Raw genomic sequence first — 72,089 nt, 5'->3', positions numbered from 1 at the left:
ATGTGTGTATATATATATATATATATATATATATATATATATATACATACATATATATATATATGTACATATATATAGGGGTTACATGTATATATATATGTGTATATATATATACACACATATATATATACATATACATAAGCAGCGGGCACGAGAGAAAAAAGTAAAAGTCATAAAAGCCGTTTTTTTTTTTGTTTGTTTGTTTTTTGTTTTTTGTTTTTTTAAAAATCCCACCTAATCCCGGACCTTGACTAGGTTGTTGTTTACATCTTCGGTGGATGAAAAAAACAACTCCTAGAAGAAGCACAGCAGAAATAGTCAGTCCAACAGATCCATCCTCTGTGTCTCCTCCTGGCTGACCTGCAGGTGAGAAACAGGTGTGAGGTGTCAGCTGTCAGGTAGGTGATGAGTGAAGAACAGAACAGAATCCATTTCCTCTTCAAACTGCTGTCAGACATTATCTACTGCACTCTGATCACATCACTCAGACCAGCTGCTTTCTACAAAGTCTCATCAACAACATCTTTAGAAACAAACATCAACAACCAGGAAGCAGCTTCACCTCTGATCACACACACACTCAACTTTACTCACTCACCTGGAGGAACAACATGAAGGTAGATAATGCTGATGTGCTCTCTTGTCCCGCGGTTTGTTTCTCCCATGAAGACATTGCACTCATACTTTCCAATATCAGCAGTTGTGACATTGTTTAGAATCAAAGACACATTTCCATCCTTCATCTGTCTGTCCTGCAGATCCACCCGGTTCGCAAAAGATTCATGTTGCTGTTCAGCAACAAACTGCCCATCCCGATACAAAAAGACATATTCTTTAATCTGCACAGTTCTGCTCCACTCTACTACAACTATGTTGTTGTTTGGAGCTCGACATGGCAGACTGACGTTCTGTCCAGATGGAGCTGTGATGTTTTTCTGGTCTGAAAGAGGAAAGAACACAGAGTGTAGAAATTAGAAGAACTTTTCACTCCTACAGCAGCCAATCAGATTGACATGAAGCAACAAGAGAGGCTTGAGCTCTACAATGAGTACACACAAAAAAAGAGAATCTTTTCAATACAGAATCTATGACAAACTGTATTACAAACACACTTTTGCAGCAGTAAAGTCATCGTATTCAGTGACAGCATTGAGTCACAAACCAAACACATATAGTCTTTAACAAGTACAATAGCCATTCTAAATTTGTATATTTGTATTGATGTTATTAAGCCATAATAAATGTCATCTCTTATTAGCTTATGGTCATTTCTACATACCAATGACCAATTACAAGTTAATATCATTTAAACCTAAAAAAGGATTAACATTTTTTTAAAATACAATTTAACCCACTATAGTTTTGCTCTCAAACAACAAACCACATTTCTGGTGATTACACTTACCCTTATTTTATTTATTTTTTTTATTCATTATTATTTTTCATACTTATTTTGTGACACAGAACACTTCAGTGTTCAGTAAAATAAGGAGTAGAAGAGGGTTTGACACTTGACCTGTGGAGCATTCCTTTGCCAAATCTGCATGTGGCACAGCGCTAGCTACTGCTAAGACTAATATAATTTTTCCTGCATGTTTAAATTGAAATAAGTATATTAAAAATATGTGCAGATACAAAAATTTCCGAATGAGTATTTCTAGTTCTTTAAATCCAGATTCTGATTTATTTTACAGTGGTCCCTCGTTTATCGCTGGAGTTATGTTCTAAAAATAACTCGCGATAGGTGAAATCCGCAAAGTAGCGAACTTTATTTTTTACAATTATTTAGATGTTTTAAGGCTGGAAAACCCCTCACTACACACTTTATACACTTTTCACAGACAGGTATGAACATTTTCACACTTTTCTCTCTTGTTTAAACACTCGAAGTTCAAACCTTTGTAGAAAAATAAGTCCAGTATTATAGAATGAAACCAAAGATCAAACCCAGTTTTCAGGTCCAGAACATGGGAATAGAGCAGCTGCCAGATAATTCAACATTAATGAACCAATGGTACGGAAGTAGACAAAGCAAGAAGAATGAGTTGAGTAAAGTTTGACTTATCTGACTGTTTTGTTTCGCTTAATGCGCCTTATAATCCGGTCAGCTTTATGGTCGGAAAAATACTGTAACTTCTACCTTCCTTTAGCATGTCCAGAAGTCCAACTTTTTGTGTCATGGTTAGCATCTTCTTCTGCCTCTTGGGTGCTACCACAGGTACCTTTGACAGTGCAAAACGTTTTGTCGACATTATTGTGTGTGTTAGGGCGAAAACTTACAAACATTCAGTACAGCACTTCAGAGTAACACTGCTAGCAATCGAAGATTTATGTAAATTTGACAAGCTGAATGCATTCTGTACTGTACAGGAGACATGGCACGGAGGAGATTGATTGACAATGGTCTACAGGCAATCAGGGCGCAGAACACAATGCGCTATAAAAAAAGAAAAAGCATGCAAAATTGCACAAAAAAAAATCTGCGAAACAGCCAGCCCGCGAAAAGTGAACCGTGTCATAGCGAGGGACCACTGTATTTACTAAAACAGCATGTTTTTGGTTCATTAAATCACAGCAACATTATGCAGTTTGACCATTATTCTTTGGCCACTACCAATAATGGTAAAGCAGTGGTTCTAAATTCTGGACCTTGGTACAACTTGTTTTAGGTTATTAAGTGTTTCACTACTCCTAAACACCTGATTTAAAGTATCAGACTGTTATCAGGCAATTGCAGGATAATACCTGCAATACTCAAATGACCAATACCCAATTGGTCATTTGAATCAGGTGTGTTGGAGCAGGTATGGGGACCAGTTTTGAGAGCACTGAGATGCTGGCATGCGTAAGGAATCAAACCACGCACTAAAACAAGCATGTACAAATGGCAGGAAAGGACCCCAAGAGCATTTAATAAGAGGAGAGAATCTGATTCAACAGTTGGGATCATAAGGTCACCTCAGTGAGGACAGTAAACTGGATGAGAGTGACAGCAAAGCGATCAAGGGTCAGTTAAACGCTATACATATGTGATGTGTGTGGATAAGAAATAGTGTGTGCATGTAAATGTGGGTAAGTAAGTGTGGGTGGGTGCTAGTAGTTTGGAGGTGACTTTATGAAGGGAGATGTACAGGGAGTGCAGAATTATTAGGCAAATGAGTATTTTGTCCACATCATCCTCTTCATGCATGTTGTCGTACTCCAAGCTGTATAGGCTCGAAAGCCTACTACCAATTAAGCATATTAGGTGATGTGCATCTCTGTAATGAGAAGGGGTGTGGTCTAATGACATCAACACCCTATATCAGGTGTGCATAATTATTAGGCAACTTCCTTTCCTTTGGCAAAATGGGTCAAAAGAAGGACTTGACAGGCTCAGAAAAGTCAAAAATAGTGAGATATCTTGCAGAGGGATGCAGCAGTCTTAAAATTGCAAAGCTTCTGAAGCGTGATCATCGAACAATCAAGCGTTTCATTCAAAATAGTCAACAGGGTCACAAGAAGCGTGTGGAAAAACCAAGGTGCAAAATAACTGCCCATGAACTGAGAAAAGTCAAGCGTGCAGCTGCCAAGATGCCACTTGCCACCACTTTGGCCATATTTCAGAGCTGCAACATCACTGGAGTGCCCAAAAGCACAAGGTGTGCAATACTCAGAGACATGGCCAAGGTAAGAAAGGCTGAAAGACGACCACCACTGAACAAGACACACAAGCTGAAACGTCAAGACTGGGCCAAGAAATATCTCAAGACTGATTTTTCTAAGGTTTTATGGACTGATGAAATGAGAGTGAGTCTTGATGGGCCAGATGGATGGGCCCGTGGCTGGATTGGTAAAGGGCAGAGAGCTCCAGTCCGACTCAGACGCCAGCAAGGTGGAGGTGGAGTACTGGTTTGGGCTGGTATCATCAAAGATGAGCTTGTGGGGCCTTTTCGGGTTGAGGATGGAGTCAAGCTCAACTCCCAGTCCTACTGCCAGTTTCTGGAAGACACCTTCTTCAAGCAGTGGTACAGGAAGAAGTCTGCATCCTTCAAGAAAAACATGATTTTCATGCAGGACAATGCTCCATCACACGCGTCCAAGTACTCCACAGCGTGGCTGGCAAGAAAGGGTATAAAAGAAGAAAAACTAATGACATGGCCTCCTTGTTCACCTGATCTGAACCCCATTGAGAACCTGTGGTCCATCATCAAATGTGAGATTTACAAGGAGGGAAAACAGTACACCTCTCTGAACAGTGTCTGGGAGGCTGTGGTTGCTGCTGCACGCAATGTTGATGGTGAACAGATCAAAACACTGACAGAATCCATGGATGGCAGGCTTTTGAGTGTCCTTGCAAAGAAAGGTGGCTATATTGGTCGCTGATTTGTTTTTGTTTTGTTTTTGAATGTCAGAAATGTATATTTGTGAATGTGGAGATGTTATATTGGTTTCACTGGTAAAAATAAATAATTGAAATGGGTATATATTTGTTTTTTGTTAAGTTGCCTAATAATTATGCACAGTAATAGTCACCTGCACACACAGATATCCCCCTAAAATAGCTAAAACTAAAAACAAACTAAAAACTACTTCCAAAAACATTCAGCTTTGATATTAATGAGTTTTTTGGGTTCATTGAGAACATGGTTGTTGTTCAATAATAAAATTATTCCTCAAAAATACAACTTGCCTAATAATTCTGCACTCCCTGTATTTTTGATCGGTAGGGGAGACCGGGCATAGTTGTAACGTGGGTCAGTTGTAACACTTCCAATTTCTCCAATCAGGGCTAAGTTTCAAATGATGTGATTCATCCTGTGCATGCCCAATTCAGTTCTGCTATCACATGTGAAAAATCAGCACATTTTGTCAAACACAGACAATTTAACACGAAAAAAAGTAATTTGTATGCCAAAAAGTAAGTTTTTCTACTTTATTTCAATTTCTAATAGCATTATCTGCTTTGCAGTTAAACTCATCAAACTTAAATTATGTTATTTGTATGTCTATGGGGATATATTGTGTGTAGGTCTTTAGTGCTAATGTTTTAGCCGTTGGCTGTAATGTTAGCTAGTTCATGGCTATAGGAGTCTGGGTCAGTTGTAACAGCAACAGTCTGGGTTAGTTGTAACAATAAGGCAGATGTTACAACTTACCACACTATTACTTTAACTTATATTAAACAAGTTGGGTCAATGACATCAGCAGAGAGAGGTTCACTGGTCACCTTTGTATATGCGGTTAATGCCATTGGCAACACAATTCCTCCACTGTTTGTGTTCCCACACATACATTATGCAGACCACTGTGTCAGAGATGGACCAGTAGGAAGTATTGGTAGTGGAAATAAATCAGGATGGGTGCAAGAAACAGATTTCCTCATCTTTCTGAAGCACTTTGCAAACCACACCAAGGTAAGCCATGATAAAAAGTAATGGAATTGCGATGCTGGTGCACAACTACATTTTTTCAGCTTCATTGTTATGTTCAAAAGTTGGTGCAAGAGTTGTAGGTTACAATGCCCACTGAGCCAATGAGGCCAAACTCAAGGAAGACCAACCAAAATTAATGAAATATTCAGTTGCAGAAAATTCCATAATTTGTCTTTTTTGGGGGGTTCAAAAGCTAGATTTCTGCATTCTGTCACACACACACACAGCTACATTAATGGCTCTAAGTCAGGGCTCTAGAGTTCGACCAAATTTTTCAGTGGTGCGACTAAAAAAAAATATTTGGTCTTTTCGAGTAACAAAAAAAAAAAAAAAAATCTCTGCAACTCTCCGTGTGGTCAACAACAGACACACATTATGCCCCTATCGTGGACTAAACCAATCAGAGATAGTCAGGGGCGGGACCTCTCTGATTGGCCGTGGTCCAGTTGAAAGTGCAGGTGGAAGAGAGAGGTGAGTTGCATGAGTAAAGCAATATCAATTCATTAACGGATTCCACACAAAGACGTAAACACAGAGCGGACCCGACGCATCAGAATCAGCTTTGTCTTTCTCGGCTTTCTCACCCCACGGCCCGAACACGGACACGCTGTCGGGTCCGCTCTGTGTTTACGTCTTTTTGCGCTGGATTCTGAGCTGCAGGTTTTGTCTCTCCAACCAAAATTCGCCGAGCCAGCAGCAAAAGAAGCAGCAAACTACGCTTCACATTTGATCAATGTCGTCATGAATTCCCTCTGACTTTTGCTGTTTTGCTTCCACCACGATAAAAATCACACTTCATGCACAGCTCTCTCTCTCTCTCTCTCTGTACTTCAAGAACAGTTTCCCGTCTCAAATCTCTGTTGTCTGCATTATTCATTGGCTTATTACCCACCAGTCTACCGTTGTTTACAGCGCTGTCGGCCGCTGTCTTTTTCTTTTCTTTTTCTTTTTTTCACTTAAATGACCTCGGACAAGAAAGCCTAATTTCTGCTGTTCAATACTGAAGAAATTTAAACTTCTTAAAATTATGCAAAATTGCAGAATATTGGAGAATATTTTTAAGGTTATCTGCTATAAAACGCCAGACCAGGAAAATCTACTTCATGTTTTTCTGTGTTTTATTCTCAGTTACTTTGACACAAAGGCATCTGCTGTGATGTTCACAATTCGGATGAAGTCTCATGTGTATCAGTACTGATAACTGATCAGAATTATAATATTTCTGACTGTCTGAGGCTAAATTGAATCAAATCAGGACTTTGAGAACGTGAATCGAATGGATTATAGAAATCAGTGATGATACCCAGCTCTAGTGAGCAGCCTTGGCCTGAGAGAAGTGGATGTAGCTGTGGGTAATAAGAAAAGATGAAAAGAACTATCGATAACTTTTGTGTTAAGTTAAGGACTGATCCGTCTGAAATTCATAGCCAGCTCTGACACGGTGCCATCAATCTTTGAATGCTGAAAAAACAGCAGTGTATCCAGAAAACACATTATATGCTGCAATAAATGCACTGCCCAAGTGTCCCCTCTCCCCACTGCCTTTCAGCAGCAGGCAGCAGCAAACATGTCGTCAGAGGAGGCCGAGATGATGATTAAGTTTAACATTTTCTACAATATTGACAAAGCACTTTAAGCACAAGATTGTTAGTTAATAATTTAGAAATGAATATTGTCTGTATCGACTTCCCCCCCAAAGAAAGTGCACATGTAAAACTGCGGTGTTAAGCGATGCGGTTGAAAAATTTGAGTGCGCCTAACTTTTGTGCCGGTATGCCTAAATTTTTAAAGTTAGGCGTACCGGTGCGCCCATGTCAAAAAGTTAGTCTAGAGCCCTGCTCTAAGTGCATTCATGGGTTGAATAAAAAAGATTACATGTTAATGTTTTGTCAGTACCCTTATTTCATTGTGTTACATTTCACCCCAGGATATGTTACAACTAACCCAGACTATGGGGTTAATTGTAACATTTCACTCTTTGTGTTTGAGACCATACCATGCAATGGGTAATTGTGCTGCAGAGAAAATTGTCATGGTCTCCGTGCCTGCCCGGCCGGCCCCACAAGGCTACATGTTCTGTTTTGGTTCTCTCTCTCTCTCTCTCCCTCTCTGCCTGGGCGGAGCTCACTGCGGGCTCCCGCCCTTGGCCCACACACCTGTCATCAATCACCAGTCATCACCAGGAGCACTACTTGAGGCTGGGACACAGATCCTCTCATCGCTGGATGATTGTGCTAAACACGTTAGTGACCCTCTCAGCTCTTGTGACGTTAGCTTGTGTGAGATTAGTGACTTGGAGTAACTTGCCTTTTTCCTGTGTGTTAGTTTTCCTCCCTGGACCTGTGACCTCCCCGCTGTGTGGTTGTGTGTGAGTTGGAGTAAGAGGAGGAGACGAGTGCGCGAGCGTTTTCCCCTGGATCTTCCCTGGGACCCTTCTCCTAACCGGATTTCCCCCACTGTACATATTCTGCACTTGGTGTTGTAAATAAACTCTGTGTTGGAACTGACTACCCGCTCTGTGCTTGAGTCCCTGCACCAATTGTGACAAAAATAGCTGCACTATTTAATAGCAGAGACATGTAAATACTTTGCATTAAATTTTCAATCCACTACCTTAAAAGAGCTCCAATTTACAGACAGAAATGTAAAAAATGTTACAACTATCCCCGGTCTCCCCTAATATTTAATAGCAGCGATGATTCCGCCATTTCAGGATCATGTTCTCCACCATAATCTCCACCCGCTCCCTTTCACTTTCACTCTTCCCCGTGTGACGGCGCAACACGAATTCGGTCTTTAAGTCTGTTGGTAATTCGATTGAGCAGGAGAATCAATTATTGACCCCACTGAAATCTGTGAAAATCCTATTAAATCCCATCATCGGTCAAACTCAGGTGAGTGCTTGTTCGGACATCTATTAGTTATGAAATGACTGAGCTGAAAGGCTTTAGCGCACTTTAACAGACAGACGTACAGAAATACATTCTGACTCACCATCACTTTGCATTTAAGAATCTTCCTGTGTCTTTGATGTCAATTTCTAGTTAATGTCGTTTCAGCCAGTATTTGCAGCACATTTGAGGAGAGAACTTACCACACCCGTAAATCACATTGTTGAGGTTTCTAGCTGTAAAATAAATTCAGTAGATCTTTTTTCTAAATGTGAATAAATATATAAGCCTGTTTCAGGGCATCTCTGACAAATGTTTTTCGTAGTCTTAAGCTATATTTTTGATCGGTAATATTTAATAGCAGCGATGATTCCGCCATTTTTCATCATGTTTAGGAAACATAAGCAAGAAGAAGAGTGACATAAAAGACAAACATTCTGTAGGATTAAAAATTTATAGGTCAATAAAGCTTCTCAACAAATTAAGATTTTCCTGATGGTGATGTAATCAGTTTTTTTGCAATCTTTTCCTGTTGTTTTCTTGTAACAACCCCCGACCCTCCAGTATCCATGCGCACATACTGAGCAAGGAAGTGAAACTTGAATTTATAAAGACCAACCAAGCAAATTTTCTGTTAATATTTCAGTGTCACTCAGTTTTTTTCGTTTGTTTTTCCCCAGTATTGTGCGCTTAAAATGTTCATTAGAGATCACAGGATTCAATAAAGAAGCATTTACAAGTATTAGGTATAAAGGACAGTACCCTACCCTAGTAAGAAAACAGTTAAACCGGGTTAAGATGGGGTCTTTTTAAATAATGACGCATCAGTAATACAGATAGCCTATTTGGGGTGGGGGGGATAAGTTGGAGATCAAAATTTTGACATTTGACATTTAACGGTCCCGTTAAAATAATCTCCACCCCCGCGTTAAGTGCGGTGGGGGTGGAGATTATTTAACGGGATCGTTAAATGAGTGACACTGAAATATTAACAGAAAATTTGCTTGGTTGCTCTTAACTCCACCCCCAGTTAATGCTTTCACTTTCACTCTTTCCCGCATGACGGCGCAACACGAATTCGGTCTTTAAGTCTGTTGATAATTCGATTGATCAGGAGATCAATCGTTTCAGCCAGTATTTGCACCGCATTTGAGGAGAGAACTTACCACACTCTATTGTATGCTCCAATAGAGAAACACTAAAAAGTATTACGTATAACGGACAGTATCTTAACTTTTTTTATTGTTTTACTTCTCCTCAACAGATGAACAAGCCTCTGATGTTTTTAACATTTTAACATTATGGATACTGCAGTTCCAGGTAAGTTAAGTAAGACTTTATCAGTCTGCCTATTTTAAAAAAACGAAATTGTTCATATAACTTAAATCTAGTCCATTAACTTCAAAGCAAAACTTGAATATTTATAGCAAACACCAACAAACTCACAGCTAGGCTTCATCTATTACTTTTATTTATTTATAAAATTTGCCATTTTATAGACCTTTTCTTGACTGTTTATCTACAAACTGCATTTCATTTAAATCACGATAATGTAAAAATAAATAAATTCTATAATCTCTTTGAATCTTTAAAATATTAGATGTATTTTATAATCAGCACAGTGCATGCTATCACTAATTAACACCTACTCCTTTTTCTTATACAACACAGATTTGAGATTTACACAAAATATAGGTTGTGAACAGTTCTGACTGAAGTTTTCTTTTTAGGACAGTTAACATGACCTGCCCCCCTCAGTTTCTTCAGCTTTCATAAATTGACAGCTAAATAATACTACCCAAAATGTCAAAACTTAATGAACGTTAAAAACCCAAAAAGGAAATCCCAAAATATATTTTATTTTATCCTCCATAACTAATAAAACACTAACATCCGGGTAATGGATGGTAATCCTTTGTCTCTATAACACATTAAAACAAGAGTCACTTTTGTGACACAAAGAACTCTAACTCTGACACATTTGCTAACTCATTAACTGGACTTTACTGTACACTCCTTTGTGTGAGTCTTGCCTATTTCTTGTTTGATTGTCCCTCATCACTGACCTTTTTATTAACTTTATTATCATTGATAACATAGAATTATGGCTGTGCAAAGGCACTAAGAAATCTAGGTGCACATCTTTTTAGTTTTTGATTATCGTTTATTAGCTTTGTTTTAAGGATTTACATTTAAAAAAGTTAAACCAGGTTAAGATTTTTTTTGAATAATGAAACTGGGGCATCAGTAGTAGAGATAGCCTAATTAAAAAAAAGTTGGAAGTTGGAGATCAAAATAACACAAAGGAGTTTTGACATACAATATAATCTCCACCCCCACTGCACTTAAGGGGGGTGATCTTAAAAGTTATGTTGGGATTGTGTGCCAATGCAACAACTTTAAATGCTTGACTTAGTTTATAGATGTAAGATTTAAGAAAGTCAGTGCTTCTCAGAAACAAGTTTCTGCATACAGGGCTCATCTATAATCTAGTTCTGAAAGCAGTCTTGCTTTCTTAAGGTGTCTGTAACTGCCAAAAAGAGAAGATAATACACCTTAATATAAAAATCACTCTGTTAGACCAAACAGTCACAACTGAAGTAGCGTGTTTCAGCTTTAATAAAAATATACAGTATTACAAAACATAAGCCACATGGTCCTCATTTAAGTAACAGAAAAAGAGTCAAGCAACTCCAGCTGATGGTGTAACTGAGTCTGTGAAACAGGGTGAGGTCATATTGTGGCATGATACTCCAAGTAGACCTCAGCTAACCAATAAAAGTAACACACAGTTTGTACTTAGCATGTATAGTCTATTGAGACTGTACATGGTAAAATGTGATGAGATTTCTAACAAACTGATGTGATGTGATGGAGATTATTATGAGGGCAAGCCAGATTATTTATTTTTCTACATAATCGCCATTTCAGTCGATGCATTATTTTAGATGCTGTGGCAGTTTTACAATGCCTGTGCCATACCAGCTCAGCGCCATTTCCTTCAGGAAGTGTTGAACCTCATCTTTCACCTCTTTGCCAGAGTAGAATCGCCTTTCAGCTGGCTGTAAACTGTCTACACCACTTGCGAACGTTTTTGACATCCATGCACGACTGCCCATACACATACACAGTCAGTTGGCAATGAATTTCAACTGGTTTAACGCCTTTTGCAGTCAAAAATTGAACTTGGCACTGCGTGAACTTGGCACTTAGTGGTAGCATTCAATTTGAGCTGTATTTTCAAGGGCTGCCATTGAGCATCCCAGTGAAGCCTCACATGCTTGTTTGGGAGTGGCCCAAACAAGCATGTGAAGCACCGATCACAACAGTGTGGCCAACAGCCATAGAACAGTTTCTCTATGTTCCCACCGCTTTGGAGACCTTACTTTTGGGATTGCCCTAATAGCTATTTGTTAAAACTAGCAGTTCATTAGTGATTGTTATAAAAGTTTAATCAGTAAAGGTTTTGTGTCATGTATGACTTGGAGAACTGTATTACAGATTATGTGTAACGCAGGAAAAAGAAAGCATGAATGTGTAGCTTTCTGTCTTTATAGTTACAGGTGGTCCCATAAACTGCAGCAGAAGCTGTGAAATTCTGCCAGCTGACAGAGAGTCAAACTGAACCAATTCCAATAATTCTTTTTTACTTTGTTTTTAATTGGTATTTTGAAAGGTGCAAAAATTATTGTTTAATTTTGTGCTTTGATGATTTATAATTTTAATGATGACATCTACAGGTTGACTTCTTTCAGGCTGGACACCCATTTAACTGTGTTGTAATAATTGTCATTTCACTTTGATTTGCTGTCTAGGTAGTCAAGTGGGGTTAATTCCTATTAAAAGGCATCTCTACACTGCTCAAAATAAATAAAAATAAATAAATATATCACACTTTTATATATGACACTGTTTAATCAAAGTATAGTATTGATCTAGTCAGTTAAGTAGCAGATGAGTTGTTGATCAGTTTTAGCTGCTTTGTTTTTTTAACTAAATTAACAACTGTTGCACTAGATGGGAAACAATGAGACAACCCCCCCAAAACAGGAATGATTTTACAGTTGGACGACACTGACATTTGTTCCCTCCATCTATTTCACAATTCAATATCACCAGTATCTGCTCCTTTGTGCCAGAAGGAGCAGGATCAGGACTGCAAGAGCTACAAGTTATCTTCAACAGGACACTGGTGTTAACCATTTTTATTTCCATCAAAAGATATGGCATCTTTTCATTCCCAGCATTATCCAGTCCATATTGATATAGATACCAAGCATAATCTTTTTTTTCCACTGAGATCTGGTTTGTTTTTTAAAGTGTACCTTTAGTTATTTTTTAAATTTTTAACGTTATTTTGGACGGCAAAAAACTTTAACAGTCTTGAGCTTCAGTCTGGAGCCAGATTAAGTTATTTTAGTGTTATTACAATGTTAATTTTAACAAAATGTCTTTTCAGTGCCTGAGCTGAGAGTTGTTTTGCTGGGGAGCAGCTGGTCTGACAAGAGTTTCCTGGGGAACTTACTACTGGGAGAGACCATATTTTCCACTGAAGAAGAACTCAACTTCTTTGTGAGATTCAAAAGAAAGTTTAATGAGACAGAAATAGTTCTTGTTAACACTCCAGATCTTCTTCATCCTAACATGACCCAAAAAGAACACATAGAAAAATGTATTAAATTCTCTTTTCCTGGACCGCATGTGTTCCTGCTGGTGCTAAAGCCTGAAAACTTTACAGAGGAACATAAAAAGAAGCTGGAATCATTTTTTGAAAATTTCTGTGATCAACCATTTAAACATTCACTAGCAGTTATAAAACACAAAGCAGAAAAATCACATTCAACAAAGACATTTCAGCAAAACCTACTGTTAAGAGACACTATTGAAAAATGTGGAGCCAAATTGTTGTGGGAGGAGAACCTTCTGCAACAGCAGCTGTTATCAACCATGGGCAGCATAGTGAAGGAGAACAATGGAGATTATCTCAGTTTGGATATTTACAAAGAACCAACAAGTGGCATTCTGAGTGAGCATCAAGCAAGGAGAAAATTAAATCAAGGAGGGCTAGTCGGTGAGAGCTTGAATCCTGTTAAGGTTACTGGTAAGTACAAGAATATATTTCATAATGTAATAAATACAAAATTACCATATTTCAATTTCAATTTATTTAATATGCTGATGGGTGGTAGAAAATGTATTAATTATTCTATTATGGGACATTTGTTCAGCCTTGATATGATTGTTGAGTGACTTTTGACTGAGTTGATACTCATGGGAGAAATGTCATGCAGCTGCAGGTACATCAAGGTCTTTAGAAAGTATAAGTACACAACTAAAAAAACTATTTAGATACACATTTATAAATAAAATTATTAAAATATGAGCTCATTATTTGTTAATAGAGCTTATTTCATTTTTTAATTCATGGTTGATTCAGCCAGTTACTAGTTAAGTATTACATCCAAAGTGAGGACTATACTACTGAAATATAGGTAGGACCACAGTCTATACCAGAGTTTGTTGGAGGGGGTTTCAAATTGAAAGAAAACTGAGTAGTTGGAGCCACAGGGTAGCTTAATTAAACCCTATAAAAGTTTTTTCATTTAACATAAAATATGAATAAGGTTATCACAAAAGAACAGTAAATATTTCACAGAGATTCAAAAACACCTGTCTCTGTGAATCTGTCTGTTTAAACATTGTGATCAAAGTTCCCATCATAATAAACTGATAATGTCTCTGGGATGATTCACAGTTTAGAATTCCTTTAGTTAATTCATGAGGTTTGACTTTCCTCTTATTTGTAGTCTGTCAGCTAGCTTCAGTGAGACAAATCAGTGCCCAGTTAGGTTTAGTTCAGACCTCCTAAATTAAATAAAATAGTGAGGGAATCTGGTGCTGTTCTTTCACACAGGTGAACTGGGCTTAAATTAAATAAATACTGGATGGTCTCCTTCTCATTCATTGAAAAAACAGAGCTCTTCTGGGAAAGAAGATAATCAGGTTAAGATGCCTCTTCATCATCAAAGAGAATCACAAATATGTGGGCATTTCCATAGAATATTAAAACCCCAGCATTGAATACCAAATATAATGTCCATAAAGAAAAAAAAATTCTTCAAATACTGCTACAGCACTATTTTTGTTACAGCTATTCCTTCAGTATTTCTAACTTTTTACAAGTGTACATCAATTGGTGCATCTAGGGTTATATTTTTAGATGCACATATGTAGTAGTCATATTTATCGTACTAATTACATTGGACTGAAGTAACTCAGCTTCAAAAACAAGCAAAGGGACAATTCATATTTAAAATATACATTTATTCAAGCAGAAAAAAGCAAAAGGTTAAAAATAACTATAACAACAGCAAATATAATGTAAAGTCAAGTTCATATATCTGCAAAGGAAACTAGAGGCTGCAATGCTAACCAGTGTTGGGACCAGAGATGGGCAGTAACGCGTTACTGTAATCCGATTACTTTTTTCAAGTAACGAGTAATGTAAGGGATTACCATTGCAAAAACGGTAATTAGATTACCGTTACTTTCCCGTAGGAACGCTGCGTTACTGCGTTACTAAAACCGTGAGTTTTTTGCGAGAATGTCTCATGATAGTGACGTAAGCGAGTGCGACGTTCCTGACAACAGCTGTCTGCAGATCAACAATGGATAATATATCAAGTACGGGAGAGAGTATGAGCGTGCAGCGTTTAAAGCGTGGAAGTACTGACCTTATTTTGAGTTTGATTCCATAAAAAGTGACAAAAACATTAGCGTCCGTTGTGCGTGGGAAGAAAACTTCTTTTTACAGCGAAAAAAAACCCCTTAACTTCCAAGCAAGCACCGAGTGCACTCCGACTGTAATGGGAAATTCACAGAGAAACTCGCGGAGTCTTCAACTGACCGCTGCGGCACACGTGCACCAGGGTAAACCTCCGCCTACCCCAGTCCTGCTTTACAGGTGAAAATAGAGCAACTAGCCTTTGACTTTATTTATTTTCTGCTGTGTTTTACTTGCATCTATTTGAAAAAGTGAGCGTAAACACAAAAACATATTTTATTTTATGTGCTGGAATGTGCAGAAAATAGGTTTAAATGTTAAACAAATTTCTTCCAGTCAGAGAATGTTGCATATAATTTAATTTTGGCTTGATGCATAAAGTTAAAAGATTAAAACTAATAAAACAAGTTTTAAAAAGAGACATTTCCATTTGATTACATTTTGTATGATGGAATATGCAGAAAAAGTAGAATTGGGCTGAAAGATCTATCGCTTTATCACCTATTCAGGTTGTAAATTGTGTTTTTAAAAAGTAACTAAGTAACTAAGTAATTAATTACTTTTGAAAATAAGTAATCAGTAAAGTAACGGGATTACTTTTTGGGGAAGTAACCAGTAATTAGTTACTGATTACTTTTTTCAAGTAACTTGACCAACACTGGTTGGGACTAACGCGTTATTAAGTAACGCGTGACAGTAACTACGTTATTATTGTGGTAACGAGCACGGTAACTAGTTATTATGCCAAAACCAGGAACGCGTTACTCGTTACTGGGATTTAGATAGGCTCGTTATTCGTTACTTCGTGTGGTGGATATCGCGGAGCTTCCACAGATTCAATAACATAACATTAATAAAATCCTAGAAACATGACGTGGAACAACAGACGACCTGACAAAGAATGAACAGAAACACACAGACACACAAGGGTGATTAGGGGAAGTGGAAACACATGGGGAAACAGCTGACACTAATCTGACATAACGAGACAAAGGAAGCAAAGTTGACTACGCTGAAATAGGACACAGACTTTCACAATAAAAAAGGAAACATGAGACACAGATATATAAACTTGATATTATAAACTTAACATAAGACATGCAGCTTGAACATATAAAGGCCAAAGAGAGACTAAAACACAGCTGTAGAAGACACAAGGGGAATTGAAATGAACAAATGAGCTCAGATAACCTAAAGAACTTAAACATAACATCCAAATAAACTAAAACTCAAAACGCTGGGTCAATAGACCCAGGAACGTGACAAATTTTCAGGTATCTGTACTTTACTTGACTAGTTTTTTTTCCTGACAACTCTTTAGTTTTAATACATTTTGAAACAAACATCTATACTTTCTACTCCTTATATTTTCAAAAAAGGCTCATTATTTTAGGTTTTACAAATTTGAGGGGAGTTATTATTTCACACTGCAAACCTTCAAACCTCTAACCAATTTGAACCTATGTATACTGAACCGATTTGTTCTGAATGTTGGTACTTTGCCACCTCTGATCCTGAGTAGCCTTGCAGGCCCAGTCCTATCAGGTCCTACCAGTGACATCCATTGCAACAGCTCCCCTCTAAATCAGTGTTCTTGGAATATGTGTGGGTTTAGTTTAGTGGCCTAGACCAGCGGTCCCCAACCCCCGGGCCTCGGACCGGTACCGGTCCGTGAGTCGTTTGGTACCGGGCCGCGAGAGTTGAGGCTCAGGTGTGAAATGTATGGTTTTCAGGGTTTTTATCGGTTTTCACCGTTATTTTGTTATCGTTTTTATCGTTAACTCGGTTTTCTTGGGTCTTTTCACGTGTGTTATGAATAAATCTTCTTTTTTTCGGTACCGGCACTAGTTTTATTTTGTTGTATTTATCCGCGACACCTTAAAGGCCGGTCCGTGAAAATATTGTCGGGCATAAACCGGTCCGTGGCGCAAAAAAGGTTGGGGACCGCTGGCCTAGACAATAGGCCCCTAGGTCTGTTACTTTTAAAGGCTGGCGTAACCTGTGAAAGCTATTTATACAGATGTGAACTAATACTCAGATTTTTACGCTTACTATTTAGAATAAAATAGAATAGTTTTATTTCAAACAACTAAATATAACTAAAATAACAAGAGAAAAGAAAAACTTGAAAACATTAGGTTTTATTGAATATTGAATATCTCTATGCTACACAATGTTTATTCAATTCAATTAAATTTTATTTATACAGCACCAAACCACAACAACAGTCATCTCAAGGGGCTTTATATTGTAAGGCAGACCCTACAATTATACATACAGATAAAAACCCAACAATCGTATGACCCCCTATGAGCAAGCACTTTGGCGACAGTGGGAAGGAAAAACGTCCTTTTAACAGGAAGAAAACTCCAGCAGAACCAGGCTCAGGAAGGGGTGGCCATCTGCCGCAAATAGTTAGGGGGAGAGAAGGAAAACAGGACAAAAGACATGCTGTGGAAGAGAGCCAGGGGTAAATAACAAGTATGATTCAGGCATGTCCACACTAATGCGCTTTTGTTTGAAAACGCATCGTTTTCTCTCCGTTTTGGCCTCCCGTCCACACTGAGACGGCGTTTTCCCCAAGGAAAAACGCAGCATTTTGAAAATGCTCTCGAAAACGCATACATTTCGAAACGGAGCTGTCCCGTCGCAGTGTGGATACTCAAAAACGTAGACTTTCTAAAACGATGACGCATTTTAGTCATGTGATGCAGTCATGTGACCAATTAAACAAAGATAGCGGAGTGCATTATACAGCAGTTGTTTTGATTGCTCTCAATTTTGACAGCCCTAAAAAAGATTAATATCAGTTTGTACATGCTCCAGATAGCTTTTCTTCAAATTCTTTAATTCTCACTCACTTTTGCACATGCGCAGGACTGGAACGTAAGCATTTTTGGCCATTTCAACGTAGACGCACAACTCTGTGAAAATGACTGAAAATGCTAGTTTGGACGCGGAGCATTTTCAGACGAAAACGCCGTTTTCAAATCTATCCGGGTGTGGACGTAGCCTCAGTGCAGAGAGGTTTGTTAACACATAGTGAGTGAGAAAGGTGACTGAAAAGGAAAAAGTCAGTTCATCATGGGAATCCCCCAGCAAATTACACCTATTGCAGCATAACTAAGGGATAATTCAGGGTCACCTGGTCCAGCCCTAATTATATGCTTTATTAAAAAGGAAAGTTGAAAGCCTAATCTTAAAAGTAGAGATAGTGTCTGTCTCCCGAATCCAAACTGGAAGCTGGTTCCACAGAAGAGGGGCCTGAAAATTGAAGGCTCTGCCTCCCATTCTACTTTTAAATACTCTAGGAACAACAAGTAGGCCTGCAGAGCGAGAGCGAAGTGCTCTAATAGGGTGATATGGTACTACAAGGTCATTAAGATAAGATTATTATTAAGATGATTATTCAAGACCTTGTATGTAAGGAGCACAATTTTCAATTCAATTCAACTCTGGATTTAACAGGGAGCCAATGAAGGGAAGCCAAAACAGAAGAAATATGCTCTCTCTTTCTAGTCCCTGTCAGGACTCTTGCTGCAGCATTTTTGACTAACTGAAGGCTTTTCAGGGAGTTTTTAGGACATCCTGATAATAATGAATTACAGTAATCCACCCTAGAAGTAATAAATGCATGAACTAGTTTTTCAGCATAACTCTGAGACAGGATATTTCTAATTTTAGAGATGTTGCGCAAATGGAAGAAAGCATTCCTACATATTCGTTTAATATGTGCATTTAAAGACATATCCTGGTCAAAAATTTCATTTCAATTCAAGATCTTGAATTGAAGGAGGAGGTCTGCTAATTTGCATGAACAATAACTGGTGTACCAACACCACAGTTAAAGTCGCCCACTGTTGCCCGGACATAGAGTATATGATTGTACAGTGTAGACCCTTCTATTTGCCAAGAGAGCTCACGGCGGTTACAATAATAGCGGTTTATGTGCCGCTGCAACATAATGCCATGGAGCTACTCCAGCACTCCATCAATAAACAGCTAACAACGCACCCAGACTTTTCTGTGATCATGGGAGGAGATTTCAACCATGCAAACCTGAAATCTGTCCTGCCTGGATTATTTAAAAACTTGAGTTTCCTGACAAAGGAAATAACACAATGGGCCAGGTCTCTACCAACATTCCAGATGCTGACACAGCAACCCCCCTTCCTCATCTCACATTCTCTGATCATCTCTCTCTTGGTCCCTGATCCCTGCTTATAAACCTCAATTCAAAGACAAAAACCATCTGAAAAAACAGTACAAGTGTGGACCACAGAAGCCACCACGGCCCTACAGGACTGTTCTGACAACACGGTCTGGAGTATATTTGCAGAAGGAACAGACTTGGAGGGCCACACATCTGCCGTACTCTCATACATCAACCTCTGTACCGAGAGTGTAACAACAACAAAGACTGTTAAAGTGTTTCTGAACCAGAAGCCATGGCTCAATAGCGAGGTGCAAAGTCTACTAAGAGCACGTGACAATGCCTTCAAATCAGGAGACCAGCAAGTCTACAAAGAGGCACGCCAATCTCTGCTCAAAGGCCTAAAAAAACCCAAGTGGAAATACAAACAGGGCATCGATGAACATTTTCACACAAACAACTCCAGAAACATGTAGCAGGGGATCAAGACACTCACCTGCTACAAAGACAGTCACATACAAACAAACTCTCCAGACATCACCTCAACTGCCACCCTAAACCAGTTCTTCGCCCACTTTGACCAACAAAACAGGGACACCATCACCCATCCTGCTGTTTCAGAGAGGAACGTCACCCCCATCCAGCTGGAGCAGCATGATGTCAGAGCCACACTGAGCAGAGTCAACGCGAGGAAAGCAGCTGGTCCTAAGGAGTAGCAGGAATAGTTCTTGAAGGATGTGTAGACCAACTAGCAGAGGTTTTCAACACCATGCTCAACCTCTCACTGCTGCAGTCTGTAGTACCCTCTTATACTCACTTTTTGCCCATGACTGTTCTCCAATTCACACTAGTAACACCATTATAAAATTTGCTGACAACAAAGCACAACAAAGGATGTACTTCCTCAGGAAGCTACATCAGGCCCCAGCAGACTGCTAATTAACTTCTACTGCTCCACCATCGAGAGCCTTCTGACCTACTGATGTACACTCTGGTTCAACTGCTGTACTGTGGAGGACAAGAGGAAAGTGCAGTGGGTAGTAAGGGAGATAAAGCGGGCGATTGGCACTTCACTAACTCCCCTCAGAGACATTTATACCGGTAGACTTCAGCGGAAAGCCAGTATCATCATCAATGACCCCTCGCAGCCTGGACACTCACTTTACTTATGTTATTGTGCATTACATACATTCCCTGTGTAGGTACCTCTTAAACATTTTTTTAAATCTTTATTTTATCTTATTCTCTTACCCTAAGAATCTGAATTTAAAACCTAAATGCTGCTCTTGCTCTTGACGAAGGCGGTCGCACTTTTCTCCTCTCCTCTCCTCTCCTCTCCTCTCCTCTCCTCTCCTCTCCTCTCCTCTCCTTCCTGCACTGCATGCTGGGGGTGTGAGTGAATGGGTGTGTGAAGGTGTGTGGTGAGTGCGTGGAGCTGCTGAGTGAGTTTGGGACGTTTGGACTGTTTTTTTCCGGAAAACTTTGGGCTTATGGGTGGTTAAAAGGTAAGGCACGTTTATTTCATTGTGTTGTGTGAAGTGAAGAACTTTAGTTAATTGGCCGGCTTTACCTTGGGTTATGGCGTCCCTCCCCAGTGAGGGTTCGCCTCCCCTGTCTATTAGACATGGGGCCAGGGTGGTGGCACCCCAACAGTACACCGTTGAGCAGGTTCTGCTAGCTGTTGGTGAACAGGTGGGCCATGAGAACATAACTTATGGCTCTCGGATGAACAAGGCTGTGGTTGCTTTTCTCCGTGAGGAGCGCTTGGTTCACCTGTTAGTTGAAAGGGGGATCGTTCTGGATGATTTGTTTGTGGCTGTTTCGCCACTGTTTGTGCCATCTACGCGGGTCACCGTGTCCGGTGTCCCGCCGTTCATCCCGAATGACCTACTTGAAAAAGAACTGACCCGCTTTGGCAAGTTTGCTAGCGGGTTTAGGGTTGTTCGTCTTGGCTGCAAAGACGCCAGACTCCAGCACGTTCAGTCACTAAGAAGGCAGGCCTTCATGTACCTGAACGATCCTTCGCAGACACTGGAAGTGTCGTTTAAAGTACGGTATGAAAATGGCTTATATACTGTTTACGCCAGTGCAGGTAGCATGAAGTGTTTTGAGTGTGGTGATGTTGGCCATAAACGCTCATCCTGCCCTCACAAAGAGCAGGAGGTGCGCCGTGAACAGGAGGCTCATGCTAGTGGGGCAAGTGAGCAGGAGCGCGCTGTAGATGCCGGTACGGGAGAACGGCCGGCTCGTAGCGGTGCGGACGAGCAGCCGTCTACGAGCAGCGCTGTCATCGGCGAGCCGCTAGCGGCGCCGGGTGACAGCATGGAGGTCGCAGCCCTAGAAGAACAGGGGGTAGTACAGGCGACCAATGAGGTGGAGGATGGATGCAATGACATACAGGCCAAGGAAAGTGTGGAGGACAATCGGGACAGTGGGCAGACCAAAGCAACGGCAAGTGAGGTGGGTGTTGCGAGTGTCATTTCAGGTTCTTTGAGCGCAGAAAATGAGGAAGACGATTTGTTGGAAGATGATTCCCTGTCTCAATGCTCTGATGTTGTTTCCCAAGACGACCATCAGCAGTCGTATTCCTTAGAAGATATAAACCGTTTTTTGGATGAGACGTTTGGTATGCAGTCTGTGGAAGTCACTGAGTTTTTTCCAGACAGGGCTCTAGACTAACTTTTTGACATGGGCGCACCGGTACGCCTAACTTAAAAATTTAGGCGTACCGGCACAAAAGTTAGGCGTACCGGCACAAAAGTTAGGCGCACTCAAATTTTTCAACCGCTTCGCTTAACACCGCAGTTTTACATGTGCACCTTCTTTGGGGGGGAAGTCCATACAGACAATATTCATTTCTAAATTATTAACTAACAATGTTGTGCTTAAAGTGCTTTGTCAATATTGTAGAAAATGTTAAACTTAATCATCATCTTGGCCTCCTCTGACGACCTGTTTGCTGTTGCATGCTGCTGAAAGGCAGTGGGGAGAGGGGACAACTGGGCAGTGCATTTATTGCAGCATGAAGTGTGTTTTCTGGATACACTGCTGCTTTTTCAGCATTCAAAGATTGATGGCACTGTGTCAGAGCACTGGCTATGAATTTCAGACGGATCAGGCCTTAACTTAACAAAAAAGTTATCAATAGTTCTTTTCATCTTTTCTTATTACCCACAGCTACATCCACTTCTGTCAGGCCTAGGCTGCTCACTAGGGCTGGGTATCATCACTGATTTCTATAATCCATTCAATTCCGGTTCTCAAAGTCCTGATTCGATTCAATTTAGCCTCAGACAGTCAGAAATATTATAATTCTGATCATTTATCAGTATTGACACTTGTGAGACTTTATCAGAATTGTGAACATCACAGCAGATGCCTTTGTGTAAAAGTAACTGAGAATAAAACACAGAAAAACATGAAGGAGATTTTCCTGGTCTGGCGTTGTATAGCAGATAACCTTAAAAATATTCTGCAATATTCTGCAATTTTGCATAATTTTAAGAAGTTTAAATTTCTTCAGTATTGAACAGCAGAAATTAGGCTTTCTTGTCGGACGTCATTTACATGAAAAAAGAAAAAGACAGCGCTGTAAACAACGGTAGACTGGTGGGTAATAAGCGAATGAATAATCCAGAAAACAGAGATTTGAGACGGGAAACTGTTCTTGAAGTACACACAGGGAGCTGTGTAGGAAGTGTAATTTTTATCGTGGGGAAGCAAAACAGCAAAAGTCAGAGGGAATTCATGACGACATTGATCAAATGTGAAGCGCAGTTTGCTGCTTCTTTTTGGCTCGGCGAATTTTGGTTGGAGAGACAAAACCTGCAGCTCAGAATCAGCGCAAAAAAACCGTAAACACAGCGCGGACCCGACGCATCAGAATCGCTAAGCTCCGACAGCGTGTCCGTCTGCGGGCCGTCCGGTGAGAAAGCCGAGAAAGACAAAGCTGATTCTGATGCGTCGGGTCGCTCTGTGTTTACGTCTTTGTGTGGAATCCGTTAATGAATTGATATCGCCTTATTAAAGCTACTCACCTCCCTCTTCTACTTGCACTTTCCACTGGACCACGGCCAATCAGAGAGGTCCCGCCCCTGACTATCTCTGATTGGTTTAGTCCACGATAGGGGCATAATGTGTGTCTGCTGTTGACAACATGGAGAGTTGCAGAGATTTTTTTTTGTTACCCAAACAGGTGCGACCAAATGTTGGTAACAGTTGGTCGCACCAGTGCGACCAAATGTTTTTTTTAGTCGCACCACGGAAAAATTTGGTCGCATTTGCGACCATATTGGTCGCAGTCTAGAGCCCTGTGCCAGATGTTGATCTTTTTATAAAATCTGTTCTGAAAATAAGAAGAGTGGTTGGTTATGAACAATTGAGCAAACAGAAAAGATTCCATCTTAAAAAGATCTTGACTAAGTTGAGAAGGGAAAAACGTGGGAAAACTCCTTTAAAAGCATAGCAAAATGGTTGGAGCACTAAGGGTGTCTTTCTGGAAGTGTCTCACTGTCTTTTCTCTTTTTCTCCTCCTCTTCTCTCTCTCTTTTATGGCAAGTTTGAGAGTAGGTACACTTAACATTAATGGGGGTAGGGATAGGGAAAGGCGTGCAGTCTTAGTGGAGCTTAGCAAGAACAAAAACATTGATGTGTTCTTTTTACAGGAAACACATAGCACTATAGATAATGAGACAGAATGGGGAATGAGTTGGAGTGGGCAGGCTTTTTTAAGTCATGGTACCAACCTTAGTGCGGGTGTAGCAATTTTATTTTCTAGGCACCTTCACCTGTCACATGTTTCTGTCTGTGAGATAGAGCAGGGAAGGGCTCAGGTAGTAAAGGCAACTATCAAGGGAGTATCTTTTGCTTTTATGAATGTATACGCCCATAACGCAGCTGCAGGTCGTGTGCGATTATTTCGCAAAATTAGTGATGAGCTATCAAAATTAAACAGTGCTTCAATAATAGTGGTGGGAGGGGACTGGAATTGCACAACCCACCCTTCGGTTGACAGAAACACAGGAGAGCCTCACCCACCTTCGGGCTCGCTTTTGTCTACAGTCATTCTTCAGAATGATTTGACTGATGTGTGGAGAAAGCTCCATCCCACAACCAGACAGTATACATATGTAAAGGTCTCTGAGAGCAATGTGAAGGCAGCTAGGCTTGATAGATTATATATCAACCAGACGTACAATAATAGGCTAGTTGAAGCAGAGATTTCACCTGTTGGTTTTTCTGATCATCATTTAGTGACTGCAGATATTTCTTTATTGATGCATTCTAACATCTGTTCACACTGGCGCTTTAACGTGCAGCTGATTCATGACCAAGAGTTCTGTCGAGCTTTTTCTGACTTCTGGTGCCGCTGGAAACTAAGGAAAATGAACTTTTGCAACTTGGCTCAATGGTGGGAGGTGGGGAAAACACAGATAAAGCTTTTTTGTCAACAATACACATCACATGCAACAGCCACTGTTAAAGACTACTTTGAGGACTTAGAACGAGAGCTCAAGAGGCTGGAGACTGAGATTATAAGTGGGACGGACAATACAAATAATACCTGGGACAGTAGGCGGAAGGCTTTGGGTAAGTTTCTTCACGAGAGAGCAAAGGGTGCTCTTATTAGGACTCGGATTTCTGCTATTAAGGAAATAGAGGCCCCGACAAGGTTCTTTTTTAAGCTGGAGAAAAGGGTTCGAGAGTCACACCAAATGTTGCACCTAAAGCTTCCAGATGGGAAGGTGACATCTGACCCAGCGACAATGAGGAAGCTCGCCATTGACTTTTATGCCGGCCTCTTTAGTGCTGACGCGTGTGACCCTGAATGTGTGACGAAGCTGCTGGTGGGGCTGCCACGGCTGGATGAGGCCGAATCAGCTGTGTTGGAGTCTGCTATTTCTTTTGTGGAGATGTCTTCAGCGGTTCAACAACTCAACGGTGGTCGGTCATCAGGAGTTGATGGTCTTCCTGCGGAATTTTACCAAAAATTCTGGTCGCTGATAGGAGAGGACATTTATGAAGTTTTCACGTACTGTATGACTATTGGGATCTTGCCAACAAGTTGCACAAGGGCAGTTTTGACTTTACTGCCGAAGAAAGGGGACCTGGGCTTGCTCAAAAATTGGAGGCCTATCTCTTTGCTTTGTACGGATTACAAAATTCTTGCGAAATGTCTTTCTAATAGGTTGAAGACCTGTATTGACATGATTGTTGATGTGGATCAAGCGTACTGTGTCCCTGAAAGAACTATTATGGACAACTTGTTTTTAATTCGTGACATTGTTGATCTGGCCAAGCTCAAGGACTTGGATGTGGGGTTTTTATCTCTGGATCAAGAGAAGGCCTTTGATAGAGTTGATCACCGTTATTTGTTTAAAACTTTGGAAGCTTTTGGGTTTGGGAACATTTTTGTTTCTTGGATTAAATTGTTGTATTCGAATGCTACTGTCATGTTAAAAGTGGGGGGAGGGTTAAGTCGGCCTGTTCCAGCTCAGAGGGGCATTAGGCAGGGATGCCCTCTTTCTGGTATGTTGTATACACTGGCTATTGAACCCCTTTTACACCATCTTAGGCAGGGACTTTCAGGTTTTACCTTTGACAAAGCAGAAGGTCCAGTAAAGTTGTCAGCTTATGCTGATGATGTTACGGTTTTTATAACCGGTCAATGTGATATTGAAACACTCAGAAAGACACTGGACTTGTATGAGCGAGCAACCTCCGCAAAGGTTAACTGGTCAAAGTGTGAAGGTTTTATTTTGGGAGGGTGGGTTGATGAAGGGGAGCCAGTGTTACCGGCTGACTTACAGTGGAACAGGGAGGGGCTGAAGTGTTTGGGAGTTTTTTTGGGAACTGATGCTTTTCAGGGGAAGAACTGGGAGGGTGTAGTTGAAAAGATTGCTGGCCGGTTGTCTCGATGGACTTGGGTCCTGCCACAGTTGTCTTATAGGGGAAGGACTTTGGTTGTTAACAACTTGGCCGCTTCCGTACTCTGGCACCGTGCTACTGTTGTTGAGCCTCCAGCCTCTCTTCTCAAGGAGGTACAAAAAAGACTGGTTACTTTCCTTTGGGGAGGGTTTCACTGGACCAGGTCTGCTGTGCTGTCTCTACCTGTGTCAGAGGGGGGTCAGGGTTTGATTGACCTTCGCAGCCGGATCACAGCATTTCGTCTTCAGACAGCACAGCGTTATCTTTATCAACGACAACAGCCACCCTGGTTCAAGACTGCATCTACGCTGCTTCACAGGATAAAGGACTTAATGTATGACAAGCACCTGTTTCTCATAGATCTGACTGGCATGGATCTTTCGCAGACCTCTGTTTTTTACCAGTCTGTTTTGACTGCTTGGAAGACTGTTTTTAAAGTGCAGAGAGACTGTTCTCAATTTTATGGTGATGTTGGCGAGGAGCCTCTTTTTTACAATTCCTTGGTGCCGAGTAGGCTGCTCGGCACTGCTAGTGTGCAGAGGTTCCTCGTACATGCTGGTCTTACCAAGCTGGCGGGCCTGAGGACAGCAGGGCAGTGGAAAACGGCTGCCAAGTTGGCTCAGGAGACTGGGATTCGGTCTCTGCGCTTTCTGGAGAAGCTGGTGGAAGAGGTCATGAGTGTTCTTCCTGGACTTGTGAGGGCTGCGCTGGGGAATCGCTCTGCAGGTTGTCAACCGAGTTCAGCTGACTTCCCTTCGCTGTCTGTTTGTGCTGCAGTTGGGGAGCAGGATGAGGAGGGAGGCTCTCTTCTTTCCTTTCGAACACCTGTTCTGGGTGACCTGTCACGGATTTCGAAGAAGGCTATATATGAGGTGGCTGTAAAGGTGCTGAATAGGGGCTTGTTGGCTGGTGTTCTGGAGTCGAAGTGGTCAGGTGTGTTGGCTCCGGGGTCATCTCCGAGGGGCAGCTGGAGGTCCCTGTACAAACCTCCTATAGAGAAACGCAGTGCGGATCTCCAGTGGAGGATAGTGCATGGGGCCGTGGCTACGAACAGACACGTGGCACATATGGATCCACGGACAGGGACCCACTGTCTTTTCTGTCTGACTGGGGAAACACTGCAGCACCTGTGGCTTGGCTGTCCCAGGCTAGCTGGCCTTTTTTCATTGCTGCGGCAGTGGCTTGCTGGCCTTGGGAGTGTTTTGGAGGAGGGTCTCTTTATCCTGGGTCCGAGGTACTCTGCGGCGCAGCGTCGGAAGGTTTGCTTGATTAATTTTTTGATAGGTCAGGCTAAGATGAGCATATGGCTCACGAGGAGGAACAAAATGAAGGGAACAGGATCTGTTAACTTGGAACTTATGTTTAAAGGGTTAGTGGGTGCACGTTTGAAAGTAGAGTTTGTCTACTACAAGATGGTGTCCAACATTGAAGAGTTTGTCGCTATTTGGGGCATTGATGGAGTTTTGTGTAAAATGACTGATGATGATTTAGTTTTGAATTTTTGAAGAGTTTTTCTGGTTTTGTTTTGTTTTTTGTGTTTATTGCATTTGAGTGGGGTTGATGGTGGGAGGGGAGGCTTGGTTATATGTTGATTTGGCATGTTTTTTCAGTTCTGGTTGTGAGTTGAAGTATTGATGTAATAAAGGTGTGTTAAAGGTCAAAGGTCTCCTCCCCTCCCTTAGCTTCCCTGCTTAGCATCTTGTGTCCTTGTCTAGTCTCGTGTTTTTTCTATTACTTTTCCCTGGAACACTCTCTCACAGTCTGTTCTCTAAAACCTAAAAGAGAATTATGGATTTGATCAACTGGTCCCTGAATGCAATTGACACCCCTTTCTCAATGAGAAGTCTGGGCTCGGGTGAGCCTGAGTGCTGAAGATATCTACCTATTCGGAACCATGGTAACAGGGTTCTTGCTGATCGGAGCTGGCTTGGCCCTGGCTTATCGAAGAATTAAGGAAGCGGAACCGGCTGTTCAAACCCCCACAAAGCTGCCCGCTGGGATTGAAACGATGGGACGAGGCGTGAGTTTCTCAAAATGGGCTCATTGAGTGCAGCACGGATAAGATCTTGGAGAAGCTTACGGCTGCCGTGAACACTCAGAATAAGGCCTCTGAGCGAAAATTGATTACATCTTGGAGAAGCTCACTGCGGTCGTGAGTTCTCAGAAATCGGCTCTTTGAGCACAAGAATGACAACATCACGGAGCGTAAGGTTGATAACATCATGGAGAAGCTCACGGCTCTCCAACAGGAGATTGAGAGACCAGTGTCGGATTGTTAGAACAGCTTTGAAATTCATATGAGTTGTTTGCACTAAAGTAAAAACCACCATTACTTCATGCGGATACCCCTTTGGCGCCAGCTGCGGTCTCAAGGCTGGAGCTGAACAACAACACCCTGATAACGACTGTGTTTAGACTGTTCTTCCCATTCTATGCAAGGCCACCTGGGTTGGCTGGAAGACTGTTTACTTAGCCTGGCAGGGCGAAGGACACTGTCTCAGCTGAACTCTGGACACATACACACACACGCACACAGACATATATACACATGCAGATGTACACTCATCCCCCTCCCCCCTCCAAACGCCTTCGACGCTTATTCCCTTCCGATGCTGACGGTGGATCATGGAGACCAGCGCATAGGCTGCAGGCCCGGATGTACTGTCTACATTGGCTGTCTCTCACCCTTTACCCACCCCTGTTGCTTGTCATGTGTTTCTTTGGTGTATTAAGAGTTTTGTTTCATGTGCTATGTGCAGAGGTGTTTTTTTTCTGTTCTCAAACTGATCTCCCTGTTGGAGCTCAGTCTGGGGGGAGTTATTTTTTTCTCCTTATCTTTCCTCATGTGGTGCATTTTCCATTGTTATACCCCTCCGACCTGTCTTCCCCATGTGATGTTTTTGTGTAATGTATGTATGGTCGGAGGGTAAGATGGCGCCGCCATTGCGTGCAATAGGTCGGCAGACTTAACATGAAATTTCCCCTTGTTGGACTAATAAAGGTATATCAATCAATCAATCAATCAATGCCAAACTGTGTTTCGTTGTTCTGGTAACAGTGACAATAAAGATCTGTCTTATCTTATCTTATCTTATCTTATCTTATCTTATCTTATCTTATCAATACAACAATATACACAGTATTATGTGTATCGAAATACCGTTTCACCCCAACCCATGGTGCATCTATAAGAATGTCAAAATATATCTTCAAAGGAATAAAACTAGAAATTACAAATAAATAATAACTCACTAAATTTAAATTAAATTAAAAAGATAAAAATGTACTAATGCTATCTATGTACAAAAGACAAAACAGGACAGGAGACATTACAAATGATCATGTGCAATTACAGTAAAGTGAGATGTTGTGCAATTGATATTGAATACCAGGTTCAAGTTATGGTCAGGATATTGTGGACAAGACAAGATGAAGACATGTGCACGATGTAAAATGTGCAAATATAACATAATGTGTTCAGTAATCATGTGACTGAGGTGTGGAAATAAACATATTGTTCCAAGGTACAGTTTATAGTGCATTTGTGACAGTTTGTCTTGTTATTATTGAGTCATTTGTAAAGTGTTTATGTTTATCAGTCCTTTGGTGGTAGTGAGTTGAGGGCTCTGACTGCTTGGGGTAAAAAGCTTTTGCAGTGTCTGGTGGAAATTGTCCTTCACACATCTCTTTAGTCTTCTGAACATTTAGAGACAGGTTGTTGTTCTGTCCACCAGGTTGTACCTCCTCTTTGTATCTAGACTCATCGTTGTTGGTAATGAGACCCACCACTGTTGTGTCATCTGCAAACTTGATGATGCGATTTGGGTTGTATTGTGTTGTACAGTCATGCAGGGTGAACAGCAGTGGACTAAACACACAGCCCTGCGCTGGGCCTGTGCTCTGTCTGAGGACTTTGGAAGTGTTGTTTCCTATGATGACAGACTGAGGCCTGTCAGTTATGAAGTCCAAGATCCAATTGCAGAGGGTGGTCTTTATTCCCAGTCGGTCCAACTTCTTTACCAGCTTCTGAGGAATGACTGTGTTAAATGCTGAGCTGAAGTCAATAAACAGCATTTTGACATAAGGGTCCCTAGGGACTAAGTAAAGCGCTATACAAATACAGGCCATTTACCATTTTTGTCGAGATGGGAGAGAGAACGGTAAAGAGCAGATGAGATGGCATCATTTTTGAGGCAGTTTGGGCGGTAAGCAAATAGTAGAGGGTCCAGATTCTGATGAAGCTGAGTTTTCATGTGCCTCAATACCAGCCTCTCAAAGCACTTTGTAATGATGGGCGTACGTGCCACCGGCCGGTAGTCATTGAGGCAGGACACAGTAGACTTCTTTGGGACTGGGATGATTTTTGTGGTTTTGAGGCATGCAGGTGACACAGCTGAGCTCAGTGATGTATTTAAGATGTCCGTGAAGATGCCTGCAAGCTGGTCAGGACACTCTCGAAGCACCCGGCCAGGCATATTGTCAGGTCCTTCAGCCTTTTGTGGATTTACTCTGTGAAGTGTCTTCCTGACGTCTGCTGTGGACAAACAGAGTACTTGGTTGTTGGGGGAGGGGGGCATCTTCCTTGCTGGCTCTTTGTTCTCTGCCTCAAAACGTGCAAAGATGCCATTCAGTTTATCTGGCAAGGAGGGATCACTGCTGCATGCCGCAGGTGTTGTCACGTAGCCCGTGATTGTTTGAATACCCTGCCACATGCACCTAGTGTCCTTTGAACTTGTGAAATGTGTGTTGATCTTTTCTGCATACTCTCGCTTTGCTTCTTTGGTGGCTCATGATAGGTCTTCTTTGGCTGTAGTATAGGTGTCCCTATTGTTGGACTTAATGGCAAAGTCTTTGATTTTCATCAGGTTGCGTAGCTTTGCAGAAAACCAGAGTTTGTGTTTTGCATGGGTGATGACGATCTTGGAGACAGTGACATCCTCATTGCACTTGCTGATGTAGCTGGTCACTGAGGTTGTGGACTCATCAAGGTCCAAAGTATCTGTATTTGTAGCAGCTTCTCTAAACATATTCCAGTCTGTGCAGGAAGAAGAACATGGAGAGAGCTAGAATAGAGTGAGAAAAAGGCAAATCATCACAGTGCCAAAGAAGTCTACTGTGTCCTGCCTAAAAGACTACCCCCTCTGGCCATGTTCTCACCTCTCACAAGGCTGATCTGATCTGATCTGTTTGTTGATGGGTCTGTAGACTGGGGTGAGTGAAGTATAGAGATGTGGTCCTATTGTCCGATGTGGGGGAGGAGTGAAGCCTTGTATGCATGCATGTTTTTGTAAACAAGGTCTAACATGTTGTCCCCTCTTGTTGCAATGTCAATGTTCTGATGAAATTTGGGTAGAACTGATTTAACTGTGGTGTTATTAAAATCTCAAGGGAAGATGAAGAAGCCGTCAGGTTGAACTGTTTGCAGATCACTAATAATCTTGTAGAGTTCACAAAGTGCTCCACTAGCTTTAGCATTAGCACTAGCACTAGGTGGGATGTAAACAGCAACGATGATCACCACAGTAAACTCTATTAGGATATAAGACGGTCTGCATCTGACTGCTAAAACATCCACAAGTTCTGAACAATGCACAGAAAGCTTTTAGCTGAGCGTAGGTCCCGGCTTGCTGCGCTTCCGCCTCCTTGCACACCGTTTTTGATGGACTTCCAGGAGGAGAAGCAATGGAGCTGCAAACTGTCTGTTTGGAGCTTGCAAAATGCTAATGCAAATTTATTTTGAGTGTCTTCATAGTTTCATTTTTGAGATACACTCATTTTTATGAACTGCAAAAAAAAAACCCAAAATAAATATTTTTTGTACAGTTTGCAAAAAAGCAGCATGTGTATCAAAATTAAAAATTTACAACAGTGCAGTTTAAGTTCTAAGCCTCCCAGAAACTATACAGAAAGGCATAAAGTCAAACATGACTCTCAAAAACACAAGTAAACCTTTGAAAAGCCCTGTAGAGAAAGTTTCCAATGAAAGTTTCATGTTTGTTTGCATGCACGCTCTGATATGCTTAAGGCAGTGTCAGATAGGCGGATGTTTCCAAGAAAAGGACAATGCTGGACAATATCTCCCACCCACTCCATTATGTGCTGGCCAGTCACAGGTGCATGTTCAGTGTTCCTGTTCCTCTCGCCTTCAGTTAATCCAAAATGCTGCAGCAAGAGTACTGACAGGGACTAGAAAGAGAGAGCATATTTCTCTTATGTTGGTTTACCTTCATTGGCTCCCTGTTAAATCCAGAGTTGAATTCAAAATCCTGCTCCTCACATACAAGGTCTTAAATAATCAGGCCCCATCTTATCTTAATGACCTTATAGTACCATATCACCCTATTAGAGCACTTCGATTTCACACGGTAGGCTTACTTGCTGTTCCTAGAGTATTTAAAAGTAGAATGGGAGGCAGAGCCTTCAGTTTTCAGGAACCTCTTCTATAGAACCCGCTTCCAGTTTGGATTCGGGAAACAGACACTATCTATACTTTTAATATAACTTAATCCAAAAACACAAAATACTTGGTCACACACCCAGGACTGTGAGATTTGTAATATATTGTGATAAATCAGTACATCAGAGGGATAGCTCAGGTTGTGGTTTGGAGATAAAGTTAGAGAGTTGAGAGCTGCGAGGCAGGAGGAAAATAGAAAGACTAATAAGAGGATTGATGGATACAGTGAAGGAGGACATGCAGAGTGCTGGTATGACAGAGAAGGATACTAGGAATAGGGTGAGGAAAAAGGCAAATGATTCACTGTTGCAACTCGAAAAAGGAACAGCCAGAAGAAGCAAAACAAGAGGTTATCAATTTACAGAAATTACATTTATAAATTTGTTACATTTGCTGCAAATCCAGAAGGATAAAGGAGATTACATATTAAAACCAAACATAAGAACGTTTATAACTTGTTTGGATCGCCTGCTGAACAATTTGTAAATTTCAGTAAAAGTGATAGGTTTATAGCTTAAACCGATTCGCTGGAACGTTGAAGGCAATGCAATTACACAGCAAGCAAGACACGAGTAGGCAACATTCTTTATGTTTCACGTGCACGGGAGAGAACTGGACAGGCGCCGTTCCTTCGCTTGACCCCAGTTGCTCTCGTCCGCTCTCCCGTAACACTGCTCTTTTATTGTGGTTACATGAATATGCATATGTTCATTAACATATGACATAGGTATACATGTGAACAAAGAATACCTTGTGTGTGGGGGTCAAACTGTGACCCCAGGAAGACTCCCCAGAGCCGTCCATCTAAACAAAAGGCACTTAGACTAAAACAGACATAGATACGTTTATCCTACCATAAAACAATAAGACAAGGTATGGCCTCTCCCATGCTCCTAACATGTGGGTGTGAAAGTCAGAGAGCTCTGGAATGCACACAAAGCTTGCAGACTATTAAGGATCAAACCTCTACCAATCTACACCTAATTATAAAACTCTAAGAATATATAAGTAGATATTTCTAAGCATAAATGACAATCACAATACAAATCTATCAAAAAGTGTGCTTAGTAATTTTAAATGGAAATTTTACCTATCATGTATTTGGTCATTTATTACAGCACACGCAATGAGGATCATGCTGGTTGGAAAGAGCGAAGACAAAAAAAGACTGCTGGGAAACATTATCACTGGAAAAAAAGAGTTTGGCATTAAAAGTAGTCTAACTAAAGACTTTCTGGCAGCCAGTGGTGAATGGAACAGAAACTCAATAACAGTAGTGAATTGTCCAGACTTGTTCAGTCTATCTGTGGAATCTGTGAGACGAGCGCTGAAGAAGTACATGAGTCTTTGTCCTCCTGGACCAAATGTCCTGCTGTTAGTGAAACCTTCGGACTTCTCTGAAGAGAACAGAAAAACTCTCAAGTTCATCCTGAGTTTGTTTGGTCAAGACGCCTTTAAACATTCAATGGTTGTCATGGCGCATAATGAAAACGAGAATAACACAGTGCAAAGACTAATCCGAGATTGCAAAGAAAGGGTGCACAGATTTGGTATTGATAAAAAAGATTTAAAAAAAGACAGAGAAGAACTGATGGAGAAAATTGAAAAAATCCTGAGTGAGAATAGAGAAGGATATTTAACTTTAAATGAAGAGGCAGAACTTCTGAACCTGGTGTTGTGTGGTACAAAAGGAGTTCAGAAGACCTCAGTAATCAATGCTATTCTGGGACAAAGAAAGTTTGATCCACCTGCCAACACATCAGAATGTGTTAAACATCAGAGAGAGGTGTGTGGACGTTTGGTTTCCCTGGTAGATCTGCCTGCCTTGTATGGAAAACCTCAGAAGGAAGTGATGGAAAAATCACTTAGATGTATCTCCCTCTGTGATCCTGAGGGTGTCCATGCCTTCATCTTGATCCTACCCATGGGTCCCCTCAGTGATGAAGATAAGGGAGAGTTAGAGACCATACAGAAGACATTCAGCTCTAAAGTTGATGACTTCACCATGATTCTGTTCACTGTGGACTCAGATCCTACAGCTCCAGCTGTTGTGAAGTTTCTAATGGAAGACAAGCAAATCCATGATCTCTGTGAGAGCTGTGGAGGAAGATTTGTTGTTCTCAACATGAAGGACAAGAAAAATGTTTTAAGCAGTGTAGAAAAAATTACTCAGAAAAAAGGCAAATTGTGCAGCTACACAACTGAAACATTTACATATGCACAAATAGAAAAGATCATAGAAAAAGAGAAACAGATCGCTGATTTGGAGCGTGAACTTAACGACCTGAAAACAAAGACTACAGTAAGCTGTAAGTAATGCAAACCTTTTTTTTTTATCATAGAAATCCCCTTATGTTGATGATGTAACCATTTACCTTTTAAATTATACAATTCAAACTATTAGTATTCAAGGTATCTCTTTCCAACTCCTTTAACAGATGATGAAGAGATTAAGAGTCCAGACTGTCTCAGGATTGTGCTGATTGGAAAGACTGGCTGTGGAAAGAGCACTTCAGGAAACACCATTCTCGGAAGAAAAGAGTTTACATCAGAAACATGTTCAACCTCAGTCACAAAATTTTGTCAGAAAGCACACAGTGAAATAGATGGTCGTCCTGTTGTTGTGGTCGACACTCCTGGATTGTTTGACAGCAGTTTGACCTATGAAGAGGTTAATGACGAGATCACAAAATGTATCAGTCTTTTGGCTCCAGGACCACATGTCTTCCTACTGGTTATACAGATTGGCAGATTCACACCAGAAGAGAAGGCAACACTGGAACTCATCAAAAAGGTATTTGGAAAAAATTCTGAGAAGTTCACCATTGTTCTTTTCACAAGAGGAGATTCACTGGAACACGAGGAACTGACAATAGAAGATTACACACAAAAAAAATGTGATCATTCCTTGAAGAAGCTGATCTCTGACTGTGGAGGAAGATACCATGTGTTCAATAATTATAATAAGCAAAGTCACTCACAAGTGAATGAGCTGATCACAAAAATTGACAACATGGTGAAGAAAAATGGAGGTAGCTGCTTCACCAATGCGATGCTGCAAGACGCTGAAGCAGCAATAAAGAAGGAGATGCAGAGGATTCTCAAGGATAAGGAAGAAGAGATGAAGAGACAGCAGGAAAAGCTTCAAAGTACATATGAGGAAAGAATCCAGTCCATGAAAAAAAGAATGGAAGAACAGAAAGCAGAAATTGATCAGGAAATAAAGCTGAGAGACGAACAACTCAAAAAACTGCAGGACAGCATCCGCATTCAGTCTGAAGAGAGGAAGAAAGAACAAGAAATTAGAGACGAAGAAGACAGGAAGAAAACAGAAAAGGAACAACTTCAAAGACAGGAGTGGCAACAAAAAATGCAAGAACTGGAAAAAAGACTAAAATCAGAGTCAGAATCTAGGGAAACAATTTATAGAGATCGTGAAGTGTACAGAGAAAAAATAAGAGTGCAACAAGAAACTTGGGAGAAGGAAAGAAAAGAACTGAAAGAAAAACGTAAACAAGAAGATGAACAGAAAGAAAAGAAAATCAGCGAGCTCCAACAAAATTACAAACAAGAAAAAGAAAAAATTGAACTAGAAAGAAAGGAAAAAGAAGATAAAATGAAAAGAGAACAGGAAGGGAAGCTTAAAGACTTGGAGGAGAACTATCAGAAACAAATTGAGAACATGCAGGAGAAGTTTAAAGAAGAGGCCAGAAAAAAAGCTGAAGAATTCAATGATTTCAAAGAAAAACAGGAGAATGACTTTGCAGCACTGATTTTAAAACACATTGAAGAGGTGAAGAGTCTGAAGGAGCAATATGAGACTGACATGCTGGAAAAGAAGAAGGAATATGGAAGATTAAAGAATCTGTCAGAACACAAAGAAAATAGTCTAAAGGAAGAGATGGATGACCTGCTGGGTAAACATAAAGGGGAAATGGCTGAGTTAATAGTGATACTCCTGACTCAAAAGAAAGAAAACAAGGAAAAACTAAAAAAACTACAGAAATCGTATAGAACAGAGGTGGAAAAGTATGAAAAAAAACTTTCAAAAGAGAACCAAGAAGAAGAGAAGGAAAAAATTGGTAAACTACAGAAGAAACAAAAAGAGGAAATCAAACATTTGAAAGCAAACCTAGGAACTAAAAACAAAGAGGAACAGAAAACACAAAGAAACAGGCTGTCCATCAAACATGAACAAGAAATGTCAGATATGAAACAAAAACTCTTAGACCAACAACAACAAAGAAAGAAGGAAGAATTCTATAACTTACAAAAAGAACATGACAAAAAACTGAAGGAATTTAAACAAGAGCTTCTAGCTGAAAGTGAAACAAATCAGAGAGAAAAAATGGATGCACTATACACCAAACACGAAAAGGAAATGGATGAATTGAGAAAGGAATGTGGGATGCAAGATGAAGACAGTATCAGAGAAGAAATGGATGAAATGCAGAAAAAACATTATAAAGAGATGAGTGAGTTGAAAGAAAAACTTTGGACTTCAGAGGAGAAACAGTCCTGCTTCGTCTCATAAATAAAACTGCTAAGTCAAAAAAGAGAGCTATTTTAAGCCTGGAAGAATGCAACACATAACAAAACTTAAACCCATGAATTGTTTTCTTTGTCTTTTTTACAATCTCTTGTAACATCAGGTAATATCACTGTCATAGATACAACTTGGCCAACTTTCAATCTGTCCTAAAGAGGGAAGATAAGTTTAGACAAGTCCTAATTTGAAATTAAATAATTTCACTAAATTACATGGTCTGTTGGTACAATTAACTGCACAGAGTCATATTATTTTATTTTAATAATATTTTATTTAAAATGTTCAAAAAAGGCACCAACACCACAAATACAGTCAACAGCTGCAAGTTGTCTAAGTTAAAGCCTAACAGTTGTCAGTTTTCTTAGCATATGAATGCCATATAACATATAATTATCAAGTATGGGTTAATACCATTTGAACAGGAGGGTTACATAATGATCCCACCCCTACAATGGCACAGTTGTTGCATCTTTTGTATCAGGCTGTTTATTTCTGTTAATCTGGACATCTTAACAGAATTCTGTGGGAACTGGTTCAGTATTGGAACTGCGCAAAGAACGTGCTGTGTACACCTATGTTGTTTGTTATGTTTATTTCCATTACACTAAATGTTATTGTGTAGTATTGTAAGTGTACATTTATTGATGCTCTACTTTCAAGAATTCCCGTCCAGTCCCCCTTATTACCTTCATATGTACAAACAGTGCTGTCTTACCTTTAGTTCCTTAAGGACCATGTTTTATGCTTTGCCTTTTGGATTTCATGTTTTGAGACCAAAGATAGACCCAGAAGACATTATGTACACTGTAAATGATACTGTTTATTGTGAAAGAGATTGAAATCCCCTGGCTCATTTCCATCCAAAAGTGAAATAAAAGGACTTAACATCCATCCTTTTTATGGGTAAAGTGACACAGAGTGTTAAAACAGTCTATCTATATGTAATTCTGCTAATAGTAAATATTTTTTAATTCTAATTTAAAACTCAAATATAAATGCAATTTATATGATCAATGAGAAATGTATTTTGAGTAATGGAAATTATTGGAATGCCTACATTTGTGTGCATTAGGATAAGGGGAGAGAGGGCTTAAGTGGCCAGTGACTGCATTGTCATGACAAATGATCCTATTTATCATACCTAACCATTTTGTGGACTTTTATTTTCTTGGCTTTTTAAATAACATTTTAAAAAATGTGAGGCTGGCTGCAGGAATGTGGAAGATAAGAAATGTGACTGAATAAGAGAAATTATACTAATTTTTTGTGACTGAATGAACACAGAATCATAGTTTATATGTGACTTTGCCAGCAGTTAATCATGAATAATTCTAATCAAAATACAATCAAGTATAGGTTTAACCAACATAATGAATAAGAAAATATAACCTGAGTAATAAAATGATTTTAATAACACGCCTCTCACTGAAATTCTTTATGAAGTTATTTGTGCTAAAGATGATTGTGCTTGGAGGCTGCGTGGGAGAGGGATGGGAAGACACTAATCTTATAGAATGTCTGACTTTAACATATACGATTTAAAAAGAAGTTATATGGAAGATATTGTAATTGAAATACAGAGTTATGAAGAGAAAAAAGTATTCATGAGTTAAAAAGAGATCAAATTGGAATCACAAAGAGTTATGATTCTCATGTGAGATTGAGTTAATAAATCATATTGAAGTAAAATGTGTAAACTGAATGAAACATGAAGGAAAGTATATTAATATGTTATTGAATATATTTATATGGATGTTTTGGAGTTAATGAAACTCATGTTAAAGTACAACATAGAACATAGAAAAGAAGAAAATGTAACCATTAAAATGAAGTGGCTTCGAAGTTTGAACTTCAAATCATTTATGTGAAAGATCAATAAAAGATTTAAAAAAAAAAAGCTACAGGGTGTGACTTAAAATGGGTGTTACAGACTGGAAATAGGAATGCTGTGGACTCAAGAGCAGACTCAATTGCTTGAACTATGTACAATTATACGCAATACATTTATACAATTATACACAATTATTGTACATTTTATTGAAGGGAAAATCAACTTAAGCAGCGCCGAAGGTGGTGCTGGACAGATGGAACGGCTCCATCTCATTCTCTAGTAACCGAGAGAGGCTTCAAAGGGTGACAAACCTGTCGCTCAGGATGTAAGAGAATTATGGGCGTATTCCACCCAAGGTAATTGAGTGGACCAGATAGCGGGATTCTGTGAAGTTATGCAGCGGAGAGTGGATTCTAATTCCTGGTTCAACCGTTCATTTTGACCATTGAATTGAAGATGAAAGCCGAAACTAAGGTTTATTTTGGCACCTAGGGCCAAACAGAAGGTTCTCCACACTTGGGAAGTGAATTGGGTCCCTCTGTCACAAACAAATTCTGAGGGTATGCCATGAAGTAAGTAAGTAAGTAAGTAAACTTTATTTATTAAGCGCTTTTCGCAGATAGACAATCACAAAGCGCTGTACATAAATATTAAGATAAACAATAAAATCAATAGACAATGTACACAATATAAAAGATCAAATGTAAATAATGTAAAAAATATAAAATATGAAGAGATCAACAAAAGGCTTGTTTAAACAGAAAAGTTTTTAACTGTTTTTTAAAACAATCCACAGAGTCAAGCAAACGTAACTGTAGTGGTAAATTGTTCCACAGCCTTGGTGCCACAGACTGAAAGGCTCTGTCCCCTTTTGTCTTCAGTCGTGTACGGGGAACAACTAAGAGACTTTGAGTCTGTGAGCGGAGATGACGAGCAGCAGTGTATTTTATAAGAAGCTTGGATAAATAATCTGGGGCCTGGCCATTTAGTGCTCTAAATGAAGTTGGAACACATGGTCGGTAAGAATTTGGGTAGTCTCAGTAGTTGTTGGTAACTTTTCTAGGGCAATGAAATGGGCCGCTTTGGAGAACCGATCGATTATAGAAAGGAATACTGTCTTCCCAGAGGAAGCTGGGATGCTGGTGACAAAATCCAAAGCAATGTGAGACCAGGGTCTATGTGGGGTGCTCGGCGGGTGAAGTAAGCCAGGTGGGTGCCAATTGAATTCCACCAGAAATACCTCTTTATTAATTCTGTAGTTCTACTCACTCCCGGGTGGCAAGTAAACCTCGCCATGTGGATCCAGTGGATTACAGCCAACCGCGGGAGCGAATGATGAGGGCCACAAGTAATTCCCGGATGTACTTCTCCATAGCCTCCCTCTCAGGATGAGACAGGTTATAGAGGCAGCTGGTGGGCAACGGAGCACCAGGAAGGAGGTCAATGGTGCAATCATAAGGTCAATGAGGGGGCAGTGACTGAGCTCTATCTTTACTAAACACCTCCTGTAGATCATGACATTAAGGAGGAACGGTAGTAAGATCAGGGGAAGAAACAACCGGTGGAGGAGAATTAGAGGCCTACGAAGGTAAGGCGGATTTAATGCAGTTGGCAAGGCAAAACAAACTCCAACTTGCCACTCTCTTCACTGTCCAATCAATGTGTGGATTTGCTTTTGCAACCACGGGAAACCGAGGATTACTGGCACGTCGAGGTAAGAAGTGGTAAAAAGGGTTATATTTTCCTGATGATTGCCTGACGTGGCTAATTTGACAGGAGCGGTCTGGTGAGTAATCATGGTGAATACCTCATTATTTAAAGCAGTGTCTGGAATGGGAGGCTAGAGCTGAGTGAGAGGCAGATTCAATGATTTAGCTACCTCAGTGTGCATTAAATTTTGCTCTGCTTCAGAATCCATGAGAGCATGAAATGAATGAGCCTTAGCACTAGTTGTCAAGAAAAGGGTCAGCAAAAGATGGGGTTTATCTGCTTTAAAAATACAGCCCACATGTAACCCCGAACTTACCGGCGGCCGAATCGGGCGCTTCCTGCTCAGTAAAAACACTCTCTGGCTCGAAAACGCTGTTCCCGGCCGCCATTCATCGGTTTAAGATGGGCTTTATGTCCTCCAAAAACTGCTCACACTGTCAAGCCTATACACCGGACAATTACATGCATGCTCTTTGGTTCTGTCCAGCAGTTCATTCACATGTAACGTTCCAACTTCCCCTATAGAATGCTTGTTGGTCAACTTAGATCATGTGACTACAGAAAAGAATATAACCCATATGGTTTTCACTGCCCTATGCATTGCCAAGAAAACAGTCCTCATGAACTGGAAAAATAAAAATAATGTTAATTTTAACCAATATAGAAATTATCTAATAGATCACATTAGTCTAGATACAGCCTCCTTGCCCTGGTGAGTTCCAGAATGTCGGGGTGCCTACTGGAGTCAGCAGGAGAACTGGCCCCTTCCTTCCCTCCCCATCCCCAGCTGCCTCGCTCTTCCCGCTCCACCACAATCACCAACACACCCAAGGCCTTGGGGTGCAGGTGTCACCAGGATTGTGTGTACAGTGTCTACCATTGACCGCATTACATATCACCGCCTTTATCCAGGGGATGCCATACCCTGCATTTATGGACTTCCTAAAATCCACAAGGAAGGGGTCCCACTCAGACCCATAGTCAGTAGCATAAACTCAGCTACTTACAACATTGCGAAACACCTTGCTACCATCCTTGCACCTCTCGTGGGGAACACCCCACACCACATCAAGAACTCCACCGACTTCACCGACAAGGTCCAGAAACTTACCCTGGATCCAGATGAAACCATGGTGTCCTTTGATGTAGTCTCACTCTTCACTTGCATACCCACCACGGAGGCAGTGGAGACTGTCAGAAAACGACTACAAGAAGACAGCTCCTTGGAAGACAGGACCAACTTCACACCCGATCAGATTTGCACACTGTTAGACCTCTGCCTCACCACCACATACTTCAAATACAACGAAGGCTTCTACAGACAAAAACATGGCTGTGCCATGGGCTCCCCCGTGTCACCTATTGTAGCCAACCTTTACATGGAGGAAGTGGAAAGGAAGGCTCTTGCCTCTTTCAAAGGAAGAGCACCCAGCCACTGGTACAGATATGTAGATGACACCTGGGTCAAAATCAAGACACAAGAAGTGGAATCCTTCACTGCGCACATTAACGCTGTGGATAAAAACATCAAGTTCACCAGGGAAGACACAAAGGATAACTGTTTGCCTTTCCTGGACTGCGCCGTGCACATTGAAGAGAATGGCAACCTCAACATCGAAGTTTACCGGAAGCCCACACACACGGACCAGTACCTCCTCTTTGACTCCCATCACCCTCTGGAACACAAACTTGGAGTAATTAGGACCCTACACCACCGGGCAGAACATGTTCCCTCTAAGCCTGAGGGAAAAAAGAAGGAACACACACACGTAAAGGAAGCCCTCAAAACATGTGGTTATCCTAACTGGGCGTTCATAAAGTCAGCAAAGAGGCACAGAAAAGAAGATCAGACACCAGCGAGGGAGGATAAGAAAGAGAGACGCAACAACGTTGTCATCCCCTATGTAGCCGGTGTATCAGAGAAACTCAGGAGAGTTTTCTCCAAGCACGACATCCCAGTGTACTTCAGACCCAGCAACACACTCAGACAGAAACTGGTTCACCCGAAAGACAAAACTCCAAAACACAGACTTAACAACGTGGTGTATGCTGTACAGTGCAGCGAGGAATGCCCAGACCTCTACATTGGAGAGACCAAACAGCCACTTCACAAGCGCATGGCACAACATAGAAGAGCCACCTCCACAGGACAAGACTCAGCAGTCCATCTGCATCTTAAGGATAAAGGACACTCTTTCGAGGATGCCAATGTTCACATTTTGGACAGAGAGGACAGATGGTTTGAAAGAGGAGTGAAAGAGGCCATCTATGTCCACTGTGAGCGACCATCTTTGAACAGAGGCGGTGGTTTACGACACCAACTGTCTGCCATCTATAATCCAGTTTTGAGTTCCCTCCCCAGACGCCTTAACGCCCACTCACATCCTGGGCCATCTGACCTCAGGAATTCACATGACAAGGTGGGGCCAGGTTTCACAATGAGCTCACCCGAAACCCTGGCTGATAGTGACCCACACCCTCTTTCACACCTTGGCTCATGTGATTAGAGGATCACCAGGGGGTCCTTTGTCCCTCTTTGGGGGGATACTCCCACTGGGTTTAAATCTGGGACTCTCGGCCATTTGACCTTAGAACTGAAGAAGCTTCTCGGATGAGAGGTGAAACGTCTTCAAGCAACTCAAAGAAGTCCAGACGCTTTTCTTTGCAAATTCCTTTGACTACGATGACCAGGATGACTGAGAACCTTCACAGACAGTGTCTATTTATGTCTGTCTCCACGTTAGGTGAGCACTGACAATTTGCACATGTGTCCATGGATGTTCAGATCTGTGTGTGCCTGTTTGTATGTGTCTATATGTCAGGTCGGGTATTAGACCCCACCTCTCTAGGGACATCTCAGGCCCTCCAAGGTATGGAGGCCTATCTCCCCTCACGACTCCCCCTGCTAGTGGCAGATACCCTCAGATATCAATCAGTGATTTTTGGGATGAGGGACAAAACATGTCCGCTAGATAAAACCCAATTTTGGGGTTAAAAATATGCATAGAAGTGTTAACCCAACTTACTAAAAGACAAACCAAGGCAATGTTTATACAACAAAAGTATGATTTTGCATTTGTTATACATATATATTTTTATTTTAAATGGTACAATACATTAAGAGTACCTTAAAAATCCATTGCCCAGAAGCAGGTGTGATAATATTAAAATACAGAAAAAAAATTAAAAGTAATGTAAAATTAAATATCATGACTCTTGTCACTAAGTATTTAAGTCAATACCTTATATAATATCAAAATATGCAATTGAAAATTTATTTTTACATATTGTAGCGGGCCAGGGCTGTTCGGGGATTTGTTGTTGACATTTATGTTCTGTTTTGCAGTTCTGTTTGTTACTGGCGGCAAAGATGTCCACATTCTCGTCCAAGAGGCACCTCAACCGCTGGCGCTGATCAACGTTGAGACCTACGCTGCTGCGCTGCCACAGGTCACCAACAGCCTTGGTTGTCTCGGTCGAGGGAGATTTGTTGGGCTGAGAGGCCGGGGCTGAGGTGAGTGGAGATGAGCCACCGGCGCCCGAAATCTGCTGAGCGGCAGCTGCCCGACGCCTGTCTCGTCTAACTCTGGTCCCCTCCGCTCCCTGCTTTTGACCGCACTGGAGGGCGAGAGTCTCTGTGCCAAGAGTGATAGCCCACTTTGCAGTGTCGACGCAGGCCCCCCAGCGGGTCAGCAGATCAAGGCCGATGATGCACTGGTCTTGAATGTCAGCAAGCCAGAAGTCGTGCACCAGCTCCAGATCCTTCACTCGGATCTGCAACGGTTTCTTCCCCCGCATATCAGTTCTCTCCCCCGTCACTGTCATCAGCTGGGTGTCGGTGGGCGACCAACCCTTCACCAACGACCCGGACGTTCCAGGGAGCACGCCAGGTCGTATTAGGGAAATGGTAGACCCCGTGTCCACCAGGGCCCGGCATGGCTGGTCCTCAACACAGCAGCTCAGGTAGAGTCCCTTGAGGTGCCCAACCCGGCCCACCACCGTGCATCGTCCTTGGAGGGGGACAGGAAGCTGGGGCGGTGGTCCCCTCACTACACCGATCCCACCCCGTTTCCCTGAGGCTGCGTAGTTCTGGCTGTCGGGGCAGGTGCTGGGCAGTCACACGCCACGTGGCCAGGCTCATCGCACTGGTAACAGCGGTCGGTGGGACGACGAGGACGCCTCCGGGGCACCGAGGGCTGCAGCTGGCGTATCTCCGCGACCGCCCCCTCCCCGTCGCAGTCCGCGGCTCTGATTTGAGGATAGTTTGGGGGGGGCACCTGCTGGTTAGGTAGCGAGGCGAGCACCAGCTCAGCCCTTTCAGCCTCAAGGAGCGCCTCACGGAGAGTCTGAGGCATGGCCAGGCGGACGTGTTGGCGCAGTCGCTCTGGAATAAGTCCTCGCAGGAAAGCATGCAGGCTAAGCTCCTCACGGGCTGCTGCTGGGAACTCTGGGTAGCCACGACGAGCATACAGCAACACATCCGCTGCAAAGGTGCCCAAGCTCTCCCCCGGCCTACCGCTCCGGTTGGTCAGCTGCTCCCTGCTCTGATCAGTGGAGTGCCGCTGCCCAAATCGCCTCTCGAGTGCTATGGTGAGGGCCTGGAGCTCATGCTGCTCTGACGGGGCTAGGTCAAGGAGTACCTGCAGTGCATCTCCTTCCAATGCTAGCGCTAGGTGTGTAGCAGCCTCTTCGTCGCTCCAGCCATTATGTCTTGCGGCTAGCCGTACTTGTGAGAGGTAGGGCTCTAGCGGGGTTAGCCCGTTATATTTCGGTACCTTAGCTGGCGTTGCAGGCATCACTGCTCGCTGTCGGGGGCCCGGTGTGTCGGCCGACAGAGGCAGCCCATCAAGCATTGCCCTAGCGTCGGTCGCGGCGGCGCGCTCGCGCCATTGGGACCCGTCGGGGGACTTACATCGCCGCTCACGTCCTCTCTCTTCAATCGCCAGCTTCCCAAGCGGGTAATGTTCTCCTCGATAGCTTGCTCTAGCCTCCGAATGTCTCTCTCCATTATGGCGAGGGTGAGCAATCCCACTTCTGACACGAATGTGGCGAGCTCAGACAAGGAGGAGACAGAGGTTTCGTTCGGTCTTGCTTTCGGCGAGCTACCGAGGAAGCACAGCCGTTTATATTAACTGCCAGAGGAACACTGCCGCTAGCCAACTGCTCAGCGCGGCAAAAGCAGAGCAGCAACAACAACAACATACAAAATGGCGCTCTCTCACCCGGAAACACACAGTCGCAGAGGGAGCGTAACCTGTAACCATGGCAACATAAACAAACAGAACTGCAAAACAGAACATAAATGTCAACAACAAATCCCCGAACAGCCCTGGCCCGCTACAATATTTTTAAGTGATTAAAATTGTGTCCAGAGTTTTTGTCAACACCATCAGATTTTTTTTAAAGTTGACCCAGGGTCAGTGTAAAATACAATCCTAGCTGTGTGAACAAAGCCTGGCTCGTTTAATCCTGCATGACAAACCTCAGGATGCAGGATCTTATTACTCTTTCCTGCTGGCACACCTGTCACACCTGAGAGTCAGCTAGAAACTTACAGTGACGTGGACATCATGCAAAGACTGCCAGACTCTGTAATACTGTAAATGATCAGTGACTCAGGTTAACACTAAACTTTAAACAGTCCCTCTGTGTCTCTGTGTGTGCTGAACATCTAGGATTGAGTCAGGCTGCATTGACTGTGGGACTTTTGACATTTGAAGATTAAAATTTAGCATTATGGCTGCTCGTGGTGTGTAAAGCTTCTACTCAGCTGTATTTTTGTTACTACTTTATGTTTGTTGTTGTTTAACACAGATTTCAGAAGAGCAAAGATGAGCACTGTTGCTTCATCCTTAATAGTTTAACTGGATTGGAAATCAAAAAAATCCAGATTCTTCTTCCACAGAAGTTTCATTTGTCAGTGTGGGTCTGCTGAGTCACCTGAAGAACTCATTTCATTCTCCACGATGTTGATTTACAGAAATGTTTCACAGGAACTGATTCCTCCCAAAGGGTGAACAAGTGTGTTTCCATAGATTACCTCTTCTTAAATGAAGGCAAGTGTTTGTCCTTTTTTGTTCCTCAGGTACAGTACGTGATATTAAGGGCAGGCGGTCATCACTGGGGGAAGACAAGAAGCAGACGTACTTCCAAGAGGGAGCTGCAGTGAGGACACAGCCTGGTCACTGAGGTCAGAGGTCAGAATCTGAAACAGCTCAGGTTTATATTCTAGGGGTTATAAAAAAAATTGAAATGTATTTATAAAGAAACCTTTAAATAATATTTCAAATAATAGTCATAATTATGATTATTATTAGAAATATCAAACATTTAAGTGGATTTTCTGTTACACGTATTGTCTTAGCCCTGCGATAAACTGACAGCCTGTCTTTGTCCTGTATCAACTGGGATAGGCTTCATCCTCCCGCGACCTTGAATTGGATACATTGTATTCCAATTATGTAATCACATCATTTACAAACTCAAGGTATCCAATCAAAATGTAAGTAATAATGTTAAAAATGGGAAAGCAGAAATAAGTGTGACATGAATGTAAATGTGTTAGCTGACATAGAGGACAGCTACATGTAGTCTGAAAAACCTTTGTTGTCAAGTTTGCTGGTATATCAGCACGATGGAAGCATCTGTTTCACGATGTAAACATCTGTGCTGTGTCTGCTCTGTAAGTAGAATCTCTGTTTGTTTGAATTCTTGTACTTTGTACCATAGTATTGTGAACCACTGTAGCCTTTACTATTTGTCTCCTTCATCTCTTTGAGTGTAATAAGTCATGGTGAGGGATATACTAATATTCATGCAGCAACATGAAATACTAACTCATTTCAAACATCTAAAACCTAGAACAAAAAGTAACAGATAAGCTGGAATGCACCTCACTGCCAATCTCTGAAAATGTAGAAAGTAAAGCACAAAGAAGTGGTCAGAAAAAAAATTCCTAAATATCGCTGCAGTACCTGAAAATTCCACATAAGTGTAAGTGTAATAATGGAGTAGTTAAGTTTTGTTTTGTTTTTTCAACCTGAGTGTCATTTCTCTTTAGTTCTGATCTCACTGCTGAGCTGCACAACAAACCAAGGTCAGTAACCTTCTTCTGTCACAGTTTAAACCTGAGAAATGCTCACTGATATGACCTGATTGGGTTCATGGTTCACAATGGAACTTACATGTAAAATGGATGAGATAACTCATCCTGTAAAATACCATTTTCAAACGGTTTTGAGAAACATCTAACAGATCATAATTTTTTTCATTTTAACCCTCACAACTCGTCTGACTGTGAGTCCCAGCAGCTCTCAGTTCTTTGAAGGAGACTTTGTGTCTCTGAGCTGTGAGGAGGACGACAGCTCTGCTGGATGGACTCTGAGGAGAAACACAAGCAAACAACAGAGGACTCAGTGTGGAGATGGGTGGGGAAAACAAAGTAATTCAGCAAATTCTTCCTGTAACATTATCTACATTTACACATCAGACAGTGGAGTTTACTGGTGTGAGTCCAGAGAGGGTCCCATCAGTAACATGGTTAACCTGACAGTCACTGGTAAGCTGAGTGTGTGGAGTTAGTGTTGATGAAGCTGTGTGTAAATGGATGAAATGCTGTAGTTTGTCTCTGTGTTGAGGTGGATCAGTGATCCTGCAGAGTCCTGTCCTCCCTGTGATGGAGGGAGATGACGTCACTCTGCTCTGTAAAACAAAGACCACTCCCTCCAACCTCCCAGCTGCTTTCTATAAAGATGGCTCCCTCATCAGGAAGCAGCCTACAGGTCACATGACCATCCAGCATGTTTCCAGGTCTGATGAAGGCCTCTACAAGTGTGACATCAGCGGTCATGGAGAGTCTCCATCCAGCTGGATCACTGTCACAGGTGACACACTCATCTGTCTGTGTTTCTGCAGCTTTCAACATTCACAATGTGACGACAACTTAATGACTGTGTTTGCTTTATTTTAGACAAACACACCACCACACCTCCACCTACATCCACACCTCCACCTACATCCACCTCTCCTCCTGGTTCCACCTCCATCATTGTTCCTCCATCACTCTCTCCTGTTCTCTCTGTGGTGCCATGTGTTGGATCAGTCTGTGTTGTGGTTCTACTGGTGTTACTGGTTCTGCTGGTGAGACGATGTGTTCACAGGAAACCTGAAGGTGAGACTCAGACTTCCTGATCTTTCATGTTTGAGTTTGTTTAGTAGAATAAAGTTCACATTCATTATGATCACAGTGACAGCTTTCTTAAATATAATCTCTATTTTGATGTTTAATTTATATCATTGTTCATTTTTTTAGCAGATCAGAAAGAAGCTGGAGAAGGTGACATCATTACTCATGTCATGCACATCACCATTAAGATATCAAATAATCAGAAACAGCCAATCAGATGAAGTTGAGGTAGTATTCTGGTTTCTGAAAGGTTCAGTGTTGAGGTGCATACCATATTAAGCTCCTTGTTTTCATAGTAAACATGTTTGACAGTGCCCTTGTTTGTTGGATTAAAGTGAACTAAACTTGGGAGTTTTTGTGGAATCATTTGCATTTGGAATTTCAAGTGGACATTAGAGGAACTGCAGCTTCTGGCACTTAATGTGTCTGGTTGGTTTGATCTTCATCTTACAGTGTGCAGCTCCCTGAGGCAACTGTTGAATTGTCACAAAATAAATAAAACTGAACCAGAACTTCACTCACGCATATGTTTGGCATGTGCTATGAAGATGGATGCTGAGTGGTGAGAGTTGCTTCTAGAGTGACTTTGGTGTCATGTTCTGGGTGAGTGCGGGGTTTGTCAGTCACCCTTCACACCTGACTGCAATCAAGTCACCAGCATTTAAGACCAGCACTCACAACAGACCTCTACCAAACCTACTGCTAACTTTAGTTCTAGGCTGCCAAGCTCTTGTGAGATCCCTTAACAATTGCATGTCTACTCACCGTGTTTTATCTTTGTCATAGTACCCACATGGCCATCACAGTTCACAAGCTGAACTACACGCATCTCTGTCTGGACGCTGATTCTCTGTTATCATGTTGGTCCTCCTTCATCGTGACACTTCACCTTCCGGCCTCCCTGCCAGGTCTGTTGCTCCAAGTATATTCTGGACCCTCGCTGGACCCTCCTCGCATGACGCTTTCACCTGCAATGCGTAAGCCATAACCATCACAGTTTAACCCTTTAAGTGGGCACGCTCCGTTTTGCGTAACTATTTTTTAAATCCCTGTAGAACCAGAACTATGTAAACTAGCGCAAAATTTGTTTTTGCATATGAAACAGGAGGAGTTGTACTTACATGTTCTGCATTCAGCTTGCCCTAGGTCACGGTTTCCTTCCACATATGGCTTTGCAAAAATTGCATAAAATGCACTTGCAGCAACAAAAACACAATATTCCAGAAACACGCTTTGCCGATCTGATCAGCTGTTCGTAACACTTCCTACGTCGAAATAGATGTCAGCGCAAACTATCCCATGTCCGCCATTACCTGCCGGAAACCGGAAGTGACGCCATTTCGCAGAAAATGTAGGGTTTTCTTTTGTTTTTTACCTTCAGGGCCTGTAAGCATACACTGGTGTTTTTAAAAGTCATGTTTGACTTTATCAGGGCACTAGACTAACTTTTTGCCATGGGCGCACTGGTACGCCTAACTTTAAAATGTTAGGCGCACCAGCGCACTTGGGCAGTGCATTTATTGCAGCATATAATGTGTTTTCTGGATACACTGCTGCTTTTTCAGCATTCAAAGATTGATGGCACAAAATTTGATATTTCTTCCAAAATAATAATAATTAAAAAAAACAATGTAATCACTTGTCTTTCACTCTGTACTTACTGAGTGCTGTTCACTGTGTGTTTGTGGTCTGTGGTTAACTGAAGCTAACAGCTCTGCAGTCATCCAGCATCCTGTTTCTGAGAGAAAGAGAACACGTCAGCTGTCTGAAACTCAGTCTGAGAGATTTGAGAAGATGAAGGTCAGATAAAAATGTGTTCATAATTCAGTTCGTACTTTTCACCACTAATTCCCATAAATGCCACCATGTTGTTCATTTTTTTAAATGAGAAAGGGACATGTACAAATTATTTGTACGTAAAAGCTTTTTTTTTGTTTTTGCAAACAGTCCCAGATGTTGTCACATGCTACCACGAGTGAGTAAAAGGTAAAAAGGTAAAAAAACAAAAACAAAAGGATCAGTCAGAAAAGATCAGGAGAGAGCAATGATCTGTGGCCACTGCCTGCTAAATCATTACGTTTTTTAGGGGTTGTCTTGTTGCCTCTTTATTGAACTTGTTAGCAGGTGAAAGTTGTTCACAGTGGTTTCCTGGACTGATTAAAATCCATCACTTCTGGCCTTAACTATCAGAGTTTACTCAGCTACGGGTCCACTCTGTATGGACTATGATGCAATGTGCACTGTAACTTTCAATGCACAGACCTTCAGCAATATTATAACTAATCAATAAGCACTAAAAAAAAAGCTCAGACAAGGCAAATATGCATCTGCTATCTGTTAGCTGGATTAGCAGGAAGAATTAACCGTTAGTATGAAGTATTTAAAAAGAAAGACCAAACAGGCCAACGACCTTTAACTCTGTGCTTTTAAACCTCTCTATATTAAAAACCACAGCAGTTACTTTTCATTGTTTTTGCAGACACTTCTCACCACACTGTGTGCCTGTTTGGCTAATGATAGTACTCATGTTGTGAGAACCTGTTTGCTTTGTGCTCTGTGGTGAAGTGTATCAGTCTACACTGAAGCAAGATGACACCTATGTAATGCTCCAGCTCTCTGTGGTCACTCTGTGGTTCAAAGCAGAGACACTGAGGAGAGAAAACTGTGCAGTTTCTTTGGTTTATAAACGTTATAAGATAAGATAAGATAAGATAAGACAACCTTTATTAGTCCCACACGTGGGAAATTTGTTTTGTCACAGCAGGAAGTGGACAGTGCAAAAGTTATGAAGCAAAAATTAGAATAAAATACAATAAGAATAAATACAGTACACAACTGTAAAGATTAGAATAAAATAAAATACTATATACAGTAGAATAAAATAGAATAAAATATACAATGAGATAAAAATAGAGTACAAATGCTATATACAACTGAGTAAAAATACAACGATGCCAGAAAAGATTATTGCACATTAGTGTTATTGCACATTTGTGGATGTGTGTGTTTGATCAGTTAAAGTCTTTGTTGTGGAGTCTGACAGCAGTGGGGAGGAAAGACCTGCGAAATCTCTCCGTCCCGCACCGTGGGTGCCGCAGTCTCCCACTGAAGGAGCTGCTCAGTGCTGTCACAGTCTCATGCATGGGGTGGGAGATGTTGTCCAACAGTGATGACAGCTTAGCCACCATTCTCCTGTCACTCACCACCTCCACTGGGTCCAGAGGGCATCCTAGAACAGACCTGGCCCTGCGGATCAGCCTGTTCAGTCTCTTCCTGTCCCCAGCAGAGATGCTGCCTCCCCAGCAGACCACACCATAAAAGATGGCTGAGGCCACCACAGAGTCATAGAAGGTCTTCAGGAGTGGGCCCTCCACTCCAAACGACCTGAGTCTCCGCAGCAGGTACAGCCTGCTCTGCCCTTTCCTGTAGAGGGCGTCTGAGTTATGAGTCCAGTCCAGTTTGTTGTTCAGATGAACACCAAGGTACCTGTAGCTGTCCACAGCCTCAATGTCCATACCTTGGATGTTCAGTGGTTGCAGTGGAGGATGTTTGTGCCTGCGGAAGTCTACCACCAGCTCCTTGGTTTTACTGGCATTGATCTGGAGGTAGTTCAGCTGGCACCAGTCCACAAAGTCCTGAGTCAGGACTTATAATGTACTCTCTTCATAATGTTGCATAAAAGAATATAATCAAATGTTTTGCCATAGCTGTATTGCAGTGGTGTGTGGTGACCTTTATAGGAAGCCAAGCAGAGACAACAGCACCCTCCAAATACACCGTTCTTCCTCCACTGTTTAACACAAATTGGACCAGATTAAAACATATCATTTTTGCTCTCTGTCATATATTTGATATATTTGCTGACAGCTCATGCCTTCAGTGGTGTAGTGGTCAACACATTCAGGTAGCACATGAATGATTCCTGCTTTTATTCCAGTCGGAGACACAAATCCTCTTTGGGAAAGTGTTGGGAAGTACATCCGGGATAAAACTGAGAAAAACTCTGCTGTTGGGCTACCATTCTGCTATCATTCCCTCTTCACTCACCACCAGCGTCATTACATCCTTTCTCAAGATTGCTTTAGTCACTCCAGTGCTGAAAAAAATCTTCCTTACATCCTAACAATTTTAACAACCTCTTTCTGAATCTACCTTTCATCTCTAAAATACTTGAAAAATTAGTTGCACCTCAACTTCATTCACACCTGGTCAATAATAACATCTATGAGAGATTTTAATCTGGTTTTCGCTGATGTCACAGTACAGAAAAACTGCTTTACTTAAAGTCACTAATCATCTTTTACTCGGAGCTGACTCTGGTCTTCTCAACACTCTCATCCTTTTGGATTTGAGCTCAGCCTTCGACAGTATCTCTCACTCTGTCCTTCTATGCAGACTTTCCTGTCTTGGCCTCTCTGACACACCCCTAGCCTGGTTTCAATCATATCTCCTTGATCGCTCCCAGTTTATTCTACTCAAATCATTCCGCTCTCTTCTCTTGTGTGTGATTTTTGGCTTGTTGTGTCTTTTCTGGAACTGAATCAGCAGACCTGGATGAGCATGTCCAAATGCAAACACTCATCAAATTTCAAAGTTTATAACCACTTTGAAATTTGACGTAAAGGCCATAACCTGTAAAGGCCTTTTGTTGTGGGGCTGGGGGTTGAAAAAGTAAGAGTTTTTGAACGGGACTACCTACAGAAAATGACAATGAAATAAATTGCATACCTCAGTATAATGTTTTGTCTCACTTCAATTACTTCTTGTTGCATGTTGAAGCTTTAATAATTATTCATACACGTTACATAAATCATCATCAACACACCAACTGGTTCAACATGTCAAAAAACATTTGATTAAAAAAATACAGTACTGAAAAATAAAGAAATAAAGACTCCTAGGAAACATTTGGTCCCCATGGGTGTGAAACTTTATTAACAATCAACAATTAGCTCATATCAAAGTGAAATGAAATTAAACAACAGCTCTTGAGACGGTTAAAGTGAAGTAACAGACAGAGGAGCCTCCTTCACGGAAGGAAAAGTTAAAGTTAAATAAAGCATCGCAGATCAGAGAGGAAACGTCTCACAGTGTAAAATGAAACCAAATAATTATTGCTCTAACTATCAGAACAATTTGTCACTCTCTTATAGTTGATCAGTGGATCTTGTACAAAACTAGATTAGTGATTGTCTATCATCTAAAAATGTAATTCACATTCAGATCATCACATACAGTGTCAGTGTCTGTAATTATACTGTAACAGCTGATTTCTACATTTGTGGTGTTCAAACCTCAAAGAAGAACCTGGATCTTACATGCAGTTGCTGAAACAGTCATTGATTTTGATACTGTAACAAAGACAAAACTAGATTTATGAAATTTCTGTAATAGAATTTTTATTCTTGACAATAGATTTCATCAAAACACTGACAGTGAGCACTTGGTGCCACTAAAAGAAGACATACAGAAATGCCCTCACAAAAATACTCACACTAAAACCAGGTTTATTACAGTCTGTCCTTAAAAATTTACTGCTACATTTGAAATATGAATTATGAAATGGAGATAGAAGTGTACTAGTGCAGGCCTGACTGACAGTCAGACTTTTCACTTATAGGAAAGAAAATGTAAAGATAGTAATTTTAAAATGACTAAAAAATGTGCAGCCAAATTAAAACACACTAAGTTATCAGACAGTTTCAAAGTAGCTGGTTTAGACTGTTGATCTGCTCATGTTATTTATTCAGTCTCTTAAGCTCCGGCTGATGGAAACTGCTCTGACTGGTGTTAGTTATCCATTGTTAGCCATCTTTGATTTGAATGCTGGATGATTCTGTGAAGCTTCATTAGATTTTTTCTCTATTTTTTAACTAGACCTCTGATCACACGCACACTCAACTCTACTGACTCACTTGGAGGATCAACTCTCAGGTAGATGATGCCGATGAACTTCATACGATCCTCATACGATCTTCTTTCCTGGACGACATGGCAATCGTATGTTCCAGAATCAGCAGTCATCACATTTTTCAGAATCAAAGACAGGTCTTCATCCTTCATCAGATCCACCTGGTTCTGAAATGCTGGTTTTATGGATTGAAGTGATCACTGCAGTCCAAAACTACATATCTATCTCCAGATCAACTCTGCTCCACTTTACAGCTATGATGTTGTGGTTTGAAGGTTGACATGTCACAGTGACATTCTGCCCAGACTCAGGTGGGAGCAGAGAGGTTAAATGATCAAATTACAACTGTCCACTTATACAACAGCTTGTTAGGGTGAGGACCACAGAGGAACCACTGGTCTCAGGTTTATGCTGGTTGATTCATTCCAACCCACTGTTGTGAATTTTTTTGTTTGAGATCCAACATGTTGTGCATTCCTAGCTTATGCCGCAATGGGACCGTGTAAACAGATATGCCCTTAGTATATGTTAGTGCAGGGGTGTTTGTTCTATCAAAGTTTATTCTGATTTTGGGAATGTGAGACAGATTTTTTAAAAAGTGTTTATAACACAGTGTGAACACATGAATGTGTATAAATAAAGATCTGGCAGAAGCGAGAGAGGAAAACACACTACCTGTTGTGCATCTCATCGTTTACCTGTTTGTTTTGTTTTTCAGGACCTGATATAATCGCTCACTAGGATGTGTTACACATGTTTTTGTATGCTCAAGAGTTCAAACGAGCATTTTATCCTCAGTAGTTCCAGTGTAACTTGCTGTTTGGGGGAATTTGCAATATTCAGTAATGACAATGAAAAGTTCTGTTGATTTTGTTTTGTGTTACTTATAGCCCTTAGAAAGACATTTGGAATCAGCCAAAATCGGTATTGTTACTTCAGTGCGTGTTAGTAATGTCTGTTGTATTTCCAGTTATTATGACAATTATTAAATCTTTTTTCTTTATGTAAACTGGTGCCACACTGTGGATAATCCCCACACCACACAAGTCTCAACCTCAAATTTATTAAGTGTTGGATACCTGGAATTTTTTCCACGGAAGGTCTGAACAGAAGGAGGCAAGGCATCACACTTATTTTGATAAAATAAGTTGATTTCTTTGAACCCCATTTCTATGATATAGATTACATCGTGTTATTTTTTTTTTAACAATTATTAACTTATTACTTTATCACTTTTAATATCACTCTTGATCTTGATTTACAGAGCCAATATAAATCTATTTGTTCTTCACAAGTCAACAATTTGACAAGAAGCACATTTTGTTACAGTATTGCAGTGTTCAGAGTTCAGACATGGGTTGTTGTTGAAAATTTAAAGTATATCAGCAAGTTGCATAATTAACATTTATATCATCTGGATCACTTTGTCTTTTCTTTGTTTTTATTATTTAGTCTGATGATCTACAGCTGTGAAAGGTGAGACAACATTATCTGTCGTATCGAAACTATGAAACTAAAACACTAGAAAATAAACCAGGAACTGAGAACTAGGAATTAACTCGGAACACAGAGGGAAGAAACATAGCATAGAGAAGATATGATGCGGCAACTAACAGAGAGAAACACAGGACTTCTATACACAAGCAGGAAAAGGAGAGGATGGGGAACAGGTGGTAACACAGCTAGAATGAATGAGACCTAACCAGACACACTGCACACAGGACAGGGACTATCAAAATAAAGCAGGAAACACACAACAGGCACAGAGGCAAATACAGAGCACAAGGTCAGGAGTAACAAACTGCAACATGGGGAGCAAGAAATTAAGCATCAAGACAGAACTAAACCTACACTGTGAGGGGCACAGAAAGAAAACCCAAGAAGTAGAAATCTCAAAACAAAGAAGAACTAGAGCTAGAAATACAGCACCATAAACCAAAAAACTAGTAATAATAAACCATGATGAAATCGAAGATTAATAATAAGACAAAACACTGGTTCACCAATCCAGGACCGTGACAGATTTTATTACTGAGGAAGCTTTTCGGACGAGACGTGAAACATCTTCAAGATTTAAATTATTCCCGCCGCTTTTTTCTTTCCAAGCTCCCTAATTACCACTGATGGACTTTGTGCATACAGACAAACAAATAGTCATATATTTTGAATAAAAGAGTAATAGGATTATGTTCTATACCATCACGGATAAAGTAATACATAGGTAATAAAAGACTTTAATTCTATATTCTATATTATATTTCTAACTTGTATAGTGTACATTTATTGTTTTTTTTACATGTTTTACCAATAATTTTAATGTAGTAAAGAAAAATAAACAACAATATGCATTTCCAGTATTGTTATATCATTGCTGTAAGTTATAGGTTACGCTGCATCTTTTTGTTCCTGCTCTATTATTTTCTATATAATGTATACATTTTCAAACTGTGGCAGAAATAAATATTTTATCGTATACATGATAGAAAAGATACATCATACTGAATGTTTACTTAGACTCATCGATGAAGTGATTACAGTTGTGCTCGAAGGTTATTTTGGCCATAACTCGAACATAACTGAATGGAACTGTTATTTCTATTCTCGGATATTTATTCAAAGATGTTCTTCTGATAAAGTAAAGCAGCGTTTAATTCTATCCTGCATGATTCCCAGGCTCGTCCTCGTAGCTTATAAACTGTTGAAAGATTTTATTATGTTTATGTTTAGAAGTACATTTTGTTTAAGGTTTTATAGATGTGTTTGCTCTTTTCATTAGAGAAGTTACATTGTGCAAGCTTTGTGTGCATTCCAGAGTTCCCTGACTTTCACACCCACATCCTGGGATCATGGGAGAGGTCACACACCTTGTCTTCTTGTTTATCTCATATATGCCTAGAAGTATATAGTTATTTGTAGATTGAAAGAATGTCTCATCCTAGGAGGTCTGTAACAACTCTGTGCAGCATGAAGAGAGGAGTGCGTACACTCCTCCTCAGAGTGTTCTGGCATAGATCACACGTCTCCTAAGAGAGGTCGTACCTTGTCTTATTGTTTTATGGTAGGATAGACGTATCTATGTCTGTTTTACTCTAAGTGCATTTTGTTTAGATGAACTGCTGGACTTCCAGGCCAGCAGGGTTAGGAAGTCATTTTATGACCGCACGCACACACACACACACACATACACAAGGTATTCTTTGTTCACATGCATACCTATAAGATGTCATATGTTAATGAACCTATGCATATTCATGTAACCACAATAAAAGAATAGTGTTACGGGAGAGCGGACGAGAGCAACTGAGGTTAAGCGAAGGAACAGCGCTTGTCCAGTTCTCTCCCGTGCACGTTAATTTATAAAACCTGTCTGAGTGTCATTTATTCCAATCTGAGTTGAATTACAGGAAATCTCCTAACATAAACGTAACACTGATCTCAGATCTGTGCTCGTCATCAGCGCATATTTAAAGCCCAGGTAAGTCACGTAACGCGTGACACGCACCGAAACGGATCCATTGTGGTCAGTTTTTTTTTTTTTTTTTTGCTCTATTTCGAAACTTATAATTAATTTAATTGTGACAAGGAGACAATATATTTTTGTTATCCATAATGTTAGGTTCAGGAATTGAGGAGGAAGACCAAAATAACCACCACTGATCCGGCCGGGTGCAATTAGACGGCATTTTAATGAATACACATGTGGAGTCCAACACTGAGCAGATTTCAGCATTGAACTATCTTACAACCAGAAGTCAAAGCCTTTATAGAAGGAAATAGTACAGCCCACCTCCTTCCTGTTGCTAGGCAAATAATACAGTATACGTCAACTCAAAACCACAATGACTTTTAACACAGTTTTAAAAGAACATTGTCTAGTCCCCACCAGCTCGCTTCTTATCTTGATGACCTATCCAGCATCTTCCTGTTTCCACAGACAGCCTAGGCACCTTTTTGCAAGTGCAGCAAAACACATCTCAACTTCTAACCTACTACAAAAGTCATGACCTGTCTGCACTCGAAATGACTTCACACCTCTCTGGGGGCCTGAAGCCTGCCGTATACAACCGAAACCGTCTGAGGTTTTCTAGGCTAAATGTCACACTCCAAAAAGCTGCTGAAAATATAAACGACACTGCTTACTTCTTAAAACTTAACTCTAAAGGAATATAAGTAATAAAAATGATAAAACTTAAAACTCACCCCCTACACCTTAGCTCTAAAGAATAAAAGTAACACTGGATGATAACCCTTCACACTTAAAACTTAAAACTCTAATAGCATATAAGTAATATAAAATGATAACTGAAAGATTTGACATGTAAGCAGGTGTGTTGCCATTTCTTTCAATGCTCCCGTCACTCCCTCACCATATATTGGCTGATCATTAACGTCCGCCAAGAGTTTCTGACCCTCACTTGACCAGGAGCCACAGCTCCTTTAATAAGCACAAATGCAATCATGTATAAAGATTAAAGTCCTCCTCATTATGAAGAGGTTTTCCTGTCACTTACAGTCAAACTGTTAAAAATTACAATGGTCGGCATGCTCTGTTGGAAGTTGCAAATTATATCCTGACCAGGGCATCTTTCCGGACCCGACATTCCCCCTGTTTGACCTCTGGTTTACCAGAGGTCAACACAAAACTACGTGTTGCATCACTCCTGGTCCCACACAACGCTCTTCCGCTGGTGCACACTGCGTCCAATGGAACAAGTCGTCCCTTCCAACTGCACCGCTGTAGCCATCAGGGACCTCTCCTTTCGCTCTAGGCTTCCTCCTGGCTCCTTTCTCGTACCACCCCCTGTTCATCTGGGGCTGCCTCCTTCTGAGCCTGTCCGACCTCTCCGCCAGGGTTGGTTCTCGCCTCTCTTGTTAAAATCTGGCCTCCTACAAAGGATAGAACACACCTTCTCCTCCTACGGCTCTAACTTACTCTGTTCCTCAAGCGCTCTCTTTATTCAAACCTGTTTCAACCTAATATTACTCAAGACATGTACCTAATTACGTTTTCGGCTTTTATTTCTATATATTATTCAACCTTCCTCATCATGTATAAAACTCTCAAAGTGCTGCTTTCACATCCACCTCCTGTTGCTCGCTCTCTTCTCCCTTATCTGATCACCAACATCCTGTGCTGTTGCAGCCCTGACCTCAAAACACCTTTCACAAGAAAAATCATCATTTAAACTTATTCTTCTCATAAAATCTTCCCCATTATTATTGTTCCCACAGTTCCCCTTTAAATTCGGTGTAGAACCTCTCATGGACACCCTTTATCTTCTAAACTGAATACAGTTCATTTTACTCCTTTAGCCTAAACATGAAAATAACAATTCCTGCCTCAGTTTTACCATATCTAAATTATCACAAACACCCCATAATTATAAAATCATCCTATAACCCATTTTAAATTAAATTCCCCCTTTTTATTTGGACTTCACATGTGTGTCCAAATAAAACTCAAAATATGTCACCTGGGCCTAAGAAATTAAAAGGGACAAAAGGGTTAGGGTTATCATCTCTCCCAACACTTCAGCCATCCTCCTCCCCGGTATTTCGCTCCGGCCCTAAAAACCTGTGTTTAGGGAATAAAATCAATTTAATCATCATGACCCCTCTCCTCGACTCCTTGCTCCAGTCGAAATCTGGATCCTTGGAAAGTTCCTGGAACCAAAACCTGTATATTAATTTCAACTTCACATTTCATACTCCGTTTACCCCCTTATGATCCAATCTGTGTTATAAGAAAGAAACCCCAAAACATCCCAATTATCAAACAAATACATTATATTAAAAAAAACAAAAATAGCAGAAATAGCAGCAAAATATGAAACATGTGTTTCATGAGTAATATCAAAAATGTTTCCCCTATAACATCAAGCCTTCACCCAACAATATAATGTAATCCCATAATCTAACCCCCCTTTAGAACAAAAATTCCCTCAACGCAACTCAAAAATCAGCATCCCCAGAATTAAGTCTCCCCCTTGTCCTGCTTATGACAAAAGCAAAACAAAGCATCCCATTTCTTTTCCTCACATGGTAAATTTATCCACATTTATTCATTCCCACCTTAGTCCAGTCACTCACATTCATTCACACGTATTCACACCTGATATTTTTGCTGATACTGCAGCCTTCTGCGCACGTCATCAGATGCTCCACATCAGCAAAATGAGCTCAATCCTTTTTTTGTTTTTTTGTTTTCCTTTTTAGGAAAATAGTTCTCTATACTTTTTACTGGATTGAACCGCTGCAATCCTTGTAGACAGAGACTCTCCGCCAATCAGGTCTCCTCCCCAGCCAATTTATAAACTGTAAAGCCCACCTGAATTTTGTCAGCGCCGTTCGTTCACTCTCTTCCAGGCCTGCTTAGAATAAAAATGAAAAAGAGAGCTGATTAGTAGCTCATCAAAGTACCAAACAAAATCACCTGACAGGTTTTTCTGAGTGCACTACAAAAAATTTTTGGGCCCTTCTCAGACAAATCCATGTCTAATCAAACACCCTCTCTTCAAATAAAACAACAACCTCAAAAATCAGAAACAATCTCAAAGTTCACCCGTTCACTGCAGTGAAAACCTTGTCAAAAGATCAAAGACCGTTTGCACAATGTCTCCCTTCCTCACTCCGCCATTTTTCATTAAGCATAGCATACAAACCGATTTCAACAACCTATCATCCCTAAATTATAAATTTCCTATCCAAATCTGCCCCTCTGGACAACCCTGACCACCATAATCACATATCCTGTTACTTTACCCTTTTATATTTCGCCATATAATCCTCAACAGCCACCGCTCTCTCTCGAACTGAAAGCCTCCGAGACACAAACACAGGAAGTGTCTCTGTCACTCACTCACTCCAGCTAATTTGCATAGTGACTCACAGCTCAACAGCCAACTTGACAACACAAATACATGTTTAAACCTTATCACATTATTCAATTATTTTCATTTTCTTTCTATACTAATCACTGGTTTGATCACTCAGTACGAGAGCACTCCTAAGTCTCTCTTATAAAAAAAAAAACTGCGTTAATCACTTTTCTTTTGTTTGTTTTTCCATACTCCCTCCCCTGTCATATAACTTCTTTGAGTCAATTTCAAACTTTTAAGTCTATCTTATTAAACATTCACACCATTCTATCACTCACACAATTAGCAAGCTGATCTTCATTGCGTATGCTTGTTCTTAGCCAAGTTTGATCAACGTCTGCGCATCAATCCTCATCAACTTGCCTGTGTCTTCTTAAGATTAATGCATTTTCTGTTTGTATGTATGGTTTTGCACATGTTGCTTTGCCGTATTTCAGACTCCTTCACAATTCTCCACTTCACAGTCAGTTTTTCTCCGTCCCCGAATTACTAGCCCACACTTTTCGATTAACAACCCTCCTGGTCTTCAGCCAACAGTTAGGGCTTGCTTTCAGGTTCCTGGACACATTATTCTGTGAACAATTCAACCAGAAACTTGCCTTAACATATCCATTGAAGTGAACCTATAATTTCTTCGACTGCTGCATCTGGAAAATTGTTCCAGGTCTGCTTCGCCCCTAAAAATAACAAAACTAAGACATTTTCATTATTATCACATGTGCCTAAATGACGATTTCTCCTCCTCTGGTCAAAAATACCCATTATGTCATGTATGTAAGCGTGTTCTTCCTTGCGTTATGTGGTCATGTAAATGCAGTGTAAGCTGTTTTCTTCATTGCATCTTAAATTTTAATCAGTCTTACTTCATGGATCTTTTCTCTAAGTTCTGGATTCAAACTATCTCACTCCTAATTTATTCCAAACATAATTTCACCTGTAACAATTTGTGCATGTGTGTTTTCTATTCATTAATATAATTGTCAGTTATTCTCCTTCATTATTTTTACCTTTTGTATTGTTTACCTCTTTGTTGTGACGTGGTGGACATCCCTAAACCCCTCAAGAGTCCAGCCTTCAATTTCAACCCAATCATATCCTATATACTCGCAGTCAAACTTGTCCTGGTTCACCTGACCTTGGTCCATCTCTTCACACTGTCCTGTTTGGCCTTCAAAGCAAACACAGTCTGTTTCTTCTCTGTGTTGATGTTTCAGTGTTCTTCTTTTAAGTTAAGTTCCAGTCTGGCAAAACACCACATTCAGTTCCTTCGCCTCAGTGCCCCCCAGTCATGTGACACTGTTCTTGACCAGCCTCCAGTTCCCCCTGCATATTTTATAATGGGGTTTCCTCCATTCGGCTTCTGGAGTCGTCAGTCAATCTTATTTTCATTTGCTCTCTTATTCTTCTTCAGTCATCTTTCAGTCTTTTCCTTCAAGCATGGCAAACATGGAACTCAATGCCCAATGCTTTTCCACAGTTCTTTATCCCACTGTTCAACTGCCCAGCCTGTAATTCACAGTACATGTTGCATACATGCTGCTGCTGGTGTCGTCAGTGTTCCTTTTGTCTGCTGTTGATCCACGATGTTCTGTCGGTCTTCATCAGGAGATTAGCTGGCCTTTGAGCTTCTTCTCAGGGTCAAGGACAAAGTGCCAGGTGAAGCTATAATTTTAAGCCAAAGAGTGGCCTGTTTTTCCCAATTGTATTAATCTATGCTTTTGCTGCTGTACTTCAAGGGTTCCAGGTTTAGAGAAGTTCACCTGTATTAACACACTAAAGCATACAATTAATATCCTTTTCATTTCTTTTCTTTTCTTTTTTTTTTTTTTGCTTCATCTATCTGTAGTTTAACTCGTCTCTCTCTCTGGGTTCTCTCTTCACACACTCCGTTCCTTTTATGGGCATGCAGCCCCGGTTACACACACACACAGGCACACAGAGCCACATTTCCTGTTTCTGCAGACTCATCGCACTCTTTGTTTTTTCTTTATGTGTATAGTCTACAAACCCTCTTTAATTCTACTAACTCTTCATCTCAAAACAATACAGCTTTAGTTCACTCACACTTTTAAATGGAGCTGTTTTTGTCATTCAGTCATCGTCTCACACATTGCCTTTTCTCGTTTTTTCTTTCTCACTCACACTACTTAACAACCTCCTTAATGTTATCATTACCTATTTTACTTATTTCGTACCCATCACATAGAGTCACTCAAATCAAATACTAACAGCATTCACACGGTTAAAATCACTCAACATATGCTCTCCTACGAGTATTTTAGACATGCTTTCCATAATCAGAAAAAGCAAGTCAAAGAAAAACTAAAATCTCTACTCATTCTCACAACACACACATGAAATAAAACACACCTGCATTTCTGGCTCCCGATAGGTTACCACTTTAAAGTAATATATTGGTCTTAAGTACTGTACAATGCACTCAACCTATATATATATATCTATCAAAACTCGGTCAACTCCTATAACTCCACAGTAATAAATTCACACTCTACTATACAATTCTAATGAACAGCATCTCAGTCACAGGCATTTAGCAAACTTTTCAAACAATGATTATTAAGTTCACTCACACTCTAAACTGAAACCAACAGTCTCCATGTGCATCACCGCACCTAATTTGCATTTTCACACACACACCGTGCATGTTCACAGGCTCTCTAAAAATAACTCACAGCATAAGTCCACAACATTATCCGCATGAACAAACTTACTGCACACCCAAAATCTTACATTAAAATTAAAATCTTACATTATTTTACATCACATTTTACATTGACGTCTTATACTTATCACCACCACTATCAGGCCTGACATCTTAAGTGCCTAATTAATTTTGACAAATTTAAGTTAACCGCCCAGCGGATAAAGTCCAACTTTTCTGTAATCAATTTACCCAGTATCAGTTCCAAACTGTCTCTGGCCTAATTTCTAAAGTCCCTAAGTCAATTTAAAAGCATCAACTCAACCCAAACTCCACCTTGAGGTGTATTGTGGGGCATTTCACATCCCACGTTTCCCCGGAAGTTTTAAGTTAAAGTTACACGCCCGAAGTCCAACTTCTGCTGGCCAAAAAGCGCAGTGAAAGAGCCTCAAACTCTTAGCTTTTCCAGGATGCCCTGTACCCTGCAGTCAAGCCAACTGTGTTATCCCTATTTACCGATAGGACAATGGCCCGCGTCCGAACCAAAGTGGGAGCACAACCTCCGGGCTCTGCGCTCTTAGCGGTCCAACCGCCGTTCTAGGATAATTTATAATATTTTTAGACAACAATCAACACTCAAAACAAGTGTATGACTGAGACAGGTCCAACCTCTTTAACCAAATTCAAACTACCACAAAATGACCAAATTCCCTATCACTCTAAATCCTGTTAGCAGCTCCAACTGCTTTAAATTTTTTCCAGCAGTCCAACTGCTTTAATCTTTTCCCAGCAGTCCAACTGCTTTAATCTTTTTTCCAGCAGTCCAACTGCTTTATAACCTCAGTACTGTACTTTATCACTTTCATTATCATTACTTCAACCGGTAAACCTCATGAAAACTTCACCAAAATCAAAACAGACATTCACCAGTAATTTTCAGTGAGTAGACTTTCATTTTGTCATGTCCAATTCTGGCACACTTTGGAAAATTCAACAGGTATGTGCCTTACCTTTGGATAAGCCGGCTTGTCTCTCACTTCAGACCACTGACTCGTATCTGCCCATCTAATCACCACGGACCCCGGATCTCTCTACACCTCCACCAAAACCATTCCCCCTCTCTCACCGGACGAAGCCCCCAAATGTTAAGTTCAAGAATTGAGGAGGAAGACCAAAATAACCACCACTGATCCGGCCGGGTGCAATTAGACGGCATTTTAATGAATACACATGTGGAGTCCAACACTGAGCAGATTTCAGCATTGAACTATCTTACAACCAGAAGTCAAAGCCTTTATAGAAGGAAATAGTACAGCCCACCTCCTTCCTGTTGCTAGGCAAATAATACAGTATACGTCAACTCAAAACCACAATGACTTTTAACACAGTTTTAAAAGAACATTGTCTAGTCCCCACCAGCTCGCTTCTTATCTTGATGACCTATCCAGCATCTTCCTGTTTCCACAGACAGCCTAGGCACCTTTTTGCAAGTGCAGCAAAACACATCTCAACTTCTAACCTACTACAAAAGTCATGACCTGTCTGCACTCGAAATGACTTCACACCTCTCTGGGGGCCTGAAGCCTGCCGTATACAACCGAAACCGTCTGAGGTTTTCTAGGCTAAATGTCACACTCCAAAAAGCTGCTGAAAATATAAACGACACTGCTTACTTCTTAAAACTTAACTCTAAAGGAATATAAGTAATAAAAATGATAAAACTTAAAACTCACCCCCTACACCTTAGCTCTAAAGAATAAAAGTAACACTGGATGATAACCCTTCACACTTAAAACTTAAAACTCTAATAGCATATAAGTAATATAAAATGATAACTGAAAGATTTGACATGTAAGCAGGTGTGTTGCCATTTCTTTCAATGCTCCCGTCACTCCCTCACCATATATTGGCTGATCATTAACGTCCGCCAAGAGTTTCTGACCCTCACTTGACCAGGAGCCACAGCTCCTTTAATAAGCACAAATGCAATCATGTATAAAGATTAAAGTCCTCCTCATTATGAAGAGGTTTTCCTGTCACTTACAGTCAAACTGTTAAAAATTACAATGGTCGGCATGCTCTGTTGGAAGTTGCAAATTATATCCTGACCAGGGCATCTTTCCGGACCCGACAATATAAAGTTCCGGTGTCCCGTCCCGCAGACCTACATCTGAAATGTCCGCTGCAACGTCTGTATCGCTCATCTGGAATGTGCTGTCAGTCTGCCTCCTCGTTTCAATCCGTGCAGGTGAGATTGATCTTTTATTTCAAACAAAAAAGCCTTTCTTCTCTGTTTTAGGAGTGCAGAGGGGAACGGCTGAGGCAGTTTTTTGGCCACTCAACTCGGTTCTGTTTAATACGCTGGAAACGTGTTTGTGTGTAGTTTCTTCTTTTGAAACTGAGACACAAGCAGTTAATTACCGGAATAAATGTGCCGCTGAACATGTACGATTATTTTTGTGTCCGAGTTTTTGTCTTGATTTTATTAAGTCTTGCAGTTTAGCAAGTGCGTCACAAATTGTTGCGTTATAACGCTTCCGCGTTGTGACGTTGTAACTTCCCTTTGAACGTCCTGTTTAACAATACAAGCAGACTAGGGGATTTAAAGATTTAAACTAACTCATCTCGAGTGAGCTAACTTTTTTGATGCTATTTACAGAACAAATAAAAATAAACAGATACTTTGTAAGTAAAAGCAACGTTTATCACAACCGTTTGAATTTTTGGTATATTTCAGTTTAAGTGGTTTAAATCTGCAGCGCTGATTTGTGTCATGAAATTCATTCTGCATCTTCTTTCTGCTGCAGTCGTAATAGGCTATTGGCTGCTGAAGCAGCAGCGCCTCTGTGTGGGCTCACTGTAACATCTTGACGTCTTAAAGATCACCAGAATGCACAGAGAACAACTATCAGTTAGTTGACATGTCTGGGTTTATTTCACTTAAATCAACACCGACTGCTAAACGCTGAAAGGGAAAACTAAATTGGGCTTAAAGTTATTAACTTAAACATAAATATTTAAGGTGAGAAGAACAAATCAAACTCACCTCAGTCGCAGTCCCATGCACGCTTTAGTTGTGAAGCGAAAACGCTGAAATCAGAGTAATGAAATGCGAGAGGAATGAAGTAATGGAGTAAAAAGAGTGTGTGAAAGGGAGCGAGGTTCTTATCTAATGTGTGTTAGGCGAGTTTAATTAATGACAGAAACTCAAGAACCAATCAGTGATGAGACAGTCAAGAGAGCAAACAGGGTAAGTATGGCAAGGTGAGGGAGAGTGGAGAAAAGGGTAAACAGAATAACAATCTTTACACAGGTATATGGTCACCGGTTGCCAGCCAAGGAGCTCATGTGCATCATTGTTTTAGTTTGTCAAAAATTGCTATTCGTCTTATGGTCAATTTTGACTTAGGTTGTTTTTTTTATAGTACAGCTCCAGACCCAAGTGACAGCAAGTCAAAATGAAAAAAAAAATACCCGTCTGTGTTCAGCAGTAGTCTGTATTCAATTTTAAAATTGATATGGAGTTTATCTGACATTAAACGTTTGGGTGGTGGGACAAAGTCTGAGAGAGGAGGACAGAGAGGGAGGGAAAGAGAGAGAGAGCAAAAGAAACAGATAAGAGTGGATATGTAGTCAAATTCTCCAAAATTATAAAGCTGCAGCTCCTGTTTTACATACATATAATAATTATTATACTTATATTGAGTGAGGAATATGGAGAGAGAGAGGGGTTGTACAAGAACAGGAAGAATGAGGGAGCAGATGGTGAAGTTAGCTGGAAAAACAAGTCATTTCTCACAAAGTAGTTTTTCATGTCTTTCATGAATGCTTTGTGTGCTTTCCAGTAGCACACTGAAGAAAATGTAAGTGAACATTCTAAACAGAGCATGTTGACATGAATAGCAGCATTTTACAGGATTCATATCTCTCTAAACATGGCCGGACAGGATGGCTGCCACTACATCGATGTCACTACAAATCTGTTTTCCACTCGTGAAATTGGGGTTCATGATGCTCTGTGCTCAGTCTCTATAATAAAGGGAGGGTTTGTATGAATTCAAAAACTTAATAGAAGCTAATTCTATTGCAAGTTTGCTTTGCGTACAGGTGTGTGTACTGGAAGGATGATTTTAATAGTGCTAATAATGCTACTTCAAGAGATTGATTTGGTGCACTGCCTCTATGTGATCAAGAGACTGAAATAATGTTGTACATGTTTCTCATCGTATCTCCTTTGCTACAAATAGTCCTTTAACTTCTTTAAAGACTGGACATGTGTATGCATGACATAATGACTGGGAACTGAGCCCCCTAAATGTTTGAAACTAGAATCGCCCCTGGTAAAAATGGCTGCTGTGACTGAGTATTAGAGCCACATGAAAAAAAATGTTTTGAAAAAAAGTTGAAACGTGAAGATTAAAGTTGTTGTTTCAAGTCAAACTGCCACAGCAGCTATACCCTCTACAAAATGCCTTGTGTGTAAGACTTTGTAAAAACATACGTCCTCTTTATTCTACAAAACTGCATCAGTATCCTTTCATTTTGCACAAATCTGATCAGCTCTTCTGAGTTTGTGTGTTTTCCTTCTGGCAAGATTCATCATTCTGGGGCAATTTTCAACCTTTTAACCCTCTCAAGGCAGGCGCTGCAGATTTGCAGCAGTTAAAAGCTAACAACCTGATTACCCCACATACATATTTTATGAGTTTTTTTTACTCAGAAGTACCACAGCAGGTATTCTTTTGAGCATTAGCAACAAAAACTTAATTTGAGCCTGAGAGGGTTAATAATCACCACACTGTGTTCATGTGAAAAAAGAGAAATCATTCACTTGTTACTGAAGCTGATTCTGAAGTAGGAGTTCATTAACTTATCCACACAAGGCACATTATGGGAGACCATGTTCATGCTTTGGACTTTATTCATCCCAAAATATGTTTTTTTTTCTTAATGTGGTGCAAATACTCCTTTGTAATAGTACTTTGCTTGATTGAAGCTCTTATTAATTAGTAATTGTTATTAGTAGTGAGACCCACCTTGTTTGTAGAGTGTCTGCTTGAATGTGTGTTGATCCCAGTGCCTTCAAAGGCATTATGTGATTATTTTCAGTGACATATTTTTACTTGAAGTTTTCCAGGCTTCAGTTACAGCTGGAATATTAGTGGAAGACATGTATGAAGGTGGAAGTTACAATGGCATGCTACCCTCTGAAATATTTATAGTTTATAAGGTATTTAATATCCATTTTGTCTTATATATTGTCCATATTGTCCTTCTGGTTACTTGCAGATAGTAGCTGCTCTGCAGAGCTACTATGTGTTTACTTTATCCAACATGAAGCTGTGGTTTAAAGCAGCGGTCCCCAACCTTTTGTGCGCCACGGACCGGTTTATGCCCGACAATATTTTCACGGACTGACCTTTAAGGTGTCGTGGATAAATACAACAATATAAAACTAGTACCAGTACCGAAAAAAAGAAGATTTACTCATAACACACGTGAAAAGACCCAGGAAAACCGAGTTAATGATAAAAACGATAACAAAATAATGCTAAAAACCGATAAAAACCCTGAAAACCATACATTTCACACCTGAGCCTCAACTCTCGCGGCCCGGTACCGAACAACTCACGGACCGGTACCGGTCCGAGGCCCAGGGGTTGGGGACCGCTGGTTTAAAGTGTTATTACTGAAGTCAGAAATCACACACAAAAAAATCCCCTTTTCTCAGCTCAGAAATGTTTAGTGTTTTATTTTAAGCTCCCAGTGAGCTTTCGCTCCATTTTCTATCTATTAATTATTTGCTCATTAAGTAAACTGGATCCTTCTCATAAATCTTTTTTACATTTTATATAAATGAAATTGCTACAGGAAGGATTTGGATGCAATTTGAAAATATAAAACTTTTATTAAAATATTTAGGAAATTTGGAGCAGGAAGTAAAAGGAAGTAAAATGGAGGTAAATGCTAAATCAATTAAAAAGCATGCATTTCAGTGGCATCTCTCTAAACCTCACATTGATTGGCTGTTGTACAATAAGCAGAGACTGACTTCATCCTCTCTGCTCTGTGTTGTTTCCTCTTTCAGACCAGAAAATCATCACAGCTGAGACTGGACAGGCTGTCACTCTGCCATGTCGAGCTCCAAATAACAACATCATAGTTGTAGAGTGGAGCAGAACTGACCTGAAGTCAGATTACGTCTTTTTGTACCGCGATGAGCAGTCTGATCCAGAAGACCAGCATCCATCTTTTAAGAACCGAGTGGATCTGCAGGACAGACAGATGAAGGATGGTCTTTGATTCTGAAGAATGTGACGATTAATGACGCTCGAGCATATCAGTGTCGTGTCTTCATGGGAGATTCACGCTCATGGAAATCCATCAACAACGTCACACTGAGTGTTGATCCTCCAGGTGAGTGAGTAGAGTTGAGTGTGTGTGTGATCAGAGGTGAAGCTGCTTCCTGGTTGTTGATGTTTGTTTCTAAAGATGTTGTTGATGAGACTTTGTAGAAAGCAGCTGGTCTGAGTGATGTGATCAGAGTGCAGTAGATAATGTCTGACAGCAGTTTGAAGAGGAAATGGATTCTGTTCTGTTCTTCACTCATCACCTACCTGACAGCTGACACCTCACACCTGTTTCTCACCTGCAGGTCAGACAGGAGGAGACACAGAGGATGGAGGGAAGCAGGATGGAGAGAATGAGGGAGGAGGCAAGGAGAATGACTTTAGCCAATTTATATTTTGCTTGATAGTTTTGCTTGTATATGTTGGGATTGTTGTTTATGTGATCTCCATGATACATAAACAAAAACAGAAACAGGATCCCTGTTAATCTCATGCTGAACAGCAGCATGCAGAAAAGCCAGGATGTGTTTTTCAAGCAGTACTCTCCTGCAGCTTGTCACTCTCAGTGTTCAAGCTGAGCCTTCAGGGAAAGACAGATGACAGAAATGGACAGGCTCGGGAACTGTATCCTGGATAGTCGCCGTCATGATGTTGTTCATGTAAAACCGGCAACATGACCAAAAGGCGAATACCAACAGGTAAAAAGGAGGAAAATGCACAAAATAAATCAGCCATGAGAAGGCCAGTAACAAGGTATGATACAGAGAGAAGCTAAACAAAGGTGTGTTATTAGGAGGGGTTGAGCCATTAAAATCCGAAAGAATTATTGCTTTCATTTTTCATTTGTAGTTTTAGGAGCTCCCGATGCTCAAAATTTACAACATTTTCACAGAAACTGTAATAATATACTTACATGTTCTACCCTGTAGTTGTACTAAACTGTGGATGTTAAAAATAAAAAATCATTCCGATTTGATATAGTTTTTGTGTCTTTTTTATGGCACAGTGTTTCATTATCATACTTCATGTTCTAGTGCGTGTGCATGTGGGGTTCTAGTAACTTTGTTCTCCACTGATACAGATCAGAGGGAGCTGATTTGACTTCCTTGTGTCCAAGATCTAACAGTGGTATCCACTTAGGATCACACTGTTATATTTCAGAAATATTAAAATGAAAAAAAAAATCATAAATATTATACTGTCATGTATTTACAGCCAAGAAAACTAGCACATCTAAGAAATGCAACAACCTCAACTCCTTGTTGCTGCTTCCAGTAATGTGGAAGTGAAAGACTTCCACATTACTGTGAATGTCCATAAGCAGGGTGCACCTTTAAGACCGATTGTCTGTATGATCAACTCTGTCACCTATAACATCTCCAAGTTT

The 72,089-nt window shown here is 40.8% G+C and overlaps 2 protein-coding genes and 1 long non-coding RNA gene across 3 annotated transcripts; all 3 read left to right on the top strand.

Moving 5' to 3' along the window:
- Positions 1-33,752: 33,752 nt before the first annotated feature.
- LOC134623855 (GTPase IMAP family member 8-like) lies at positions 33,753-37,460 on the top strand. Its single transcript, XM_063468864.1, has 2 exons — positions 33,753-34,935; positions 35,065-37,460. The coding sequence occupies exons 1-2, from the start codon at positions 33,753-33,755 to the stop codon at positions 37,158-37,160; spliced, it is 3,279 nt and encodes a 1,092-aa protein (XP_063324934.1). The 3' UTR covers positions 37,161-37,460.
- A 10,546-nt stretch (positions 37,461-48,006) lies between these two features.
- LOC134623854 (Fc receptor-like A) lies at positions 48,007-49,122 on the top strand. Its single transcript, XM_065470217.1, has 4 exons — positions 48,007-48,274; positions 48,354-48,599; positions 48,686-48,886; positions 49,028-49,122. Exons 1-4 carry the CDS (start codon positions 48,253-48,255, stop codon positions 49,120-49,122), a joined length of 564 nt encoding a protein of 187 aa, XP_065326289.1. The 5' UTR covers positions 48,007-48,252.
- Positions 49,123-66,515: 17,393 nt separating this feature from the next.
- Positions 66,516-71,563, top strand: LOC134624727 (uncharacterized). Its single transcript, XR_010093631.1, has 3 exons — positions 66,516-66,600; positions 70,441-70,769; positions 71,008-71,563. It is a non-coding gene; the product is annotated as an uncharacterized LOC134624727 (long non-coding RNA).
- Positions 71,564-72,089: the final 526 nt, after the last annotated feature.

This window comes from Pelmatolapia mariae, linkage group LG3_W (genome assembly GCF_036321145.2).
Source record: "Pelmatolapia mariae isolate MD_Pm_ZW linkage group LG3_W, Pm_UMD_F_2, whole genome shotgun sequence".
NCBI lineage: Eukaryota > Metazoa > Chordata > Actinopteri > Cichliformes > Cichlidae > Pelmatolapia > Pelmatolapia mariae.
This window is presented reverse-complemented; position numbering and strand designations above follow the sequence as displayed.

Bases quoted from the DNA above. Each gene is read 5' to 3' on its own strand.
- LOC134623855 (XM_063468864.1), top strand. From the start codon at position 33,753: ATGAGGATCATGCTGGTTGGAAAGAGCGAAGACAAAAAAAGACTGCTG. The intron at 34,936-35,064 runs GTAAGTAATGCA...CTCCTTTAACAG, and splicing joins AACAAAGACTACAGTAAGCT to ATGATGAAGAGATTAAGAGT.
- LOC134623854 (XM_065470217.1), top strand. From the start codon at position 48,253: ATGGTTAACCTGACAGTCACTG. The intron at 48,600-48,685 runs GTGACACACTCA...GCTTTATTTTAG, and splicing joins CAGCTGGATCACTGTCACAG to ACAAACACACCACCACACCT. The intron at 48,887-49,027 runs GTGAGACTCAGA...TCATTTTTTTAG, and splicing joins TGTTCACAGGAAACCTGAAG to CAGATCAGAAAGAAGCTGGA.